Raw genomic sequence first — 72,089 nt, forward strand, 5'->3', positions numbered from 1 at the left:
AAGATCAAATCCCAGTCCCTTAAGAAATGTCATGCCGGAACACAGTCCCGCATCATCAATTACTAGGGTTCCCACCCTCCACCCCAAGTACTTCCTTTGTGTTGGTCCCAGGTACTTTGTAAGCCCCAGACGTGGTAGTCATTTTTTACTGTTGTTGTCACCTTCTATGAAAGCCATCTGTGAATGATATTTTTAAGGAGTCCTGGAAGTAATTTTTTTTTTTTTTACCCTTTCAGCCAAACTTGATTGTCTGGCGTACAAGATAGAGAGGCATTACTAATTGCCTACCCAGTGTCTATGTTCCTCTTTTCATTAAGAGTCATGATTTGGGTCAACAGTGTGTCTAGCTAACATCCTATACTTCCAGGCCTCTCCCACAGCTGGAGATGGTCAAGGGTCACAATTCTGGCCAATGGAAAAGTCTTTAAGTTGAGTTTCTATTAAAGCTCTTCAAAAGGCAAGCAGACTTAGCACATGCTTTTGCCCTTCCCCTTCTTGTTGCCTGAAACTTGGGCATAATGTTGGAAGTTAGAGTAGCGATTTCATGGCTAGGAGTGACAAGCGCACGCTAAGGATGGCTCAGAAGGAATACGGAAGTGACCTGGATTCTAGAAGTGATTAGAAAGTTTTCCAAGACCCATTGACTGCCTACCTCTGGACTTCTTATTATGGGAGGCAAATAAAACCCTTATTTTGGGGCCAATATTTTGCTGTTTTCTGTTACCTGTAACTGAATGCCATTATTAAGCTTTATAGATAGATACATCTTTTTCTTTCAATCTAGCATCTTCCTCACCTTCTGAAAATCTCTATTTTTTAGGGGAGTGGGTTTTCCCACTGCTTTAGTAGTATAGTCCTTTTCTTTCATGTCCTTCCTTGAAGATAGTGATTGGTTGAGGACTGAATATAAGATCTAAACTTATATCTTCAATGGTATGGTCCAATAGTATAGTTGCTCACCCCCCAGGGCAAGTGACTGGGAAAGAAGTGGACTCACAAAATAAACTGGCCAATCAGAGTCTTTGCTGGTTTTTGTTTGTCTTTATCTGTAGCTAGAAGAAATAGCTTTTTCTTCCGCTCAGGCTCCAAGCTGTGAGGATGTAAGCCCAGGAGCTGCTGTCAGCCATGAATCCAAGTTTATGGAGGCAACCAACCTAAAAGAATGAGTCAGACGCACAGAAAGAGAGGAAGAAAGGTTCCGAGGGCATTTAAGCCCATTATTCCAGCTCAAGAGGTCATCTGAGCTGCCTTTCCATTGTTCCTTTTTTGGCTCTTCCCTTAATTTTGATCCACTCTAGTATCTTTCCAGTAGATTTCACGAATTTTATTTGGCTCCGGTTAGCTCAAGTTCAGTTTTTGCCATATGCTAAAGAGTAGTAACTAATATAAAGGGGAAATGAAAAATGATATAAGAACACATAGAGAGAGTACCTAACTCAGACTTGGTAAGAGCAAGGAAGTTCTCTGGAAGAAATTCCATCCATGCTGGGAGATGAAGGATGAACAGTTGTGAGCCAAAGGAAGCAGAGAAAAGGTGAAAGGAAGGAGTACAACTCCAAAACCCTGGATCTGAGTACCAGATGTGAACATGTTCTGCTCATTAGTGGAACTGCAAATAGGTTGACTTAGATTACAGAGCCATGAGGAGGGGCAAAGGGACAGATAGGAGAGTAAGACTAGAAGATAAGTCCTATAGACATCTTTAAAGAAGTTTCTTCATCCTGCAAGTGTAAGCAGAGAAGGAAGGGATGAGATTTGGAATTTCTGAGGATCATTCTGGCTGCAATGTGGAGAATTGATAGAGAGAAAAATTAAAGGTGTGGGACTGTAAAAAGGCTGCTGCAGTGACACACAAAAACGCAGATGGCCTGGAATACGGTGCTATGGCAGATTTGGTCCTCCAAGAAGCAGATGCTAAGATGGAATTAGACATGCAAGAGATTTGTGTGCAGAAATGCCTGTGAGGGATGTGAGAACAGGTTTAGGCAGGCAGTGATGCAGTGTGATACCTAGGAAAGGACAGAGGGAAGGAAGCAGGATTGGATGGGAAGGGCCTTAGATGGCACTGTGACTCTGAGAAAATCTTGTCTGGCTTGGTCAGTGTATTATCTGTTCTCACACTGCTATGAAGAACTAACTGAGACTGGATAATTTACAATGGGAAGAGGTTTAATTGACTTGCAGTTCTGCAAGCTATACAAAAAGCATGGCTGGGAGGCCTCAGGAAACTTATAATCATGGTGGAAGGCAAAAGGGAAGCAAGCATGTCTTACCATAGCAGAGCAGGAGAGAGAGCGAAGGAAGAAGCGCTACAGACTTTTAAACCATCAGATTTCGTGAGAACTCTCTCACTATCACGAGAACAGCGAGGGGGAAATCCGTCCCCATGATCCAGTCACCTCTCACCAGGTCCCTCCCCCAGTATTGGGAATTACAATTTAACATGAGATTTGGGTGGGGACACAGAGCCAACCATATCAGTCGGGATTTGAGTATCCTGCATAAAGATTGTTCATAGAAAAGTTCTGTGTTGGGAGTAGAAGGGCTAGCTCTAGTAGCCCCACCATGCTCAGTTATTGTTTGAAAGCAATCCAGAGAGACCATAGTCTCAGCAGGAATGCATGGCAGATAAGCAGTTTCTACTGCTGGAGGTGATCAGCCAACTATACTTTTTAAAGCAGGTTCTCCCATAATTGCCACACTTGAGGACAGAGAAAGTGAGAAAAACAAACAGAACTAAGAGAAATTTAGGCATTCAGTGATCAGGACTTGGTTGAATGAACAAGAGGTTTTTATATGAACAACTGAAATTATTCATTAAAGATTTTTGAGCAAGAGTTTTATAGTCGTCTTGGCTAAGGAATTACAGCAAGCTCCCTGAAGATCAGCATGAAGATCATTTAATAGACACTACCCTTAAGTTTATTCATACCCAGATCTGGAGCTGATGTTGCAAGGAGAAATACTTTCGGAGCACCTACTATTTGCCATTTATCATTCTAGAGGCTAGGGATTCAGTGATACAAAAAAAGAAGAAAAAAAAAAGATCAAGTATGTGCTCTAAGAAATCAGGAATTCTAGAGGAGAAAGACAGGTGCAAAGGAAGTCAGCAATAACATCCAGAAAGATCAGACCAGCCTGGGTAACATAGCAAGATCTCGTCTCTGCAAAAAAAAAAAAACAAAAAAAATTTTAAAAAAGGTAGCCAGATGTGGTAGCTACTCTCAAGTTACTTGGGACGCTGGGGCAGGAAGATCGCTTGAGCCCAGGAGACTAAGGCTGCAGTGAGCTATGATTGCGCCACTGCACTCCAGCCTGGGCAACAGAGCGAGACCCTGTCAAAAAAAAAAAAAAGATCGGAGAGTGGTAAGTGCTATGAAGAAAATAAAAGAAAGTACAATGATCATGATCAGCTAACTAGGGGGTTGGGGGATTACTTTGAACCAGGAATTAATTTTATTTAGGAAAGACCTTCCTTAATGGTGACTAATGTCGTTTTTTTCTCCTTCAGAGTCAGTTCTATGCCTTCTGGAGTACCCTACATTTAGCAATTTCTATGCACCCCTACTACCAAAAATTGGGAGCAAACGATCTCTTCTTTGGAATGAGAATCCTAGAAACATGGAATGCAAAATCCTCTGTACATCTCACCAGGAGACATCAGACCCTTATGTAAAAACCATTCCTAGAAGACTGCTTTGATACAGTTCTAGAAGAGCACATGCATTTGGCTATTCAGGATCTAGCTACAGCTGCTTGCCCTTCCCTGCTCACTCATTGTTATAAAGATCAAATGAGGTGACAGCTACAAAAGGACTTCATAACCTTAAAAGGTAATTACATCAAGTGCTATTGGATTATAAAAACAACTGGTCCAAATTAAAGATGGTATACACTCGTAGAAATAACCAAGAGGTATTGAATTCCATTGTTGGATGTATTAAATAAAAGCCTAGAAAACCATCATTCTTGGAGAGACTATTAGCTTGGAACGTACTAGGTAGACAAACCTTTGCTGTCCCACTAACAGCATTAAAGCATTGAACAACAAAACACTTATATGTTTATGAAAATTTACCATAATTTCAAGAGAAAGGAAAGATAGTATGAAAAGTAAAATAGACTCATGGAATTGAATGTAACAAAAAAGTGTAAGAAATTATGACACAGAAACTGGAACTCTTCTGTCTTCTACATATAAATGCAAAAAACCTGCCTATTGGAAGTTCATGTAAAGACTTTTTAAGATTCAGTCATCCTTTAAAGTTGAATTTCTTTAAATGTGCCCGGTTAGCACTGGTGTTCATCATCATTCAGCTCCACAGTTTTCAGGAGAGAATGCTCCCCTAAGGCCATTGTCAGAACTTCCAGCCTTGGTCCCTGCTGTAAATGGAGTTTTAGAAATAAGCTTATGGTTATACAGTTTTGAATCATGCAAAATCTTTTTTGAAACTGTTCACCCCATCTTCCTTCTACCACCAATACCCCAATATAATACAATACTAGCAAAATTGAGAGAGGATTACTTCTTAAGAAAATAAAATTAAAATACACCAGTTGAAATCTTAAAATACAACATTTCTATGATAATTGAAGACTAAAAATCTTTTTTTGAATTTCGAAATGTTGCAAAAGACTAGAAAACTAGAATATTTAGTGCCTTTCTCCAGGGGCCACTTTCATATTGAATTGATTTGAAGCAATTGTCTGTGCTGTATTATGCTGCTGGCATGTAGGAGGAGAAAGGAAACTTCAGAGGAACTAATTCAGTGAACTGTGGTCCTGGCACACAATTAGGATGATGGTACTTTGTCTGACCAAGTTCCAGTGTGGTCAAGTCCATGGCTCCTATACTTAGCTGCCAGCTGCAGGTCGAAGTGAAGAAAATTCTAAAACAAACAATCCAGAAGTAACAAGTGAATTTTTGAAAAGAATTTTTAACTTTATTTTTTCTATTTGGAGAATGAGATTGACAATAAAAGTGTTAATAAGGAATTAACATGTATTGAGAACATTTTTTTTTTTGATGCCAGGTATTTATGGTGCTAAGCTTTTATATACATTATCTCATTTAATCTCCATTATAATCCTAAAAGACAAGTACTATTAATACTGTATATTACCAATGAGGAGACTGGAGCACGAAGAGGATAAGTAACTTTCCCAAGGTCACACAGCTCATATCTGCCTCATAGAAGTGCCAGGAAAGGCAAAACAACAACAAATCTCAGTGGTATGCATTGATAGTCAAGAAAATGGGACCGGATATGTGAAGAAAAATTTAAACAATTGTTGAATGTTTTAAAGAATTTTTAAATTTGTTATTATAAATAAGCGGAAAATTAGATTATGAATAATTTTTTTTTTTTTTTTTTTTTTTTTGAGATGGAGTCTTGCTCTGTCGCCCAGGCTGGAGTGCAGTGGCTGGATCTCAGCTCACTGCAAGCTCCGCCTCCTGGGTTTACGCCATTCTCCTGCCTCAGCCTCCCGAGTAGCTGGGACTACAGGCGCCCGCCACCTCGCCCGGCTAGTTTTTTGTATTTTTTAGTAGAGGCGGGGTTTCACCGTGTTAGCCAGGATGGTCTCGATCTCCTGACCTCGTGATCCGCCCGTCTCGGCCTCCCAAAGTGCTGGGATTACAGGCTTGAGCCACCGCGCCCGGCCTGAATAAATTATTAAAAATAACTCCAGATAGGTTTCTGGTTTCAGCTCTGACACATATAAAGGTTAGAAGTCATCACTCCAAAATTCAGTGACTTTTCTGGGACCCATCAGAAAACAGGTCTCAGGGCAAACCATTACTCTAAAATCTGGAGAGCCAGGCACATCCAGAGAATCACAGTCAAAATGTGCTTACCTGAACCAGAAGATTAAGGTAAACCATACATTTGCAGAAACATTTAAATGGTAATTTTGATGACTTGCTGGAGGCTGTGTGTGAACTAGGATGAGAGTTACAAATGTTCTTTCTTAAACAGCACCCGCCCAACTTTGGATTAGTATGAGTTAGAAATGTTCTATCTTAAACAGCACCCACCCAACTTTGGACTAGTATGAGAGTTAGAAATGTTCTATTTTAAACAGCACCCACCCAACTTTGGTGACCCGGGAACCCCACCAGGTTCTCATGATGAAGATCCATATTCTCCTAGCTCTGGCAAGGTAGTAGATAGGTAATCACTGTGAAATAGCACACTCAGAGCCTTCTCCATAACAAAAGTCTTTTCTACCAGAGCCTTATTCCTGCTGGGAGAAGAACATTTCTCCCGCTGCAGTCCCCTCTAGCCTTGTGGTCTCATCTATCTCACCTAAGAGGAGGAAAACATAGTAGGGCTTCAAGGAAATGGATGGGGAACCCTGCAGCCAGGAAAAGGAGTGGGGAGCTAGGGGACAGGGAGCGAGATAGGGAAACTATACCACAGGAGAAATGCTTGTGATGGTCTCAGATCCAAGACACAGGCCCGCTAAAAAACAGATTTCATCAGATTATAGAATGTTCTCCCCTCACCCACACTTTACCACCACCATAATAGGGTGTTAGTACAATAACAGTGGATTATAGTGCAAGATAGAGATACTTCTCTGGGAAGAATATTTAGAGAAGCCCAAAGTCAGGAGAGACAAAAGCAAGAATGCTAGAAGAATTTAAAGCCTCTGTCATGTACAGCTACATCAAACACAGATCCAGCCCGACTCCTAGCTATATTAATATAAATACTCATGGGAAAGCCCTATTTATCTCAGTTCCTAATATCCAGTACAACCTGCCCAGCTCTTAATAAAAAAAATTACAAGGCATGCCAAAAGGCAAGAAAAACTCAGTCTGAAGAGAAAAAGCAATCATTAGAATTAGACTCTGATATTAGAGATTGAAATGATCAGATGGAAATTAAAATAGCTATGATTAATGTGCTAAGGGCTCTAACGGAAAAGAAGACAACATAAAATAACAGATGGGCAATGAAAGAGAAAAGGGGAAACTGTAAGAAAGAATCAAAAGGAAATGTTAACAGTCAAATGCACCAGAACAGAAATGAAGAATGGCTTTCATGAGTTCATCAGTGATTGGATGTGACTGAACAGAGAAATAGTGAACATAGGTCAATAGAAACTTCCTAAACTGAAATGCAAAGAGGAAAAAAAAAGAATGAAAAACAGAATAGAACATCCAAGAACTGTGAGATCATTTCAAAGATGTAACATATGCATCACTGGAATACCAGAAGAAGAAGAAAGTAAGAACAGGCAGAAGAAACAGTTGAAGTAATATTGGTCACAAACTTTCCAAAGTTAATGACAGACACTGTACGGGCTTGAAGACTGCACCACCCCAATTAATTTCCATGCCGAACCCCAGAATGTGACCTTACTTGAAAATAGGGTCTTTGTGGATGTAATTAGTTCAGAAGAAGTCATACTGGATTTGGGTGGGCCCTAAATCCAATGAATGCTATCCTTATAAGAAGGTAATGTGATGACATAGACACACACAGAGGAAAGATGGCCATGTGAAGATAGAGGCAGAAATTGAAATGATGCAGCTACCAGCAAGGAATGCCAAGGATAGCCAGAAACCAGATGCTGGAAGAGGCAAATAAGGATTCTCTCCCCAGAGAAGTTTCAGAGGGAGCATGGCCCTGCTAACAGCTGCATTTCAGACTTCCAGCCTCCAGAACTGTGAGGGAACACATTTCTGTTGTTATCAATGGCTCAGTTTGTGATAGGTAATTTGTTATGGCAGCCCTGGAAAATTAATACAGTTACCAAACTACAAATTCAGGAAGCACAGATAACACCATGATGAATAAATACTTTTAAAAACCCCTATCTAGGCATACCATATTCAAACTGCAGGAAACCAAAGTCACAGAGAAAATCTTTTAGAAGAAGCCAGATGACAGGAAATAAGCCAGAAAAGTAAAGGTAAGAATTACAGTGGACTTATTAGAAACCAGAGAAGCAAGAGAGTAAAGTAAAAAATTTAAAGCGTTGCAAGAATAAATTCCACCATCCTGGAATTCTATACCCAGAAAACTTTGTCCTCCAAAAGTGAAGAAGAAAGACTTTCTGAGACAAACAAAAACTGAAGATATTCATTCCTAGCAAACTGACCTACAAAAAATATTAAAAGAAATTCTTCAAGCAGAAGGAAAATGAGAAAGGTCAGAAACTTGAGTCTACTATATAAAGAAAGGAAGAGAATTAGAGAAGTAATAAAGGAAAGTAAAATAAAGTTTTTTGTTTGTTTGTTTGTTTTGTTTTTTTTTTTTTGAGACTGAGTCTGGCTCTGTCGCCCAGGCTGGAGTGCAGTGGCCGGATCTCAGCTCACTGCAAGCTCCGCCTCCCGGGTTTACGCCATTCTCCTGCCTCAGCCTCCGGAGTAGCTGGGACCACAGGCGCCCGCCACCTCGCCCGGCTAGTTTTTTGTATTTTTTAGTAGAGACGGGGTTTCACCGTGTTAGCCAGGATGGTCTCGATCTCCTGACCTTGTGATCCGCCCGTCTCAGCCTCCCAAAGTGCTGGGATTACAGGCTTGAGCCACCGCGCCCGGCGTAAAATAAAGTTTTTTAATTATCAAGTGATCTAAAAAATAATAGTTTGTATAAAGAAATGATAGTATGTTATTAATGTTTTGGGTGATTATAGCAAATGGTTAAATTACATGAATGGCAGCAATGTCACAAGGGACAGAAAGGAAGAACTGGGAATACTATTCTGTAGGGAACCTTCACTACATTTGAAGTGCAATAGCATTATTTGAAGGCAGACGTAGATTATTTTAAAACTCATATCTTAAAATCTAGGGAACACCACAATTTTTAAAAAAACAGTATGATTTATACATGAAGAGAGAAGATAAAATGAAATCATATAAAATGCTCAGTTAAACCAGTAAATGCAGGAAAAGAAGGGGCAAAAAGAAATAAGAAATTCAATAAAGAGAAAATAGTTACAGATATGGCAGATATTAATCCAATTACAGTTGACTCTTGAACAGTGTGGGGGTTAGAGGCGCTGTTCCCACATGCAGCTGAAATTTTGTGTATGACTTTTGACTATGCAAAAACTTAACTACTAATAGCCTACTGTTGACTGGAATTCTTAACAATAACATAAACAGTCTATTAACACATATTTTATATTATATATATTATATACTTACAATAAAGTAAACTAAAGAAAAGAAAATATTAAGAAAATTTTAAGGAAGAAAAAATTTATTTACCAATCATTAGGTGGAAGTGGATCATCCTAAAGGTGGTCATCCTCATCATCTTCATGTTGAGTAGGCTAAGGAGGAGGAGGAAAATAAGGTAGCAGTCTTGCTGTCTCAGGGGTGGCAGAGATGGAAGAAAATTTGTGTATAAGAGAAGCCACGCGTGCAACTCGAAAGTGGACTTCCGGGTCAGGGCGGAGCCGGCTTTCACGTGGAGGCGGGGAAGTTTGGCCCACCGGAATGATCGCCAAGACACACAAAGTAGACCTGGGCCCTGGGCTCCTAGAGAAAAAAAGAAGAAAGTGGTCAAAGAACCAGGGACTCAATACTCAATTTTAAATAATGATGATTACTTTGCCCACGTTTCTCCTATAAAAGCCACAGCCCTGTCTAAGAGTGGGTCCCCACAAAACTGCCACACTTGCTTTGATTATCCCATTTATGCTAGAGGTTACAAATTATTTTGTGTGAAAAGTCAGGTCTTGGTGATCACCTGAGATGCCTCTAGTGAAGAAAAAGAAGAGAAGGGTGTCAGCACCCTTTGCGAGGAGCACATAGACCACACTGAGACCACGCTGCGTGCCAGGCGGAGAGAGAAGTCATCCAGCCCAAGGGAGCAGGTGCTTGGCCACTTGGAGTTCCTCAGTGGGAGAAGAAAAAGAAGTCGCCTCTGGCCATGTCCCATGCCTCTGGGGTGAAAATCTCCCCAGACCCAGCCAGGGTGAGGAGGAAACCAGAGTTGGCAAGAAGCTCAAAAACATAAGAAGGAAAAAAGGGGGCCCAGGACCCCACAGCTTTCTCAGTCCCGGACCCTTGGTTCTGCGAGGTCGGGGATGCTGTGGACACTTGCTCAGTGGGGAAAGAGGGTGAGGAATAGGTAGCCTTGGGGCAGAAGCAGAAGAGCCCCAGGGAACACAGTGGAAAGGTGAAGAAGAAGAAGAAAAAAAAAAATCCACCAGGAGGGAGACGCCCTCCCAGGCCACTCCAAGCCCTCCAGGTCCATGGAGAGCTGCCCTAGGAAACGAAGTAAAAAGAAACCAGTCAAAGCGGAGGCTCCGGAATACATCCCCATAGGAGATGGCCCTAAGGCTCCTGCGAAGAAAAAGATGAAGTCCAAGAAGAAGGTAGAGCGTCAGTCATTGAGGAGCCGGCTCTGAAAAGGAAGAAAAAGAAGAAGAGGAAAGAGAGTGGGGTAGCAGGAGAACTTTGAAAGGAGGAAACAGACACGGACTTAGAAGTGGTGTTGGAAAAGAAAGGCAACACGGACGAAGCGCACACAGACCAGGTGAGACGAAACACCTTGCAAGAAGAGACTGATCGCGAGTCAGGCAAAACGGAAGCTTCTGAAACCAGGGAGTGGACGGGAACCCAGTTTGGCCAGTGGGATCCCGCAGGTTTTGAAAACGAGGAACAGAAACTGAAATTTCTTAAACTATTGGGTGGCTTCAAAAACCTGTCCCCTTCGATTAGCCCCCACCCCCACCCTCCGGCCCCATCCAGCCCGATTGCAAGGTCCAACATAGCCCTCAGCAAAAAGGTGGCCGACAGCCTGAAGCAGAGCCTGCAGCGGGACTACGACCTGGCCATGAGCTGGAAGCACAGCCGCACAGCCGGCCTCAGCTTCTCCACCATCCCCAACAAGATGTTTTATACTGACAGGAACGCTTCCAAGTCAGTCAAGCTGGAAGATTAAACTCTAGAGTTTCATCCCCCTAAAACTGCCACAATTGTTTTGATTATCCCATTTATGCTAGCGGTTACAAATTATTTTGTGTGAAAAGTCAGATCTTGGTAATGACCTTGAACAACAGTAGGATATAAATAACTCCAATAAGCTTAGCGTTCCAATAATGGAACACTAGGCATAAATGGGTTATTCAGTTGTGCAGATGAAAGCCATCTGACAGTTGGCTCACATTGAACACTTATGGAGATTAAGGACAAGGACAACTATCTTAATAGGCTTGGATGAACTGGGACGGGGCAGCTCATGTTTCGGGAGCCAGAAGAACAAGAGGCTAAAACCTCCTGTTTTCTGTGTTAAAACATCCTGTCCCTGTCTGAGATATCAATGTGTACAGATAACCTTTGTTGAGTGTTTAGCAGGTGCTAGGCACATACTGGTGTTTTTCTTAATGTATTTAATTTTCATAATGATGAAATGGGTGCTATTATTATCCCCATCTTATAGATAGGCAACTGAGGTTCAGGGATAAAGTAATAAAATTGCCTGGGGTCACCCAAACACTAAAAAAGAGAGAGAGAGAGAAACCACACAGTTCAAACCTGTATTGTTCAAATGTCAACTGTATATCAATAATTCCTTAAATGTGAATCGTCTAAATACACCAATAAAAGACACTACTATCATAGTGGATAATAACAAGATACAACTATATGTTATCTACAAGAAACCCACTTTAAACACTCAGGTTAAGAGTAAAGGGACGGAAAAATATATAACATGCTAAAAGTAATCAGAAGAAAGCTGGAGTAACTAAATTAATTTCAGACAAAGCCAACTCCAGAATGAGCAACATTATTAGGAATAAAAAGGGGTACCACATAAGGATAAAGGGAACAATTCTCCAAGAAGACAACAATCTTAAACATGTAAGCATTACCAAGAGCATCAAAATACGTAAGACAAGACTGATAAAAATGAAAAGAGAACTAGACAAATCCATTGTTAGAGGTACAGACTTAACCATCCCCGTGTCACTGTTATGGGTGGAGAATCCCTTTGATAGAGCCAGTGGGCAAAAAAATCAAGGCTATAGATGACCTGAGCAGCATTATCAATCACCTTGATCTAATGACATCTATAGAACACTCCATCCAACAGCAGAATTTACTTCATCTCAAGCTTCTGAAGAACATTCACCAAGTTTTGAATGAACACACACCACGTTTTGACCGTAAAACACACCTCAACAAATTTAAGAACATAAAGATTATACAAACTGTGTTCCCTGACACAGTTTAATTAAAGTAGAAATCAATAGGAAAGGTGTCTAGAAAAGTCCCAAATATTTGGAAATATAAATATTTAAAAAGCATACCTCTAACTAATTCATGGGCCAAAGAAGAAGTTTCAAGAGAAGTTTAAAAACATTTCGAACTAAATGAAACTGAAATTATAATTTACAAAAATTTGCGGGGTGTAGCAAAGAAATGTTTGGAAGAACATGTATGGCATTAAATGCATATGTTGTAAAAGAAAAATATCTAAAATGTGATACTTCAGCTTACCTTAGAAAATTAGAGAGGAGGAAATTAAGCCTAAAACAAGCAAAAAAGTTAATATTTCATCAGAAATCAATAAAGTTAACAGAAAAAAAGGATAACAAATAAATACTATGAAAAACTATATACCATCACGAGGTCAGGAGATCGAGACCATCCTGGCTGACACGGTGAAACCCCGTCTCTACTAAAAAATACAAAAAACTAGCCGGGCGAGGTGGCGGGTGCCTGTAGTCCCAGCTACTCGGGAGGCTGAGGCAGGAGAATGGCGTGAACCCGGGAGGCGGAGCTTGCAGTGAGCTAAGATCCGGCCACTGCACTCCAGCCTGGGCGGCAGAGCGAGACTCCGTCTCAAAAAAAGAAAAAAAGAAAAACTATATACCAATAGATTGGATAACTTAAATGAAATGAACCATTTTCACATGGAAAACACAGACTACCAAACACCAGTAGATATAGATAGCCTGAATAACCTTAGAGCTAGTAAAGAAATTGGATCAATAATTATTAACCTTTTAAAAAAGAAAGCAGGAGGCCCAGATGGTTTCATTGGTGAATTCTACCAAACACTGAAGGAAGAAAAGAACATCAGTTCTCCACAGTCTCCTTTAGAAGCAGAGGGAATACTTCCTAACTCATTCTATAAGGCCTTGCCCTAATACTAAAACCAGGTGGAGACATTACAAGAAAAGTGACAGACCACTATATCTTATGAACAAAGACAGACAAAAAATCCTCAACAAAATATTAGAAAATCAAATCCAACAATATATAAAAAGAATTATATCCCACGTCCATGTAGGAGTTACTCTAATTATGCAAAGCTAATTTAACTTTCAAAACTCTATCAATGTAATCTGTCACAACAACAGGCGGAAAAAACATTGTATGATCATATCAATTAATATAGAAATATATTCTGCAGAAACCATACTTAAAACAGACCATAATGTGGAAAATACCTTACAAGTTTTAAAACCATAATTTAGTTTTAGGCCTCTTAATCAAAAGTGGATAGTGAATTTATTTTCAGCTGTCACAAGAGCTTTACACCTGACTTTTGAAATTAACATAGTCTACATATCTAAATACATGCTAAAATATTAATTTCTTCTGTTTTTATTATTATAAAATTGTCTCATCTGTTTTTTAATATATGGAGGTATACAACCTCTTTCACAGTCTGATAAAAGCTATGGGCCCAAAAACGCAAACATACAAAGAATGTGCTCATATTATTTCAGAGTTCTGATTTAATTTTACTCTTTTACAACAACTTAGATCAATGGTCACATCCCTTATTATTGTATCCCATTTTGCTTTAGGACAAAAATCACAAGATCTTACTATTGTGTTGAGACTCTGATTTTTTAAGGAATCTTTCCTTTAAAAACTGTAATAATTTTACATTTAATTTAGGATTTTACTCCATAGCTTGATCAAGATTAAATTGCAAGAAAGGAACCTGAGAAAAAAACAACCCTGCAATAACTAAAAAGATTAGCTACCTTACATGTTCATCTAAAGGAGTAAATATTATAAAGTCCTGGTCTTAAATTTATGCATATATTCGTTCATTCATTCCACTAATGCTATGACCAATACTAGACCACTTTGGGTTTGCTTTGGTTTAGGCACATGTACTTCTTCTGTACCTGAATAGACTACTAATCTTTCCTCAAAACCTCATTATTTATGCTTATTTTGGCTGTGTGAGCCAACAATTGAAACTTATTTTTAAAGATGAAAGAAAATTGTTTTGATCAATTATCAGAGATTCTAACAAATAAACTACTGAGGTGTTGTTGAGGATTCTCTGTATTACCTTAATTAGTAGTAACTTAATTATCAGTGAGGATAAAGCAAGGGAGGCATATAATATCGCCCAGGGAACTGTCTGACTGATGAGCTCAGATTTGAGGAAGATAAGCACACTTCACAAAGAGGTGAGATAAGAATGAATACCAAAGAATGACGTGAATATGTGAAAACATTATCCAAAAAAATAAAAGTCCAGAATAAGTTGAGATTATTGGGAAAGGAAAAATCCTTGAAGCCAACCAAATAAGATTTTTAGCTACTTAGCAGAAAAATAAAAAGGAAGAATCAGGTCTCTTGTTCAAGATAATTTACATAATTTTGACAGATGAGAGGGTGGTAGGCCAATGGCATGATTCTTATACTGTTTCCATCTTTCTATTAAGAATAGTCTTACAGGCCGGGTGTGGTGGCTCACGCCTGTAATCCCAGCACTTTGGGAGGCCGAGGCTGGTGAATCACGACGTCAGGAGATCGAGGCCATCCTGGCTAACATGGTGAAACTCTGTCTCTACTAAAAATACAAAAAATTAGCCGGGCGTGGTGGCAGGTGCCTGTAGTCCCAGTTGCTCGGGAGGCTGAGGCAGAGGAATGGTGTGAACCCGGGAGGCGGAGCTTGCAGTGAGTCAAGATTGTGCCACTGCATTCCAATCTGGGCGACAGGTAGAGACTGTGTCTCAAAAAAAAAAAAAGAATAGTCTTACAAAACTGGAAAGTGTAGAGTAAACGTGGCCAAAAGTCGGTTGAAGTCCAAAATATGCAGAAATAACAAGAGATTACCTATTACACTAAAATAATCCAGACCTTCCCGTTCAGATAAATCACATCCCAGGGTACTATAATACTTGTAGATGACCTAGTAAATTATAGTTACCCCTTGGTGGTTCCAGAACTCCGTCCCCCAAAAATAACCAAAATTCATGGACGCTCAAGTTCCTTATATAAAATGACTTGGTATTTACAAATGGCCTACACACATCCTCCCGTATACTTTAAATCATCTCCACATTGTTTATAATACCTAATACAATATAATGGTATTTAATAGTTGTTATTCTGTATTTTTAGAGAATAATAACAAGAAAAAAGCTTTCATACACGTTCAGTACAGATGCAACCATCCATTTATTTTTCTGAATACGTAGGTTGGTTGAATCCACTGATAGAAAACCCATGGAAACGGAGGACAGACTGTCCCATTAGTAATCTCCAGAAATCATGATGATCTATGTGTGTCTATCTGTAAAGACCTCTAATGCATGTCTTCAAGTGAAATAGGAGTGAAGATGAATTGTGTGATCTCATTTATGTAAGAAAGTAATAATATACATACATATTAATCTGTATTTATTTAAAAATAGCTAGAAGGATTATATCAGTATTCACCACTGGTGTTATTCAAAATATAAAAATGAGTCTGGGCATAATGGCTCACACCTATAATTCCAGTACTTTGGGAGGCCAAGGCAGGCAGATTGCTTGAGCTCAAGAGTTTGAGACCAGCCTGCGAAATATGGTGAAACCCTGTTTATACAAAAAGTACAAAACTAGCTGAGTGTGGTGGTGCACGCCTGTGGTCCTAGCTACTTGGGAGGCTGAGGTGGGAGGATGGGTTCAGCCCAGAAGGTGGAGGCTGCAGGGAGCTGAGATCACGCCATTGCACTTCAGCCTGGATGACAGAGCAAGACCTTGTCTGAAAAAAGATTATATATAATATATGTATATATATTTATATAATATATAAATGAAAGGTAAATATATATAAAAATGAAAGCAAAAACAATAAATAATAAGGCATATATGTAATAGAAAAGCATGGAGAATGATAAAATGGAAATGAGAGGAAATGCTCAATTAGACAAGTAGTAAAGTCCCTTTCTCTTTTAAGATTATGTATACACACACACATACCCCTATGTATAAGCAGGATGCAGTGCAAAATTAAAATGTTTGCTACATGTTCAAAAATTACCAAAAATTTTAATCCTGATACAGCATAGAATTAAACCAAGAGTGGGACCTTTCTATGCACATAGCCCTGTGGAACTGCAAAGGTTGCATATCCATGATATGCATAATGTCCCATATTCCTGGGTATATACACATGCATATACATGCATACACATAGTTATATACATATGTATGCAAAGGTGTACAGTATATATTACTTTCTTCTCTAAAGGTATAATTTTTGCATATATATACACAAATGTATACCTATCTATATTTCTTGTGTGCAAAGACTGTATCTTTAGAGAAGAGGTAATGTATACCATACATCTGGAGGTCCATTTTTGAATGCTAAGATGCCCTGTGATCCAAATATTTTGTACTCATTCCTTCCCCCACTAGCCTGGATGCATCATCCCTCCCAGTCTTCTTATCCAGAGCATCTCTTCCTATTGCCTGTAACTCATATTTTCAGAGTCCTAGCTCCCCCTTGTAGTACTCTTTATGTTTTAATAGCAAACATCAGAAGCAATGATAAAAAAAAAAACTCTAAGTTAATTAATGGGGTGCAAATTATATGTGAGGAGTTTGTCATAAGATTGAAATCAAGACCTATGTATTTACCTCTTCTCTTCTACATTTTCCCAAGGTAACATTACTACTCATGAGAAAGAAACATTTTCTAGGTACTTATTATGCAATAACTGCACTACAGTCTCAGCCAGCAGAGTGTGAATAAGTTCTAAGCCTTCTTCATAGCTTCTATATCACGCTGAGGGATGACAAATAAATAAATTAATGCCAAGCTCTGTACCACTAGGGAATTTTGAAAGAAGACCCAATGTAAATACTGTCCAGATGAAACATAAGCTTTTATAACAAGTGAGTTCCAACTGCCAGGGTTGGAAGGTACCTAAATCTTAAAATGAAGCAAAGCGTCACCTATTAAATAATTACTCTGTGTTAATCACTATACATGCACGTTTTCAGTTTATCTTCCTAATAATCCTAAATTAATTTCTATTAATATCTTTATTTTATAGATGAAGAAACTGAGGAACAAAGCCGTTATGTATTTTGTCAGTTTCACATAGACTAAATTTTGGATCCGGTTTGTTTGACTTTAGAAAATGTAAATTTACTGACCAGATTATACTGGGCCTTAAATGTTTTCTAATACATTTATCGTTTTAAGGAATCCCTTAACACCTAACCCAGTGGTTTTCCAAGCCTATCCTTGAATTTCTTCTATTGGGGAACGAACTCCTGTAAACTAACTAATTCTAAGTTCAGACACTATTTCTTTATATTGAACCGATATCTATTTCCTTGTAACATCAATTTATTAGCTCTAGCTTTACCATTCACGAGAACATGTCTGATTTCTTTTCCATTTAATAGCCCTTCAGGTATTTGATGAATAAATTGAGCTAACTTTCATTGCCTATGAACCTTCTCTTCTATAGGTAATATTTCGGGTACAACTCATGGGGAATCGTTTTGAATTTCCTTACTCAAAGAATATTCCCTTTCAAATGTAGTCTAGTTTGTCAATGTTTCCCAGAACCTCAGAACTGAATGTAACACACCAGAATTGTTCCAGCCAGCTCTGGGAGCAAGACAATCACTTCCCTCATTCAAGCCATTACAAGTCCATTACCACATTCAAAAAGGCCATTAGCTTTCTCAGCAGCCACATCATATTGCTGGGGTTTATTGAAATAAAAATCCATGAACCTTGGTTATTCAGGTGCCAATAAGCCATGCGCCTTTCAGTTGACAGGAATGCAGCTGTGTGTGTGTTTGTATGTGTCTGTGTGTGTCAGAGAAAGAGAGATCCAAGGGTTATGACCTAAATTTACTTATACTAAGTTTCATGCTGTTAGATTTGGCCCTTCTTTGCAGATGTTAGAGTTTTTGGTTTTGGCTTTTGTGAATCTTAATTCCATCATACATGGATTTCTCTCTACTCCCAAAATAATACTCACATGCAAATTTGATGAGCATTCCTTTCTATCTTCATCTAAGTCTCCGACAAATAATGATAAACTAGACAAGACAGAGCCCTTTGGCTTGCCTCTAGAGATCATCCTCTAGGTTGACACAAGTACTTTAACATTAGTTTTTGGACATACAACTAATAATCTATAAAAATACAAGAGTATGTAGCCCATAGTCCTTCATTCTCTCTAATGGTATTCATGAAAGACAAGGAGACAGAAGAGAAAATGGTGGTTTATTCCTGGGAAGGGCTCTCTTGACAGCACAGCTGATTTATAGGTTTTCAAGTCAGGAGAGTTGAGCAGCCCTCCCACAGCTCCCTAGGAAAGTACACTTTCCCTCTTTGAAGTTGAATTGAAAACAAACTTGGGCAATCAGCTCAGATTTTCTTTGTTCTTCATTTAGTTTTGGAAACAAAACAATAAAATTCTTCAGCAAACCACCCCTATCTCTCCCCTGCACATACAAACTCTGTGTTAGGAACCAGAGTCATAAGTAAGGTTTATTTGCAGGATCATCCACATTTATTTTTTATTTTATCCCATTTACCAGTGTGTTATGAGCAATAAGCCACTGAACTAGGCAGGGAGCTAAAATGAGGAAGCAAGTTCTTCGCTTACAAAACTGCCCATCAAGCAGTGACCTGGGACTCTAGGCAAGTGTCAGAATTTTGAAGAAGATGAATTAAAAGTGTTACTTACCTGTGGTTGTTTCCTGGTTGACCAACGCCTCAACGTTTCCTGAAGGAAGGAAAAAGAAGTCTCCCAGTCCACATAAAGCCAATGATAGGAGATTCAGTATCCTCTATCCTTCCCTGTGTAGGCTGGGAAGAAAAAATGCTTTCTGGAGCAATTCAGAAAGAGCTACCATCCAATAAAATACAAATTATTTGTCATAAATTTTTAAAAATTTTCCTTACACTTTACTCTCGTCATGGTATATCATATGAACTTGTATTTAAAAGACTTTCATTCTAGCCCATGTTTCCTCCCTTCAGCTTATCTTTGCCACACCATCCCAGTAATCCGAGATTTGGTTTGTTTCTATTGTGCGTGTGTGTGTGTGTGTGTGTGTGTATGCACATTGGTGCATGCTCTCACTGCTTGCTCTCTATAGCCCTGTCTACTTCCCTCACTCCAGCTGATTTGATGCTTCTTTTGCTGTAACTGTTGGCCAGCTCTGTACCTTGGCTCTCCTGAGAAGAAGAGCAGGTGAACCCTTCTCTGTGGTCTCAGGGTGACTGGTGACATCTGCACCACCAGCAGCAGCAACAGATAAATCCCCTGGCACATAGGTGGGGAGGAGAGGAGAGAGAGGTCTGCTATTCTTCACGCCTCCTCAATCTATTTCTATTTTTTCATCACCTGCTTTTTTTTCCCTACTCCACTTCTCATCAATTTTTCATTCTTGCTCTTTTTTCTCTTTTAAGTCTTTAATTCCCTTTTTGCTGTTTCATAAAAACTGGTTTCTCCTGTCTCTTTTTGTTTTTCATTTGTTTGTTTTTTGAGACGAAGTCTCGCTCTTGTCCCTGAGGCTGGAGTGCAATGGCGCGATCTCAGCTAACTGCAACCTCCGCCTCCTGGGTTCAAGCCTCTTGCCTCAGCCTCCTGAGTACCTGGGATTACAGGCACCTGCCACCACGCCAGGCTGATTTTTGTGTTTTTAGTAGAGATGGGGGTTTCACCACGTTGGCCAGACTGGTCTTGAACTCCTGACCTTAGGTGATCTGCCCACCTCGGCCTCCCAATGTGCTGGGATTACAGGCATCAGCCACTGCACCTGGCCTGTTTGTTTTGAGACGGAGTCTCACTCTTGCTGCCCATGCTGGAGTGCAATGGCACGATCATGGCTCATTGCAGCCTCGACCTCCCTGGGCTCAGGTGATTCTCCCACCTCAGCCTCCTAAGTAGCAGGGACTATGGGCATGTGCCACCACGCCTGGTTAATTTTTTGTTTTGCTTTTTGTAGAGACAGAGTTTCACTATGTTGCCCAGTCTAGTCTCAAATTTCTGGGCTCAAACGATCGCCCACCTCAGCCTCCCAAAGTTCTTATTTGCTGTCTCACCATCCTATCTATGTCTTCAGACACCTTTCTTCTCCAATCTGTATCATTTCCTTTCTTCTGTGTAGTCTGCAGGCTCTCACATTCATCCTTTCCTGTTCAATCACCAAATTGTTTACATTCGCTCATCTTCACTCACTGACTTTTTGGTTCACAAATATCGTTTTTCTTCTATTCTTCTTATTAGTAAGTTTATTCTTGGATGAAAGTTTAGGAATTCATATTCAGTACATTGGAAACTTTGACAAAGACATAAAAGATACACTACCATCTAGGGCTGCCAGACTTAGTAAGACAAAACAAAAGAGTCACGCACACACACTCACACATGCAATTTAAATGTTAATTTCTGACTTTTAAAAACGAATGATTTAAGTATAATAAAAAAAAGAATGATTTTTTTAGTATAAGCATGTCCCATCAGTACATTTATACTAAAAATTTATGTCATTTATCTGAAATTCAAATTTAGCTGCGTTTTCTATATTTTATGTGGCAACCCTACCACTACTACACTTGGTCACATTCTCTGTTAATAAACAAATACTTACCAAATCCACACTGTACACATGAATAGCATAGCAGGCAATGTGAAAGACATCACATGTGTATAAACTCAATGCCTGCCCTCAAAGACTTCATAATGCAGAGGGTTAAGAATTTTTGAAAAAGTAATAAAGAATCAGAAAACAATGCAAATAGCATATAATTAAAGGTTTAACTGGTTCTAATTATAAGTCTAATATAAGTTCAGGTATTAATCTGGGTGGAAGAGCTCAGAAATTGCTCCCAGAGTAGAAGATGTGCTCGGGGTTGAAGGGGTAAAATTCATGCTCCACAGTGGGAAAAGAATTGTTCCCAGGTATTCTCCCATGCTTTCTCACCTCTGACTTTTCATGCTATACCTTTCTCCAGAAACCATCTTACTTGGACTTTAACGACACATACCTCTTGGGGGAGATCTCCCCTCTTTAAACACTCTATCTCACTCTCAATTTCCATGTTGATCGTACTCTACATTGATGTTCTGGCTAATTTTGGACATATCTCCTCAGGAATTATCTGCTTTTTGACAGAAAATGCTATGTCTGTACAGAGTGAAACTCCACAAACTTTGAAGAAATTGAATGAGTTCATGAGTCCCAGACTGTTTCTGAGTCTTCAATGATTGTTCTTTCATCTGTTAATACACACACCTATCAGCACATGCACACACACACGCACAGACACACCCCAACATGACCACAACTATGACTTTCACCATTAGGCTTCTTACAGGCAGAGTTGGACATTTTTCTTCTGTGCATTCATAGCTTCCAATGTCTCTGATATATGCAGATGTGCTATTACACTGCAATTATTTGAACACACATTAATTCCTTCCACTGGCCTGGGAACTTGTTGCCCTTTGTAGTCACTGTGTTTTCTCAGTTAAGTGTTGAAAAACAGAGTGGACAAAAAACTCTCTAGGAGAAAAGAAAAAGATCTTTTTTAAAATTTCTACTGTTGGGCCGGGCGCGGTGGCTCAAGCCTGTAATCCCAGCACTTTGGGAGGCCGAGACGGGCGGATCACAAGGTCAGGAGATCGAGACCATCCTGGCTAACACGGTGAAACCCCGTCTCTACTAAAAAATACAAAAAACTAGCCGGGCGAGGTGGCGGGCGCCTGTAGTCCCAGCTACTCTGGAGGCTGAGGCAGGAGAATGGCGTGAACCCGGGAGGCGGAGTTTGCAGTGAGCTGAGATCCGGCCACGGCACTCCAGCCTGGGCGACAGAGCGAGACTCCGTCTCAAAAAAAAAAAAAAAAAAAAATTTCTACTGTTTGTTGTTATATTAATTAAAGTAAATAATGTACTATAAATAACAATTATAATATGTATTGAAGATCCTATTTATAATAAAATAAATTATAGATGACATATAGATGACCTGAAATACGCATGTCATCTGTGCATTCTTTTTGGATGCATATCATTTAACTTCCCAGTTATTATAAAACCTTCATTTGAGATGTCACCTCAGTATAATTTATTTTAATGTATATAGTACATAAATATGTTACTCAGTTTTAAAATAACTGTATTTTTATGGTAATATTCAAGAAAACAATACTTATTTATAGGGTTTGGATCTGTTTGGAATTATTGTTTTGTAAATATTCGTTCTTGTCTATAGCAGAAATTTTTTCATGATGCTGAAAGTCCTTTCTACAAGCCTTTGTTAGCTGTATTTGGAAGATCTCCAGGCAGCACAAATTACTAAGAAACAATACAGGAATTCAAAAGCATGTTTATTTTCACTGTAATATGGAATTCACTGCCACACATAGGTATTTTGAGGCCTTTACTCTCACTCATACAATAGGAGGTGTTCCTGTAAAAAGTTGTAATAATTTACCATAATTTTCTTCTTTTGTCTCCAAAGAATTTTTAATAGTATGCCTTCTAGGGGTGGAAAGCAAGAAGAAAAACCCAGTCAGGTACAATTAACTCCTTATGCAATGCAGTGATGCTCCACCAGGGTTGCAGATTAAAGTCGATACAGAATTTTTAAAAATTTTCCATGCTGCAACCCACCCCAGACCTGCTGAATTCGCATTTCTACAGGGGGCCCTCTAGGCGTCAGTAATTTCAAAAGTCGTATGGTGAGTCTGGTACTCACCCATTTGAAACCACTACTGCAACTTTTACTCAAGGGAAATAATCTTCAGGAACTAGAAGTATATTTTATTTGAGAAAATAATTAGAATTATGAAAAATATGGTTGATGCAACATACTTGCTTTTCACAAATTATAACTCTTCTTTTCAACAGAACTAATTATTCTGCATTTTGATTAGGCTTCTTCTTATTCATAAAAATAACTGAACAACTGACCTAATAGCACAGTTAATTATAATTATGAAATTTCATCAATTTGGCTACTGGTTATTTCTAGCCAATTATTCTGATTATCTTTTAACAACTAAATAGGATTGGGTATTCTGCAATTGAAACTATTTTTCAGTAGGTTTAAAGAAAAAAAAATTCGTGTCTTATTGACTTGGAATTTATTAAAAGAAAAATCATTACCATGATAAACAGTGACAATTATGTATTTGTATGTAATAAATCAACTCTGCAATGTGTTATTGATCTTCACATATCCCAATCCTTGTAGTACTAATCAGCTATATCACATTTCATTTATGTTTTTATGATATTTATTATAAACTTCTATAAATCTATTTAATTCTCCCAATATTTCCTAAATATATCTTAAGAAAATAAAAAGAGATGATTTGCTTCCTTGATGAACAAAACAGACAACAATCCAATTATCAACCCTAATACATCGAAATCAATCACATAAAAAATTGCATAGTGTTTTTTGGAATGGTTATGGAAAGCATTACTTTATACAAATTCTCCTCTCACAACTAAAACAAATTTACCCATCTTTACAACCGTGGATTTGGCAAATTTTAGGATCGACAAGAATGACAAATCCCTCTGATCTTTGTGTCACAAATGTTTTCAAAACAACTTTTATGGATTATTTTGGCATCCATTGTATTATATAGTAGTTAATTGACCTCGTTTCAAAATAAACAAGGTCACTGTGTGAATTTAAATCTTGTCTGGATAATTCCATGGTGTTTTAGGATGGAAGTACATTACCCCCTCTAGTGGATAAAGGCAAAACACATGTCCTTGATGGGTTGAAAAGACAGACTGGTTTTCCTTAAACCGTCATCTCCTCTTAAGAGGTTGATGGATTAATTTCCTTACATCATACTTCATTCCAAGCATATTGTTCAGAAAAAGGTGCAATGTCACACATATTTCTTGTATTAAGATGTAACAATGGTACTTGGAATTGAACACAATGCAATAAGGGAAATGTAATTTGTGCCAGGCATTCTGTCTCATATTGAAAAGAATGGACTTACGGGACCTCAACCTAAAGTGGCTACTTCTAGTGATCAAAGCACCATGCAAGCATGTTCTTTCTAATCAAGAAAAAGAAAACAAAGGGAGAAATCAAATTCACATTTCCTCAACTAAGAATGTTTAATTATTAGGTAAACTTGAAGTACAGTTTTAAAAATTCAGTTGAATGAGCTAGCCTTTGGACCACAGCATCTTTGTTTATTTAGGAAGTTGTTTAGAGTCCATTATTTATACTTTTCTATAAAAGAAACACATTTGTTTTTAGTTAATAACATAATTTATAATATATATGTGTATATGTATCTACACACACACACATGAACAAATCTGGGAGCTGGTTTATTTTCTAGAATTTATCTATCAGCAAATGGTCCATTAAGTTCTGCTCAAATGCGAAGATGTAAGGTCATTCAACCCACTGTGATGATTGGCTTTAACTTCAGATAAGTAGAATAAACACATCCTTGCTCAAGTATAAACTAGTTTTGCTTTCTCTATTGTAAATCATCAAAGCCACGTTCTCAAAGCCAGTGTTTGATGAGCGTCTGTCATTATCGCGTCTACTGTGTTTATCACTAGTGAAGTGATGGCATCCTCAGTTACCTCATCACTAACAGACATAGTAAAAACATTGCTGCAAATGATTTGGAATTACCCTTGATATTTTTCCCTTCATTGGGCCAACTTCGGTTGACCTATTTAAATACACTTAAAAACATTTGCAAAGAAGATAAATCTGTATTTGTACCTACTTATACATACTCTGAGGCAGCCCACATAAGTTAGGCCTATCTGATGTCCTTGGTATTCCTCTTTATTTTCAGGTACATGGCTGTTATCCAATAGGCAAAAAGTTCAGGGGGAAACATTTTAAGCTCCTTTCGTGGAAAAGTGAAATCATCAGCCAATCACATAAATTGTATATCAAAGTAAATCTGGAAATATTTACAAAGCAATTAATACCTTTATCAACTACCACAAGAGGACATGTTATAATTCACAAAATCATTTACACCTTAGAAGAACTTAAAATGTAGTTGGATAAAATACTAAGATTACATAAACTAGAAGATTTAGTAGCAGGAACAAACAGATAAATATATACGTTTCTATAGTTGTTTCTCATATAGCGAAATATTCACAAACAAATTATTGCCTCGGTTTCTTTATCTGTAAAATGAAAATAAGATCTACTTATGTCACAGAATTATTGGAAAGTTTTGATAGGACATGGTATTAAAACCAGCAAACAGTTTGGCCTATAACATGAAGTCAATAAATACTCATTTACTAGATCCTCACAAAAACCCTTTATGGTTGAGAGGTTAGATATGATAAAACTTTATTTTACAGTAGAAAATCAGACTCAGAGAAGTTTTAAGATCGGTCAGAAGCTACGTAAAGCTCAAATTTGTAGCTATGTGTGCATTTGTAAAACCATTATGAGCCATATATGGAAGGATAAAAATGAAGAGTGATTTAGAAGTGGCGAGTAAACCATTTTGACTGAAACAGAAGCCATAAAATGAGTGGCTATACATAAAAGGATGGCAAAAATAGATGTGGACAATTTTTATTTATTTATTTATTTATTTATTTATTTATTTATTTATTATACTTTAGGTTCTGGGATACCTATGCAGAACGTGTAGGTTTGTTACGTAGGTATACACGTGCCATGCTGGTTTGCTGCACCCATCAACCCATCATCTATCTACATTAGGTATTTCTCCTAATGTTATCCGTCCCCTAGCCCGCCACCCCCGACAGGTCCTGGCGTGTGATGTTCCCCTCCTCGTATCCATGTGTTCTCACTGTTCACCTCCCACCTATAAGTGAGAACATGCGTTGTTTGGTTTTCTGTTCCTGTGTTAGTTTGCTGAGAATGATGGTTTCCACCTTCATCCATGTCTCAGCAAAGGACATGAACTCATCCTTTTTTATAGCTGCTTAGTGTTCCGTGGTGTATATGTGCCACATTTTCTTTATCCAGTCTGTCATTGATGGGCATTTGGGTTGGTTCCAAGTCTTTGCTATTGTGAACAGTGCTGCAATAAACATACATGTGTACCATGCTAAGGAGTTAGAATTTTATCTGAAGCTCAGCAGGGTCAAAGGCCTGTGGCAGCACAAATTGTAATTGAGGTACAAGAAGGGCCTGAAGCTAAATTTTAGAAGTCTTTACATTGCACCAAAGGCGTGAACAACATGATCAAAATGATATTATAGTGGCAGTTTTCAGAACAGTTAGGAAGGCAAAAAACACTGACAGCAGGGAAATAAGTTGTTAATATATTAACTTAGAATGAGATGGCACACAAGGAAGAACAACAGGATTGTAAAAGGAGACCGAAAACAAAAAAACCGTGGTCAATAATGCAATATGGGACATGACATGAGAATGAGATTGGAATGTATAGTAAGGTGATTTTGAGGTTTCAGGTCTTGTGTTTGTAACTACTTAACAAAATTAAAGGAGTTAGTTTGATCGAGAAGATGAAATTCTCAACTTTAGACTTGCCGAACACATACATCTTAATATGTTGAGCATTTTCTCCATGAAACTAACCGGATTCTGCCACTAAAGCATTTGGTGCATAACATTTTTTAAATGCTGAGGAAAATTTGTTCTCAACCAATGAAATGACTCTAGGGAATCCTGTATTTCCGAAGTCGACTTCCCTTTTTCGAGGCAGCTTTTGCATACTTCATCAGTTGTGGTTGGGGTTGGACACCTGTGGGGACCACCCTTGCCAGTTTTAGGCAAAGCTGTGAAGTAGCAGAGTCGGATTTGGCAAATGTCTTTTCCCTTTCCTGTGCCTCTTTCCCTGCTTTGGGTACTATCAGCTTGATATTCTGCTGCTAACTGGAGGTGGCTACTCAAGGACACTCCTCAAGATTTTCACCACATAGAAGCATGCACGGCAGGTAGATGGTGGTCTATCAATTTTAGTGGTAGGCATAAAAGGGGTGAGTGAATGAATGAAAAAAATTAATGAATGAATAAAACATTTGACAATTCATATGCACCAAGATGTTGAATATTTAATTTGGGCATCCCTCTCTAAATTATTTGTGTTAAAAACATTCATCTGAAGATGTGCACCAATAGAAGGAATCATTACTGACAGATTTCACATGACAATGAAGACTGAATTTAGAGAGCACGAGCCTCTATTCCAACTTTAAAGCACATGATAAAGACAATCATCTCCACCCAAGAGTTGACTCCTTTTGACAGAGGTCCTCATTTTAGTTGATGCCACCCATTATTTAGCCATTGTTGGGGGAAATGAAATAATTTTTTTTTTTTTTTTTCCGAGACGGAGTCTCGCTCTGTCGCCCAGGCTGGAGTGCTGTGGCCGGATCTCAGCTCACTGCAAGCTCCGCCTCGCGCGTTCACGGCATTCTCCTGCCTCAGCCTCCCGAGTAGCTGGGACGACAGGCACCCGCCACCTCGCCCGGCTAGTTTTTTGTATTTTTTTTAGTAGAGACGGGGTTTCACCGTGTGAGCCAGGATGGTCTTGATCTTGTGACCTCGTGATCCGCCCGTCTCGGCCCCTCAATGTGCTGGGATTACAGGCTTGAGCCACCGCGCCCGGCCTGGGAAATGAAATTATATTACATAAAAATAAAATTGTGTCTGATGGGTAGCAGCAGCTACCTAAAATATGGCCTAAAATATGGTTCCACTGTCAGTAACTCTCTTTACCATATGCAATCTGAGTAGCCACGGTCTGATGTAAATGTCAGTTTTCACTGTGGCTTCCCAGTATGCTGGGAGATTCCACTCACCAGAGTTGCCAAATAGCATAGCCAAGGACCGTCAATATGATGATTTAATTTGGGCTTCTGTTGCTTTGGTTAGTCATTGACAAGAGAGCCTTGACTAAAAATGGAACCAAGTCTCAAGTGTTGTTAGTAGCACTGTACTGAAATAAATTATATAATGTTCATGGTGGCTGACTTTTATTGCTTTGAAGCAAACATGTTAATAATGTTTCTTTTAATCAGTGATGAATAGATGCATAATAAATATTTGGAAACAGTTCTAATGGAGAGCCAGGTATTTCCATTTCTCTGACTCCTTCTAATTTTTGATTTGTGGCTGGAATTCTTGAGAGTGACTTAGTTTCCAGCCCTACTTGAATAATGGCTTTTTTTTTTTTTCAGAGGTTTGGGTGCTTCTACTTGTGGCTGTGCATGTGGCTAAGAACAGGAAACACTGCTGAGGGGACGGAAAGAGCATTAATCAAGTGTTCTGAATCACCAAAGAATTTGAATGAAATGCTGCTGTTAGTTATGCCAGATTTTAATGGCATTCCCTGGATGACTATGTAGCTGTTATTACTCATATCCTTGGTTAAAATGATGAGTTTGTGTATATATAAAAAAAACTATACGTGTAATCTTAGTATCCAAACATGTATGAGTGTGGATTTTGAGTGCAAAAATAAGAATAGTAAAGTATGTATTATGTGAGTCTCATAACTCACAAAGTGCCAATACATCAGACTCCAAGATGTGACTGGTATGTTAAAGAATGGCTTAGATAATAAGTACAACATTATGTTTATTCATTAATTTATTTGTATTTTAAATATGTTTAATAGAACAGGGTATTTTTGTAAGTATCTTCAAGTATAACAAACCATTAATAAATAAAATTACAATCATAAATACTAAAATACACATTCTCAAAAGGTTTTGATACCCTTTAAAAACGTACAGTTTTGGCCAGGCGCGGTGGCTCACGCCTGTAATCCCAGCACTTTGGGAGGCCGAGGCGGGCGGATCACGAGGTCAGGAGATTGAGACCATCCTGGCTAACACGGTGAAACTCCGTCTTTACTAAATAAATAAATAAATAAATAAATAAATAAATAAATAAATAAATTAGCTGGGCGTTGTGGTGGGCGCCTGTAGTCCCAGCTACTCGGGAGGCTGAAGCAGGAGAATGGCGTGAACCTGGGAGGCAGAGATTGCAGTGAGCCGAGATCGCGCCACTGCACTCCAGCCTGGGCGACAGGATTCCGTCTCCAAAACAAAACAAAACAAAAAGTGCAGTTTTATTCAATTGGTGCTTATTTTTGATATCTGAAGCCTTATTATTCCCCTGTGACAAATCTTGAAGAAAGAGTAACTGAAGTTCCTATTACTTACCAAGAACAGCAAGTTTAATGGATTTCAGAAAATAAATAAATTAATAATAGAACTTGAAGTTTGTATGTCATTCAACTTGTTTTACAAGGAAATTTAGGCCTTAAGTTTGTGTAGTCCAGTAGATATATATATATTTAGAGATAGAGGGAGAGACAGAGAGAGAAAGAGAGAGAGCCTCCAAAACCATAGATGGACTTATGTATTTGAAAATAATTTTAAAATTTTATTTATGAGTATTAATTTCTTTAAAATTATAAAGCAACCTAGCTCTTCACGGAATCAAATACTCAATAGAACATATTTAATATCATTTCATATGGGACTCACCTATTAAAAACTTCAGTGTTTAAGTGTTGTTTATAATGACATCTCTTGGAGGTTCTCAGTGTCAACACCCCAAGGTTTACATCTCGTTTTGTTGTTTTATTATAGAAACAGAAATAGAGAGCCTTTATTTATGTTGAAATCTCCATAACCGCCAAGCTGGGCGTCGGGGAGATGGCCGAGACTGACCCCAAGACCGTGCAGGACCTCACCTCGGTGGTGCAGACACTCCTGCAGCAGATGCAAGATAAATTTCAGACCATGTCTGACCAGATCATTGGGAGAATTGATGATATGAGTAGTCGCATTGATGATCTGGAGAAGAACATCGCAGACCTCATGACACAGGCTGGGGTGGAAGAACTGGAAGGTGAAAACAAGATACCTGCCACACAAAAGAGTTGAAGGTTGCTAATAATTTATACTGGAATCTGGAACACCATGTTTCCAAGCCAAGAGAAGATCGAATGGCTTTTTACAGCTAACTACTATGTGTAGACAGGTTTTATATTATAAAGTATGCATTCTTATCACATACTATATAGTTAGTTTGTAGAGTGATTTAACCCCCAGTTTCTTGAACATCTTGGACCTTGGTCAGTTGTGCTATTCATCATTAAACACTAAAACTTTGGCGGTTCCTGCAAAAAAAAAAAAAAAAAAAAAGAAAGAAATCTCCTAATCAGGACCCCTTGCCACAATAATGAGGTGCATAAGTAACAAAGAAAAAGTCTATGTAAAGAGAAAAATATAATTATGTACATTGCAAGTTTATTTTTAAAAGAGCCTGAAATATAAAATGGCAAATAATAAAAATAAATATAATAAATAATAAAAATGCTTTTCAGTTTTATGTCTGGTTAAGTGTGAGGAATATATATATGAAGTAAAAATAGCTGTGAAAAATGAAAACATAAGGAAAGTTAGAGATCCCCTAATGTAGGGGAGGACCTAGAAAAAAGATGGAAGAGGTGATCAACCTGCATTAACAGACTTTCAGGGAATAATATTCTAATCATATTGTTTTAGGATGTTGCTGCTGAGATTTTAAAATCATATTGCAAATGTATAACCTTGAACATAAACATCTAAGTATTTTTCTGCCCAGATTAACTAGTTCTGAGAGAACTGGAGGCCAGGACTTGCTCACAGAACTGAAGTTCCTTATTCCTCTTACTAGAAAAACAAACAAACAAAAAAAGATGGTCCAATCTTTGGCCTGGAAGTTGGAATTAAGCTCATGCAAACTTGAAAATGTTGCTTTCTCTCAGCATTAGGTAGCCTAAAGCAAAGGGAGAAAAAGTTCACGTTTTATGTGCCTTATCCCTAAGTACTATCTCCCCTGCAGCAGGATGACTTTGAGTTGAATATCTAGGTGCATCGTTGTGTTGTTAATTTCTCCGTTTTCTCCTCTGTGGCCACTGTACTTTGGTATAGGGCTGTCAGAAAGAAAAACACATGGCATAGGCTTAGCATCGGGCTGAGGCCTAACTAAGCAGCACTGCCAGACATCAGCATACATCATTACTGTAATAGTTATGTTTAAATGTGTGGTGGTGCCATTGAAGTTAAGCTCAAAGTTAGCTATGAAAATACTGTGTAGAAAAGGTTGAAATACTGACATTTCTAAAGAAAAAAAAATGTAGTAGAACTGTACCTTCAGTAGTCTTCAGAATTATTTTAATTAGCTTTACCTACTTCCTAATTTGCTAGCTGCCTATTTCTTTTTTTATTATACCAGATATTTTTAAACTAGGCTCTATTTAAAGCATCAAGATAGGCAAAGAGTGGAAAATCATTACCGGAACGCTTGGTTGTGGAAAAAAAAAAAAGATTTGCATCTTCTATTTTTCTTATTTCTTCCTTCAAGGGATAGTGTTAACAACTTTTCAGAAATTCTAATAATGTTCCTGGCCAATTCAGGGTTGATAGGGTATAATAACTATTTCATGGATCATAGAATAAGGAAATCTCATGCTTTTTTTTTTTCCCCCATGGGACTACATGCCCATTTTAAAAACAAAGTAGAAAAAGTGCCTTTTAAATGGACACGGGATTGAAAGAAACCAATTTCCACCTCTAAAAGTCATAACAGAAAAAATATCATCACTAAACCATGGGCAGACATTTTGAATGTGGCTCCTCTGTCAACTCTTGTTCCAAACGGCAGTCTGGTATTTTTCTACCCTTCTGCTCAACGGTCTCAGTGAAGGTAGATGTTTTCATAATGTACCTAATGAAACTAATTTATTACACTCCATGCTTTAATTTGTAAAATGTCGGCTGGGCATGGTGGCCCACACCAGTAATCCCAGAACTTTGGGTGGCTGAGATGGGAGGATCACTTGAGCACAGGAATTTGAGACCAGCCTGGGCAACATAGCGAGACCCTGTGTCCTCACAAAAGAAAAATCATAGCTGGATGTGGTGGTGTATGCCTGTAGTTTCAGCTACTTAGGAGGATAAGGTGGGAGGATCACTTGATTCCAGGAGTTTGGGGCTACGGTGAGCCATGTTCATGCCATTGCACTCCAGTCTGTGTCACAATGATGTTGGAATCCAGTCTGGATACATTATGAAAATATCTATCCTCACTGAAACTGTTGAGCAGAAGGGTAGAAAATACTAGACTGTCATTTGGAACAGGAATTGGCAGAGCTGCCACATCCAGAATGACTGACCATGGTTTACTGTTTCAAAAAAAAAGTAAAAAAAAAAAAAAAAGTCTTAGCATTAATTCTTCAACCATTGATATGGTCTAGATTCATAACAGCTTGTTATTATATGTGATAGTTATATTATTCTTCCCAACAATGGTTCTCATGTATTATAAATTCATGCTCCCCCACCCCCAAAATTCATGTCCTTTGCCTTGTAACTTCCCACGCCTCACTAGGTGGAATATACCACCCTGTCACATCGTTAGGTTGCTTAAATGACTTGATTTGACCAATAGAATGTGAATAAGTGTGCTGTACTTCTGAGCAGAAACTGTAAATGCATTTGGATGGTTCAGTTTGGGCTCTTATGCTCATGTCTCTGTCATGAGAACAGCACTGCAGATAAGGGCAGCTCTTTTAGACTGGGCCCCTTAGCCTTGGATGTGAAGATATGCAGAGAAAAACTGAACAGATCTAAACAAAGTTCACTAGAGCCATTATTAACTGACACACCCATGAGCCAAAAATAAATGTCTGATGCTGAAAGCCACTGAGACTTAGGGGATGTATGTTACCCCAGCAAAAATGATTAATCAACCATAACCACTGGAAAAAAAAAAAAAACAATTAGTGACTCAAGTTTGTTTGTAGAAAGAATGGAGAAAAGTGGCCTTGCAAAGTGGGGTAGAGATGAGAAGAAAATGACGCTAGACAAAGCTTTGATGTACGTTTCAATGGTGTACTTCGCTACTCACCCACTCGGAACATTGGACACTATATTCATTTTCTACTGCTATTTAAAAATTACCCCCAAACTTAGCAGTTTAAAATAATGAATATTTATTATATCACAGTTTCTGTGGACAATGAATCCAGGTGTGGCTTAGCTGCATGTCTTTGGCTCAAGGTGTCTCATGAGGTTGCAGTCCAGCTGTCAGCCGGGGCTGTGGTCTCATCAGACTGGGATTGAAGGGAGAGGATCTATTTTCAAACTCATTCACATGGTTGTTGCAGGCATTGGTCTTTTGCCACATGAACTTCTCCATAGGACTACCTTACAAGATGGCAGCTGTTCTCCCTCAGGGTTTGTGATCCATGAGAGAACAACACAGAACACTCAACATGGAAGCTGCAGTCTTACAATCTAATCTTAAAAGTGATAACCCATTCATTTTGTCATATTCTATTCATTAGAAGTCAGTCAAAAAGTCCAACCCACCCTCAAGGGGAGGGCCTTACACAGGGGCATGAATATCAGGAGGCTGGAATCACTGGGGTCATCTCAGAGGCTGCCTCCCGGAAACACAGCACTTGAACTCTCTGAGCTGCAATTTCTCAACTTATAAAATGATGTTATTGTACCTACCCTGCTTACCTAACAGAATTCTTACAGGGTCAAATGAGAAAATATATTTACACATTTAAGCTGTAGCATATATGTATAACTATATGTATATTTTATAAAGCACTATGCAAATTTAGATGCTTTTATCAGTCTGGGTTTTCTGAGAAGTAAAACCCCAGATAGGATTAAAGGTACAAGGACTGTATTAAGGGAAATGTCTGTGAGTGGAAATAAGGTGGGAGCTGGCACAGATGAGGGTGGGGTAGGGGGAAGTGTTGGGGAATGGCTGGGAGAACCGTGAGACACCATTGATCCTAATGTGAGACAGAGGTGGAAGGAGTGTTGACTGGAAGCTTACTAGACCACCATGTCATCTAAGGAAAGTGTCAAGACTTTTCGGGGCATCCTCAAACCAAAGCAGCCCATCAAAGGAGTTTCAAATCTCCCAGAAAAGTGTCTGTCTTAGTATCCCTGCCAAACTCAATCATTGGCTGAGAGCAGCTGGGGGGAGATGGGGCCTTAGTGCAAACACAGTGATGCTTTCTATCTCCTTTGTAGATCCCATTCTTATTTTCTTTGCTTGAGTTCTATCTTGGTGTCATTTCTAGTATTTCTCGTTCTTCCTGAACACGGGACATCCTGAAACCTTTGCCAGGGACTCTCCTGAAAATGAATTTCCTGCCAGTGCTCTTGCTCTGCGTGTTGCAACACCCTAAACCCAGGTTGAACCTCTTTGGATTTGACTGCTGAACTATACCACCACCTATTGACTATTATCACACCCTCCAGGACCAGACTTAACTCCCTGCATCTACATTTGGGTCTATTCTTCCAGGGATCAATTTCATCCCATGTTGGTTTTCATTCTAGATCTGGGATCTAGGCACTGTCCCAGGCTACTCCAACTAGTATTTGTTAATAACAGTTGAATCCAGACTTCTCATGTTCTAATCCTTGGTCTGCCACTGCTATGGTTTGGATGTGGTTTGTTTGTCCCCAGCAAAACTCATGTTGAAATTTCATGCCAAATGTGGTGATCCTGAGAGATGGGCCTAACAGAAGGTGTTTGGGTTATGGGGGCAAATTCCTCAAGTGGCTTTAGTGCTGTTTTGCAGAAGTGAGCGAGGGACACTCCTCAGGTCTTCTTCTTTCTGCTCATGTCTGCTTCCCTTTTGGCCTTCTCTGCCATACTGTGGCACAGCAGAAAAGCCCTCACCAGAAGCCAGAGCCATGCCCTTGAACTTCTCAGCCTGCAGAACCATGAGCTAAATAAACCTCTTTTCTTTATAAATTATGCAATCTCAAGGTAGTCTCTTGTAGCAACATGAAATGGACTAATACAGTCACTTTCAAACTCTGTGACCTTTGGTGAGTTATTTAAACTCTCTGTGTCATTGTAAAATGGAGATGACAATAGTGCCTATCTCAAAAAGTATTTTGTTTTGTATAGTTCTAAGACAGTGCCAGGCACATAGAAAGCATTCTATAAATGTTAATCATTTTTATTATTTAGCTTCTTGAAGACTTCTCAATGTACAAACTAAAATATGCTGTACCATTTTGAGTCCTGTGGCAACTCCAATTGATGTCAATCTAGTTTCAAGCTTGCATAAGAAAGTAAATAATTTCAGAGAGAGAAAGAGAGAGAGAACATTTTTCTTAGGTACATTGGTACAACTTCTAAAGGTCTTATTAGTTTAATCCCAGGCTGTTTGTGCTTACTTACTAACTCTGTTTTGGACTCTGAGGCTAGTTGGCTTGATCCTCATCTCTTTTCTCAGTCTTGGCTGGATGTTTCACATGATTTACTGCTGGGTCCTGCTCCCAAGCTTTGCCTCCTAAAGTCAAGTTCCAAATACCAGGTCCTGGAGCTGAGCTCAGCCCAATTGCAGTCAGACAGATTGGAGTAGGCAGGAATTGAGGAACTACAGTGCTCATTTTTAGGTGTTTTTGTTTGTGCCATTTGGTCCCTTCTTCATTTGCTTTCACAATAAGTTTATTTTCTTAATTGCCTTGTTACTGCCTGAAATAGGACCATCAATAAAGAACAGTAGTGTAGGGTTTTGTCTGGAAAAGATGGAGGTGCTTTTGCTGGTCCAATTTGTTACTGCTGTTTTATTTTATATTATACCTGTTCCCAAAGGCACAAATTCAGTATTGTATTTAGGTTTTGTGGACACTGAATGGAGAGGTTTAATTAAGAACACTTTTCAGAAACAGCCTTGTAAAATAACACAGAACTTCCATTGCCTCCTTCTCACTCACAGTTGTGGTCCCCCCACCCCTCCTTTTATCACTTCATTATCTCAAGCCAAAAGTTGATTTGGTCAATTTCCTGTTTGAGTGTCAGCCAATCTCTTGAAGTTATTTCAGTATTGTGGCACTTAAAACACAAGGTTTCCCTGTTAAATTTCCACCATTTTAACACTTCATCTATTGTTTCTTTTTTTCCTAATGACAAGCATCAATGAATATTTTCAAGTCTACCACTTAATATAACCCCATGTGTTTTTGATACCCTAAACTCCACTAGCCTGTGTTGATAGTGACTAATCCTCAGAACTGTTAAAACATTCTGTGCAAATAGAGGTACATCAGAGGAATTTTTTATGTGAAAACTTTATTTAGGGAGCCACTTTCTTTCCTGTATTTGCTTATTCAACCTTTCCATTTCAACTTGTTTTGAAATACTGTCAAACGACATAAATCAGAGTTTCCTTTTTCAGTTTTATTAATCTAGCCTGATAAAATGGCACCAAAATTGTTGATTTAACATTCTCAAGAGTAGCTATCCTTGATATAAAAACACCTAACCTTTTGTCAATTTCAGAGCTGTAAAGAAAAGTCATTTTGTTCAATCTCCTTGTTATATTTTGGGGGAAGCTAAGTGTGAGAGAAGTTATGTGATTTGGCCAAGATCATGCATTTAGTTACTGAGACAATGGTGTTTTTTTAGTTTTTGTTTCTAATTATTTTAAGTACATAATATTTCTATATATTTACGGGCTACACGTAATGTTTTCATATAGGTGTATAATGTATGTTGATCAAATCAGGATAATTGAGGTGTCCATTACCTCAAACCTTTATTATTTCTTTGTGTTAGAAACATTGCAATTCCATTCTTTTAGTTATTTTTAAATACACAATAAATTTTGTAAGCTACAGTCACCTTATTGTGCTATCAAATACTAGATCTTATTCATTTGATCTAACTACATTTTTTACCCATTCAGCGTTTCCACTTTATCCTCCCCCACCCCACTACTCTTCTCAGCCTCTGGCAACTATCATTCCACTATCTCCATTTCCATTTTTTTTTTTAGCTCCCACGTATAGGTGAAAGCATATTTGTCTTTCTGTGCCTGTCTTATTTCACATAACATAATGTCCTCCTGTTAGTTCCATCATGTTGTTGCAAGTGACAGGGTTTTATTTTTTATGGCTAAATAATATTCCATTGTATACACGAATCACATTTTCTTTATCCATTCATCCACTGATGGACAATTAGGTTGCTTCTATATCTTGGCTATTGTGAATAGTGCTGTAATAAATACAGGAGTGGAGCTATCTCTTTGAAATACTGATTTATTTTCTTCTGAATATATGCCCAGAAGTGGGATTGCTGGATCATATGGTCATTCTATTTTGAGTTTTTTCAGGAACCTCTATACTGCTCTCCATAGTGGTTGTACTAATTTACATTCCCACCAACAGTGGCGAGGATTCTCTGTTCTCCACATCCCCAGAGCATTTGTTATTGCCTGTCTTTTGGATATAAGCCATTTTAGCTGGGGTGAAATGATATCTCAGTGTAGTTTTGATTTGCATTTCTCTGATGATTAGTGCTATTGAGTGTTTGTTCATGTATCTCTTGTCCATTTGTATATTGTCTCTTGAGAAATATCTAGTCCAGATCTTTAGCTCATTTTAAAATTGGATTATCTGTTTTTTTACCCCCCACTGAGCTTTTTGAGCTTCTAGTATACCCTGGTTGTTAGCCCCTTGTCAGATGACTGGTTTGCAAATATTTTCTCCAATTCTGTGGGCTGTCTTTTTACTTTCTTTTACTTCCTTCACTGTGTAACTTTTTAGCTTGATGTGATCCCATTTCTCCATTTCTCCTTGTTTCCTGTGCTTTTGAAGTCTTACTCAAGAAATGTTTGCCCAGAACAACATCCTGGAGTGTTCCCCTGATGTTTTCTTCTAGTAGTCTTATAGTGCCAGGTCTTTATATTGAAGTTTTTAATCCATTTTGGTTTGGTTTTTGTGTATGGTGAGAGGTAGAGGTCTAGTTTCATTCTTCAGCATGTGGACATCCAGTTTTCCCAGCACCTGACCATGGTATTTTTCAGTATTGTGGCATGCTATCTCCCTCAACGTAGAACATGACAGTGTCCACATTAGTCTCTTTTAATCCCTTCCTCACTGATTTTTGTTTTTCAATTCAGGAAACTGAATTTTATTTAAGCATAATTTTCAGGCAGTAAAATTAACCAAATTTTATCAAATTTGATAATTCTTGACCAATGTGTACAGTTATGTGACCACCATCCTAATTGAAATACAGAACATTTTCATCACTCCAAAAAGTCCTCTCACGCCCCTTTTGCAGTCAACCCTCTTTCTCTATACCCTGAATCATGGTAGCCACTGTTCTGATTTCTCTGATTATATTTTGCCTTTTTCAGAATTTAAAAAAAAACTGGTATCTTACAGTGTATATTTTTTAATATCTGTTTTTTTTCCACCCACATTATATACATTGGTAGTTTGTTCCTTTTTCTTATTGAGTTATATCCTATTGTATAAATATACTATAATTTGTTTATCTATTTTCCAGCTGATGAAATTGGTTTTCAGTTTCTGACCATTATAAATAAAGGTGCTATAAACATTTATACAAGTCGTTATGTGGTTATATGCTTTCGATTCTCTTCAGCAAAAACTTAGGTGTGTAATTCCTGGGTCACATATTAAGTATATGCTTATCCTTGTAAAAAAACTGCTTCATTGTTTTTCAAATTGGTTATAGCATTTTGCTTTCTCCCCAGCTGTGTATAAGAGTTCCAGTTGCTCCACATTCCTGCCAACACTTGGTATGGTCATTCTTTATTAATAATTTAGCCATTGTAACTGGTGTGTAGTAGTATCCCATTGTGATTTAACTTTCTCCAGTGAATAATGACATTGAGCATAATTTCATGTGCATTTTTCCATCTGCATGTTTTCTTTGGGGAAATGTTTATTCTAATCTTTTGCCCATTTAATGAAATTGAGCTGTTTGCCTTCTTATTATTAAGATTTAAGAACACTTTCTGTATTCTAGATTTTGGTTCCTTATCAAACATATGATTTTTAAACGTTTTCCCCCACTCTGTGGTTTGACTCTACATTTTCTCAACAATGTCTTTCAAAAAGAACAAAAGACTTTAATTTAGATGAAATCTAATTTATAAATTTTTCATTTATGATTTGTGATGTTTATATCCTAAGGAATCTTTGCTTAACTCAAGGTCACAAAAAATTCCCTAATGTTTTCTTCTAGAATTTTTGTAGTTTTAGGTTTTACCTTTGTGCCTATGATCCACTTTGAGTTAAGTTTTTAGTGTGGTTTTGAGTCAATTTTGAATCTTTACTCTTCTCATCACATCACTTCCCTCTGCTGATTCTATCATCTGCTTCATTTACTTCTTGGATCAGTATCTTCCTCTGATTATGCAACTTCCAGGTGACAGACACTTTATACATATATCACTTAAGGTTGCTATAGATGGTTTCTGCAAGTGATCAAATTATTCTCCCTTCAAAAAGCTCCTTATAACTGGGGAGAGTTATAGCAACAGCAAGATGATGGAATGGGAATTTCCAATGCTCTTCCTCTCACAGAAACATTAATTTGAACAACCTTTCACATATAAAAATACCTTCACAAGAGCTAAGGAATTCAGGACAGTGATTACAGCAGATGGGTAGAATACAGAAGTAAGAAAAGATACATTGAAGATGTAGAAAGGACAGTTTTACATTATTCGTGTAATTCCTCCCCCAACCCGAACCCATACAGTGTGGACAGAGATGCCCTCCATGTGGGGGAAGAAGAGTAAAATAAGTATCCAGCTTTGCTACAGACTGTCTTAATCTTACCAGGTCTGCCCCAGAGAACCCTGATGCTAGGCTGAAAACTGTGGCCCTAGGCTCCAGGCCCACCTCAATTCTCAGCCAGTCCCCACAACTCCAGGCTCTAGACGGTCCCCACAGACGCATATTCCAGGACATCTCCTACAACCCAGATACCAGGTTGGCCTTCGTGGATTCAGGCACCAGGCCCACCTGCCCACTGACCCATCCACCAAGCCAGCCAGTCCAAGGATTCCAGCAGCATGTGCCCATGAGTGGCTGCTGCATTTGATTTGCTTGTATTTTGTAGATGGAATCTCTGAATTGAATGATTGGCAAAGGGCTTTCCTTGCTGAAGTCTGCCTGCAAAGACTGGAAGAGGTGTCTACTTATTAAAATGCACAGACACCAATGCAAACCCACAAGAATCTCAAATAAGCAGAAGAACATGATACTACACCAATAATGGAATAAAGCACAAATACCCAACTCAAAAGAAATGAAGATCTATAAACTGCCTGACAAGTATTTAAAATAATAATTTTAGAGAAGCTCAGTGAGCTGTAAGAGAACACAAATGACTAAAGAGAATGAGGAAAATTACATGAAGAAAATGAAAAATTCAAAGATATTGAAACCATAATCAAGACTCAACCAAAAATTCTGAAGAACACAGTGATCTAGAAGAAATGAATAAATTCCTAGAAACATACAACTTGCAAAGACCTAATCACAAAGAAATAGAAAATCTGAACAAACCAATAATGAGTATGGAAATTGAATCTGTACTCAAAAATCTCCCAACAAAGAAAAATCCAGGACCTGATAGCTTCACTAATTAATTCTAATAAATATTTAAAGAAGAAATAATGCTAATGCTTCTCAAATTCTTCCAAAAAATTGAAGAAGAGGAAGCACTTTGAAACTCATTTTATCAGGCCAGCATTACCCTGATACTAAAGCTAGACAAGAACACTACAAGTGAAATAATTTACAGGCCCATGTTCCTGATGAACATTAGAACAAATATCCTCAACAAAATACTAGCAAATCGAATGCAATAGCACATTGAAAGGATCATACACCATGATCATACGCATGCAATTTATCCCTGGGATGCAAGGATAGTTCAACATGTTGAAATCAATAAATGTAACGTACCACATTGCCAGGAGGATAAAAACATGATAATCTTAACAGATGCAGAAAAAGCATGATTTGACAAAACTCAACAGTTTTCATGATAAAAAAAAAAAAAACTCTCAACAAATTAGGTATAGAAGGAATATACTATAGCATTATGAAGGCAATGTATGAAAAGCCTACCACTAACAGTATACTCAGTGGTAAAAGTTGAAACCTGAAAGCTTTTCCTAAAAGACTAGGAACAAGACAAAGATGCTTACTCTTGTACTTCTATTTAGCATAGCACTGGAAGTCCTAGACAGAGTAATTAGGCAACATAGAGAAATAAAAGGCATCCAAATTTGAAAGAAAGAAGTAAAATTGTCTCTGTCTGCAGATGACATGATCTTAAATATAGAAAACTCTAAAGACTCCATCTGAAAACTCAGAACTGATAAATGAATTCAGTTAAGTTGCAGGATACAGAATCAACATACAAAAATTGTCTGTGTTTTTATTCACTAAAAACGAACTATTTGAAAAAGAAATTAAGAAAAATTTATTTACAATAGCATCAAAAAGAATAAAATACTTAGGAATAGAATTTTTCCAAAGAGGTAAAAGATCTGTACACTGAAAACTATAAAATGCTGATGAAAGAAATTAAGGAAAGACACAAGTAAAGGGAAAGATATTTTATGGATTGGCAGAATTAATATTTAAAATGTTCATACTACTCCAAATCACCTACAGATTGAATGCAATCTTATCAAAATTCCAATGGCATTTTCCACAGAAATAGAAAAACAATTCTGAAATGTATGTGGAACCACAAAAGACCCCAAATAGCCTAAGCGATTTTGAGCAAGAAGAGCAAAACTGGAGCAGTGATGCATCCTGATCTCAAACTGTACTAAAAAGCTACAGTAAACAAAACAGTATAATACTGACATAAAAAACAGATATAAAGGCCAATGGAACAGAATAAAGACTCCAGAAATAAATCCACACACTTATTGTCAACTGATTGTTGACAAATTTACCAAGAATGCACATGGGAAAACGATAGTCTCTTCAACAAATGCAGTTGAAACACTGGATATTCACATGCAGAAGAATGAAATTAAACCCTTATCTCACACCACATACAAAAAATAACTCCAAATGAACTAAAGACTTAAACATAAGATCTGAAGCTTTAAAACTACCAGAAGAAAACATAGGGAAAAATCTTTATTACATTGGTCTTGGCAATGCTTATTTGGTTATCACCCCAAAAGCACAGGAAACAAAAGGAAAGATAGACAAATGAAATTACATTCAACTAAAAACTTCCGCACAGAAAAGAAAACAATCAAGAGTGAAGAATAGAATGGGAGAAAATAATTGCAAACCACATATCTGATAAGAGGTAAATATTCAAAACGTATAAGAAACTCAACTCAGTAGGAAGAAAACAAGTAACCTTATAAAAAATAGGCAAATGAACTGTATATAGAGTTCTCAAAAAAAGGCATACAAATGACTAACAAGTGCAAGACAGTCCCAGCTTGCAATGGTTCAACTTTTGGTTTTTCAACTTTATGATGGTACAAAAGCAATACACATTCAGTAGAGATTGTACTTAGAATTTTGAATTTTGATGTGAAATTCTTTATAATAACTTTATTATAAAATAAGCTTTGCATTCAATAATTTTGCCCAACTGAATGCTAATATCAGTATTCCGATCACATTTAAGGTAGGCGAAGCTAAGCTATGATGTTTGGCAGATTACATGTATTAAAAGCATTTTCAAGTCACAATATTTTCAACTTATGACAAATTCATTGGAAGAGAATTCCTTTGTAAGTCGAGGAGGCCCTGTATATGATAAAAATGTTTCACCTCACTAATCGTCAGGAAACTGCAAATCAAAACCACAATGAGATTTTACCTCATTTGTTATAATGGCTATTCTCAAAAAGACAAAAGATAACAAGTATTGACTAGAATGTAGAGAAAAGGGAACCCTTGTACACTCTTGGTAAGATTTTATGTTGATACAATTATTATGGAAAACAATACAGAGGTTCCTTAAAAATTAAAAATAAAACTAAGATAGAATTCAGCAACCTTAGGTACTACTTATGAAAGCTGAAGCTTTGAGAATTCCATGCAGCCTCGTCCCTTTGATCTTGTTCAGCATCTTTTGTCCCTCAGTGGAAGACTAAACTCAAAAAAGTGGGAATGCCCTTTATAGAGACATAAAGGTTTTGCAATATAGCCCAGGCATACCTTTCTTACCATAAGTATAAAGAGAGAGAATGTCCTCCCTGAGTCAGTGAGAAGGAGTTGACATCCTAGCACACAGTGTGGCGCCCTTACAAGATATTCAGCTTTATAATCTGCGTTCTGACATGAGGAGGAGTTCATGAATCCATAGTGGGTGTCCCATCTTTTGGGGAAAGTGGTACTAACTGTACTTCTGTCCCAACTTTGGTTGCTACAGCTCAGGCAGTTTCTCTTGGGGAGGTGAGAGCCATGATCACAGCCACAGTGAGCTGCAGTAAGAGGAGAATCAATCACTTAGAAGATGGCAGGGAGCAGCTCGCTTACCTCGAGGGACTTCTCAACAGCTTACCCATGGAGGGGATCTGTGCCTAGTGTCAACAAAACAAACTGAGCAAACGCTGGATTTGAGAAATGTGAAATGGGTAGTTTACTTAGTGCAAGATTGTTTTCTGAAGCAAACTGAGAACATCTCTATTTCTTTTTAAGCTCACCATACCTCTCAGAACTGGGAGAACTGTGATGAAGTACTTGTTTCATGTACTTTGAAACAATTTTCTATCACTGAATTCTCAAACCTTAATGAATCTGCTTGGACCAACAAATAAAAACGTAAAGCAGGTAAGAAGATTTTATTGAAACAACATAAGACAGCCAGATTTAATCTGCAGAACCACAAATTTACATATAGCTTTCTAGGACACTATCATATCAAATGAAAATACATGGAGCAACCTCAACAGATCTTATAATTTTTTTAAGAAAGACACTTGAACGCAGGAATCATGTTCTCAGGTTCTCCTCTGACTGTCACTCCCAAGCACTTTGAAAGTTCAATAAATATTACTAGACTAATCTCCCTTGAGGTATACTGATCATAAGCATAGATTGTTACCAAATCCAGAGAATATGGGGAATAACTATTCCTAAACTTCAGTATTCGTACATTGCTATTTTTCTGTCTCTCCGTTGGAATTATTTACATTCAGGTAATTCTATCTGAAAATAATGGATGCTCCTAAAACATTATACTAATACAAATTCCCTTCCAAGGAAACTGAACTCCAGCCTCTGCAGCTGAATGAAGAGGAAATTCTTGCCATTTGAATGATTAGGAATGAATATTCTTCACCTAACTGGACCTTAGCCAATATAATTATTTAAGACAAGATTGTATCCGTTCTTTCACATTGGTTTTATTGTGAGCCAAGGGGAAAAAACATTATTCTAAACTCTTCAGCATTTTCCCTTTTAAAATAGTGAGACCATGTCAGAGTGAAAATAGCATGATTTAACAAAAGTCATACAGACAATAACACCAGATTTGTATAGACCTATATAAAAATAATCACCACCCCAAAAAACAGTATCAATCAGAGAGGTTAATACATTTGAATGTTGAGATTTAGCAAACCATGGATCTATGGAATTAAAGCCATATAGCATCTCTAGAAGGTGTTTCATTTTATTGTTCCAAGTTAGGCTGCAAAAAGACAGAGGGATTAATTAAGTCCCATATTGGACAAGACTAGAACATGAATTAAAAGGCTCCTAACTGTAAATCCACAAGGAGCACTTACCAGCTGAAGGTCACGCTGCTGGTCACACAGCTTCATTACTCACTTTAAACTGTAACCTAACTAGACGGTGGTGAGTCAGGTTTGTTTCCTTTCCCTTCTCCTCTGGCATCCCTGGGGGGCTTCTCAATTCAAAGAAACTCCAGGAGAAACAGGCCACTTACTGTGAATAATCTGAAACAATCTATAAGTTCAAAAGCAGTTGAAATTCCTAGAAGAGATTGAATGTTATAAGAATAAATGGGTTAGTATTTTAAAGACAAAACTGCCCTTGTTTAATATCAAGAGAATATTAGCGGGACACAGGTTTTACTGTAACTTTCATTATTTATGTAACTGTCTATATTCACTCTACACTTCAGGAAATGGAGCCCATGCATTCATAGTCCAAGTAAATTTTGAAACAGTCTTTTTTCTTTCTTTTATGTCTTTCTTTTTTCTTTTTTTTGAAGGTAACAATAGCAGCGTTTGTAAGTGGTAGTTTTCTACTTATGCCACAAATAGGCCAAATACGCAGTATGCTTTCTTAGAACACCTAGACAAATTCAGTCTACTTCTCCAGGAGGGCAAGATTATGTGTATTAAGACACATTTCTTTAATGCAAAAGCAGAAAATGTGTAAGTTATCAGAAATAAGAAGAGTGTTATACATGATGGCTGTAGGGAAAGAAAAAGGAATTGTTTTTTACACCAGACTATTATAACTTAAATATTTTGTTTCAAATATATCATCTTTTAAAAAATTGTGATGACACCCTGCTGAGCCTCAAATCTACTTCCAGTCATAGAGACAGACAATTGCATGTTTGGAACTTCTTTCAAGAAACTTTGGCTTCCAGGAACACCATCAAAGTTTTGCCCCCACAGGAATTAACATCTTTGAATACATATCATCATTGAAAGAGAGAAAGGAGAGAAAATGTCACATTCTATATTTATTTTAAAATTTGTATAATGAAAATACTGTTTCTCAAGACAACACATGGAACTCAAAAAAAGTTACATGCAAGTAGAAGCCAAATCAGAGAAATATGTCAAATTTAATTCATCTCAGTTCTAATATATATTGAGCTCTTTACTTTGTAAAACACAATGTTAGTGGAAAGGCAAGTAAAATACAATAGCTTCTCTCAAAGAGTTTGTAATCTCATTGAAGTATATAAATACTAATAATAAATCAAAATGCTAATTTTACAGAAATGTAAAAAAGTATTTAAGAACGTAAAGGAGAGATTTTTCCATCTAATTGAGTATATCAGAAAAAGCTCTAAAGACTGAGCAGTAATTTAGAGGATACATGGGATTTCAACATGCAAAAATAACAGAGGGGGCCTGGGTCAGGGGAGAATGAGCAAATGACCAATGGGAAAAATTCTGTTTAGCAACAGGGTGGAGTCAGTCTAGTTTGGTTGCCAGAGGATAGAGAAAATAAGTGTGGGGAAACAACTGTAAAGGTATTTGGGACCAAATCTGGCTTTGAACATCTTTCCACAGAGTTTGTCCTACCTCAGTGGGTCATCTGGAGCCTGTGTTTTGGGCAATCTCATGGAAAGCCATTATCTCCCATGTATAGAATATTCCAGACTGGGTATGGAGGTACCCAGTTTGGGGGCTGTTAGAAGAGCCTTGGAGTAAGATAAAAAATGGCACGAAGTAGGGTGATGATGATAAAATAGGTGGGTCTAAATGATCTTGTGTGGGTAACATTGGTAAAAGTTTGCAGCTAGTAGACATGGGAGACAAGAATAAAGGAGAGGTTTAGCAAGCAGTTGTGAAAGTGAGTCTGGAACCTGGGGAGAAGGAAGGGTTTCTCCTGTTTCTCCACATTCTCTCCAGCATCTGTTGTTTCCTGACTTTTTAATGATCACCATTCTAACTGGCATGAGATGGTATCTCATTGTGGTTTTGATTTGCATTTCTCTGATGACCAGTGATGATGAGCATTTTTTCATGTGTCTGTTGGCTGAATAAATGTATTCTTTTGAGAAGTGTCTATTCATATCCTTTGCCCACTTTTTGATGGGGTTGTTTGTTTTTTTTCTTGTTAATTTTTTTAAGTTCTTTGCAGATTCTGGATATTAGTCCTTTGTCAGATGGGTAGATTGCAAAAATTTTCTCCCATTCTGTAGGTTGCCTGTTCACTCTGATGATAGTTTCTTTTGCTGTGCAGAAGCTCTTTAGTTTAATTAGATTCCATTTGTCAATTTTGGCTTTTGTTGCCCTTGCTTTTGGTTTAGTCATGAAGTCTTTACCCATACCTATGTCCTGAATGGTATTGTCTAGGTTTTCTTCTAGGGTTTTTATGGTTTTAAGTCTTACATTTAAATCTTTAATCCATCTTGAGTTAATTTTTGTATAAGGTGTAAGGAAGGGATCCAGTTTCAGCTTTCTATCTATGGCTAACCAGTTTTCCTAGCACCACTTATTGAACAGGGAATCCTTTCCCCATTTCTTGTTTTTGTCAGGTTTGTCAAAGATCACATGGTTGTAGATGTATGGCATTATTTCTGAGGCCTCTGTTCTGTTCCATTGGTCTGTATATCTGTTTTGGTACCAGTACCATGCTGTTTTGGTTACTGTAGCCTTGTAGTATAGTTTGAAGTCAGGTAGCATGTTGCCTCCAGCTTTGTTCTTTTTGCTTAGGATTGTCTTGGCTATACAGGTGCTTTTTTGGTTCCATATGAACTTTAGTTTTTTTCCAATTCTGTGAAGAAAGTCTTTGGTAGCTTGATGGGGATGGCACTGAATCTATAAATTACCTTTGGCAGTATGGCCATTTCCATGATATTGATTCTTCCTATCCATGAGCATGGAATGTTCTCCCATTTGTTTGTGTCCTCATTTATTTCGTTGAGCAGTGGTTTGTAGTTCTCCTTGATGAGGTCCTTCACATCCCTTGTAAGTTGGATTCCTGGGTATTTTATTTTCTTTGTAGCAATTGTGAATGGGAGTTCACTCATGATTTGGCTCTCTGTTTGTCTGTTATTGGTGTATAGGAATGCTTTTGATTTTTGCACGTTGATTTTCTATCCTGAGACTTTGCAGAAGTTGCTTATCAGTTTAAGGAGATTTTGGGCTGAGACGATGGGGTTTTCTAAATATACAATCATGTCATCTGCAAACAGAGAAAATTTGACTTCCTCTCTTCCTAATTGAATATCCTTCATTTCTTTCTCTTGCCTGATTGCCCTGGCCAGAACTTCCAACACTATATTGAATAGGAATGGTGAGAGAGGGCGTCCTTGTCTTGTGCTGGTTTTCAAAGGGAATGCTTCCAGTTTTTGCCATTCAGTATGGTATTGGCTATGGGTTTGTCACAAATAGCTCTTATTATTTTGAGATACGTTCCATCAATACTGAATTTATTGACTGTTTTTAGCATGAAGGGCTGTTGAATTTTGCCAAAGGCCTTTTCTGCATCTATTGAGATAATCATGTGGTTTTTGACTTTGGTTCTGTTTATGTGATGGATCACGTTTATTGATTTGTGTATGATGAACCAGCCTTGCCTCCCAGGGATGAAGCTGACTTGATCATGGTGGATACGCTTTTTGATGTGCTGCTGGATTAAGTTTGTTGGTATATTATTGAGGATTTTCACATCAATGTTTATCGGGGATATAGGTCTAAAATTCTCTTTTTTTGTTGTGTCTCTGCCAGGCTTTGGTATCAGGATGATGCTGGCCTCATAAAATGAGTTAGCGAGGATTCCCTCTTTTTCTATTGATGAAATAGTTTCAGAAGGAATGGTACCAGCTCCTCTTTGTACCTCTGGTAGAATTCGGCTGTGAATTTGTCCGGTCCTGGACTTTTTTTGGTTGGTAGGCTATTAATTATTGCCTCAATTTCAGAACTTGTTATTGGTCTATTCAGAGATTCAACTTCTTCCTGGTTTAGTCTTGGGAGGGTGTATGTCTCCAGGAATTTCTAAATTTCTTCTAGATTTTCTAGTTTATTTGCAGAGAGCTGTTTATAGTAACCTCTGAAGGAAGTTTGTATTTCTGTGGAATTGGTGGTGATACCCCCTTTATCATTTTTTTATTGCATCTATTTGATTCTTCTCTCTTTTCTGTCTTGCTAGCAGTCTATTTTGTTGATCTTTTCAAAAAACTGACTCCTGGATTCTTTGATTTTTTGAATTTTTTTTGTGTCTTTATCTCCTTCAGTTCTGCTCTGATCTTAGTTATCTCTTGTCTTCTTCTAGCTTTTGAATTTATTTGCTCTTGCTTCTCTAGTTCTTTTTATTGTGATGTTAGGGTGTCGATTTTAGATCTTTCCTGCTTTCTCTTGTTGGCATTTAGTGCTATACATTTCCCCCCCCCAAACACCGCTTTAAATGTGTCCCAGAGATTCTGGTACATTGTGTCTTTGTTCCCATTGGTTTCAAAGAACGTATTTATTTCTGCCTTCATTTTGTTATTTACCCAGTAGTCATTCAGGAGCAGGTTGTTCAGTTTCCATGTAGTTGTGCAGTTTTGAGTGAGTTTCTTAATCCTGAATTCTAGTATGATTGCACTGTGGTCTGAGAGACAGTTTGTTGTGATTTCTGTTCTTTTACATTTGCTGAGAAATGTTTTACTTCCAATTATGTGGTCAATTTTAGAATAAGTGTGATGTGGTGCTGAAAAGAATGTATATTCTGTTTGTTGATTTGGGGTGGAGAGCTCTGTAGATGTCTATTAGGTCCGCTTGGTGCAGAGCTGAGTTCAATTCCTGGATATCCTTGTTAGCCTTCTGTCTGATTGATCTGTCTTATGTTGGCAGTAGGGTGTTAAAGTCTCTCATTATTATTGTTTAGGAGTCTAAGTCTCCTTATAGGTCTCTAAGGACTTGCTTTATGAATCTGGGTGCTCCTGTACTGGGTGCACGTGTATTTTGGATAGTTAGTTCTTGTTGCATTGATCCCTTTACCATTACGTAATGGCCTTCTTTGTCTCTTTAGATCTTTGTTGGTTTAAAGTCTGTTTTATTAGAGAGTAGGATTGCAACCACTGCCTTTTTTTGCTTTCCATTTGCTTGGTAGATCTTCCTCCATCCCTTTTTTTTGAGCCTATGTGTGTCTCTGCATGTGAGATGGGTCTCCTGAATATAGCACACTAATGGGTCTTGACTCTATCCAATTTGCCTGTGTCTTTTAATTGGGGCATTTAGCCCATCTACATTTAAGGTTAATATTGTTATGTGTGAATTTGATCCTGTCATTATGATGTTAGCTGGTCATTTTGCCCGTTAATTGATACAGTTGCTTCCTAGCATCGATGGTCTTTACAATTTGGCATGTTTTTGCAGTGGCTGGTACTGGTTGTTCTTTTTCTTGTTTAGTGCTTCCTTCAGGAGCTCTTGTAAGGCAGACCTGGTGGTGACAAAATCTCTCAGCATTTGCTTGTCTGTAAAGGATTTTTTTTTTTTCTCCTTCGCCTATGAAGCTTAGTTTGACTGGATATGAAATTCTGGGTTGAAAATTCTTTTCTTTAAGAATGTTGAATATTGGCCCCCACTGTCTTCTGGCTTGTAGGGTTTCTGCTGAGAGAACCACTGTTAGTCTGATGGGCTTCCCTTTGTGGGTAACCCAACCTTTCTCTCTGGCTGCCCTTAACATTTTTTCCTTCATTTCAACCTTGGCAAATCTGATGATTGTGTGTCTTAGGATTGCTTTTCTTGAGGAGTATCTTTGTGGTGTTCTCTGTATTTCCTGAATTTGAATGTTGGCCTGCATTGCTAGGTTGGGGAAGTTCTCCTGGATAATATGCTGAAGAGTGTTTTCCAGCTTGGTTCCATTCTCCCCATCACTTTAAGGTACACCAATCAGACATAGATTTGGTCTTTTCACATAGTCCCATATTTCTTGGAGGCTTCATCAGTTTCTTTTTACTCTTTTTTCTCTAATCTCACCTTCTTGCTTTATTTCATTAATTTGGTCTTTTATCACTGATATCCTTTCTTCCACTTGATCAAATTGGCTACTGAAGCTTGTGCATGTGTCATGAAGTTCTCATGCTGCGGTTTTCAGTTCCATCAGGTCATTTAAGGTCTTCTCTACACCAGTTATTTTAGTTAGCCATTCGCCTAACCTTTTTTCAAGGTTTTTATCTTCCTTGCGATGGGTTAGAACATGCTCCTTTAGCTTGGAGAAGTTTGTTATTACCAATCTTCTGAAGCCTACTTCTGTCAACTCGTCAAAGTAATTCTCTGTCCAGGTTTGTTCCATTGCTGGTGAAGAGCTATGATCCTTTGGAGGAGAAGAGGCACTCTGGTTTTGGAATTTTCAGCTTTTCTGCTCTGGTTTCTCCCTATCTTTGGGGTTTTATCTATCTTTGTTCTTTGATGTTAGTGACCTACAGATGGGGTTTTGGTGTGGATGTTCTTTTTGTTGATGTTGACACTATTCCTTTCTGTGTGTTAGTTTTCCTTCTAACAGTCAGGTCCCTCAGCTGCAGGTCTGTTGGAGTTTGCTGGAGGTCCACTCCAGACCCTGTTTGCCTGGGTATCACCAGCAGAGGCTGCAGAACAACCAATATTGCAGAACAGCAAATATTGCCGCCTGATCCTTCCTCTGGAAGCCTCTTGCCAGAGAGGCACCCGCCGATATGAGGTGTCTGTTGGCCCCTACTGGGAGGTATCTCCCAGTCAGGCTGCACGGGGGTCAGGGACACACTTGAGGAAGCAGTCTATCCATTCTCAGAGCTTGAATGCTGTGCTGGGAGAACCACTGCTCTCTTCAGAGCTGTCCGACAGGGACATTTAAATTTGCAGAAGTTTCTGCTGCCTTTTGTTCAGCTATGCCCTGCCCACAGAGGTGGAGTCTAGAGGCAGTAGGCCTTGCTGTGCTGTGGTGGGCTCAACTCAGTTCAAGCTTCCTGGCCACTTTGTTTACCTACTCAAGCCTCAGCAATGGCGGACACTCCTCCCCCAGCCAGGCTTCAGCCTAGCAGGTTGGTCTCAGACTGTCGCGCTAGCAGTGAGCAAGGCTCCGTGGGTGTGGGACCCACTGAGCCAGGCATGGGAGGGAATCCCCTGGTCTACTGGTTGCTATGGCCATGACAAAAGTGCAGTATTTGGCCAGAAGTGTATCATTTATCCAGGTACAGTCTGTCATGGCTTTCCTTGGCTAGGAAAGGGAAATCCTCCAACCCCTTGCACTTCCTGGGTGAGGCGATGCCCTGCCCTGCTTCAGGTTGCCCTTCATGGGCTTCACTCGCTGTCCAACCAGTCCCATTGAGATTTACCAGGTACCTCAGTTGGAAATGCAGAAATCACCCGTCTTCTGCATCGATCTCACTGGGAGCTGCAGACTGGAGCTGTTCCTATTTGGCCATCTTGGAAGTGACTCCAATTGCATGGTTTTAATACCAGCTTTTCTTTTACTCACTGGCATAGGGAAGACCCTGGTTGCCTATCTCCCTTACATGCTTAATGACAACTTTTCAAAAATTGGGTTTCTACATATTATTCTTCTGACTTTGTGGTTTAGTCGGGTGAGAGAGTATAGTTTGACAAAGGTTATTCTTCAACATAATGCAGTACTCAAGTATTTTAATAATTAAAAATTAATTTCAATGAGCAAACACCTCTTTTAAAATGCAAAGTTTTTAAAAACCTTTGGAGAATTAGTTTTATCAGGCATTTATATATTCATATGAATTAACCTAATGACCTAATGTGTCAGGCCTAGCTGATATAGTGGAAGTAGAAATTTTGGTGGGTGAGGAGCTACAGCAGAACTAATTGATTTTAGCATACAAGACGAGAGACAGGTCTAGGTAGGAAACAGGAAAGCACAGAAACAGAGGGAACTGAGAAGCTAAGGAGGGAAGGAAACAAGAGGAAAGAGAAAAGAACACAAGGAAAAGTGTGAAGTCTCCTAAAATGCATTTTACTCTCATCTGTTTTTCTCTCTATGTAAATGGATTGTAGTTGAACTGGTTACTTACCATAGTACATAGCATGAATATCCCATTTTTAGGTAGAAAATTTAACCAGGAATGTTAAGATGGGCTTATTGTCAAAAAGAGGATTATAACAAATATTATCTAAGAAACACAATGTTAGCAGTTAGTCTCCAACATTTTGGAGAGAAATAAAAAAACTCTGTGCAGCAGGATAATTTATTTAGTAATGTATGTAGGCTTGCAGTGTACAGTTACTGTCTAGTGGCACAGCAGGGGCCCATGTTACTGAGAAAACATCCATGAGGACTCCTGAGGTTAACCTATGGCAAGAGGGATGCCTAGGACACCTCATCAAACATTGTTAACATTTTTCAGGCTTTGATAATCCTTGTTGTGTGTTCCAGAACAGAGTGCTAAGGTCTCTGGCAAACATTGTTCAACTGTTTCATTTGGAAAAGCCTTTCAGTAGCTACATGTGCAAATGGGTTTTCTCTTATTTAGGCAAGAGTAAATTCTGTTAAACCTCTTAATTTCATAATAGAATGTTTATTTTCCTACCTGTTTATTTAGTGTCCAAAGGATCTGCCCGCAAATCAACAATAAAGTTACCATCATTCCAGGCTTTCATTAGTGAGAATAACTTACTTGTCTCATACTCTGTGCCTATCAAAGGCCATGGTGGGAGAAATGGTTTTTAGGGACACTCACTTGAAGGATAATCTATGAAGTCATTCCTTTAAAAATTCCCAAAATCTGAGTTATTATTATCAACAGATGACCATGTATTTTGAGCACATCACCTCTGCCTTCAACAGAATGGCCTACATTGGATTGGATTTTACTGTAAAGTTTTTAGCTTTCAACAAAGTCACCTAAAGCATGGGACTCGTGTAGGGGCTGTGTAATTGTGTGCATGAGAACATCATTCATTCTTCTGCCCTTAAGAATCTGTTACTGATGTTTATGTTCTTGCTTCTATTGATCACATCTGGCAGAAATATATATTTTCACCACATTTGCACCATTTAGTAGAGAAAGGACATTCCCTATGCTAAAAATTCTTTTTGTTCCAGTTTTGTATTATTTGACAACTGAATAGTACTCTAGAAACCATTTGGTAAGCTTGTTTCTGGTCTGAGTTCCTGGAAACCATTTGGTAAGCTTGTTTCCAGTCTGAGTTGCATAGCCAATAATTAAGTGACCTTCAGCAAATTATTTAATGCTCTACCTCAACTCATTCTTAAAAATTTTTATTTTAAGAAATTTTCAAGGCCAAGGCAGGCAGATCACAAGGTCAGGAGTTTGAGACCAGCCCAGCCAAAATGGTGAAACTGGTCTCTACTAATAATACAAAAATTAGCCAGACATGGTGGCACGCACCTATAATCCCAGCTACTGGTGAGGCTGAGGCAGGAGAATCACTTGAACCCAGGAGGTGGAGGCTGCAGTGAGCCAAAATCACACCACTGCACTCCAGCCTGGGCGATAGAGAAAGACTCCATTTAAAAAAAAAAATTACATTACTTATTGAAAAAATTACAAAACATGGAAAATTATGAAGAAAAAAATGTCAGCAATGGATGATTTATGAAATTGTCCATTTTACTACACATTATGAATATCAATGAGTTATTACATTTTTTAACAAATTGCTAATTTGCTAGAGAAAATTTTTATCTCAAGTTGGCTTTTATTAAGAGCACTTTTAAGGTCACAGCAAAATTAGGCAAAAAGTACAGAGATTTCCCTTTGCCTCCACATATGCACAACTTCCCCCATTATCAACATCCCCCACCAAAGTGGCATGTTTGTCACATTCAATGAACTTACATTGACACATCATTATCACTCAGTCCATAGTTTACACTGGGATTCATTCTTGGTGCTGTATATAGGTTTTCACAAATGTATACTGACATGTATCCACCATTACAGTATCATACAGAAAAGTTGCCCTGCCCTAAAAATCATCTGTGCTCTTTCTACTCATCCTTCCCTCTTCCTAACACACACTGATTTTTTAAATATCTCCGTAGTTTGCCTTTTCCAAAATGTCATATAGTTGGAACCATACAGTATGTAGCCTTTTCAGATTGGCTTCTTTTACTCAGTAATATGCATTTAAGGCTCCTCCATGTCTTTTCATGGCTTGATAGCTCATTTCTTTTTAACACTGAATAAGATTTCATTGTCTGGATGTACCACAGTTTATTTATCCATTCAACTACTAAAGGACAATTTGGTTGCTTCCAAGTTTTGGCAATTATGAATTTGAATGCTATAAACATCCATGTGCAGGTTTTTGCATGGACATAAGTTTTTAACTCATTTAAGTAAGTACCAAGGAGTGCAATTGGTAAGAGTATGTATAGTTTAGTAGGAAACTGCCAAAATGTCTTCCAAAGTGGCTGTACCATTTTGCACTCCCAACCACAGTGAATGAGAGTTCCTGTTTCTCCACATCCCCACCAGCAGCTGGTGGTGTCGCTGTTTTGAATTTTGGCTATTCTAACAGGTGTGTAGTGGTATTTCATTATTGTTTTAATTTGCAAGTCTCTGATGACATGTATTGGTGAGATGTATAGGTTTATTTGCCTTCTATATATCTTCTTTGGTGAGCTGTCCAGGTCTTTTGCCTATCTTTAAATTGAGTTGTTAGTTTTCTCACAGTTGACTTTTAAGGAATCTTTGTGTATTTTAGTTAAGAATTATTTATCAGACATATCTTTTGCAAAGATTTTCTTCCAGTCTGTGGTGTGTCTTCTCATTCTCTTGAGATGTCTTTTGAAGAGTATAAGTTTTTAACTTTAATATAGTTCTACCTACCAATTATTTCTTTCACAAATTGTGCCTTTGGTGTTGTACTTAAAAAAGTCATTGCCATGCCCAATACAAACGGTCATCCAGATTTTTTCCCATGTCATCTTCTAGGAGTTTTATGCATACATACATTTTACATTTAGGTATATGATTTATTTTGAGTGAAGTTTTTGTAAATGCTATAAGGCCTGTGTTTAGATTATTATTTTTTTCTTTTTCAGCATTTGCTGAAAGTACTATCTTGGCTCCACTGTATTGTGTTTGTTCCTTTGTGGAAGATTGGTTGACTATGTTTATATAGGACTATTTCTGAGTTTTCTGTTCTGTTCGATTGATTTATTTGTCTATTCTTTTGCCAACACTACGCCGTCTGGATTAGTGTACCTGTTTAGTAGCTTTGATGTCAAGTAGTGTCAGTTCTCTGACTATTCTTCTCTTTCAAAATTGTGTTGACTATTCTGGATCTCTGCCTTTCTACATAAACTTTAGAATCATTTTGTTGATATCCACAAAATAATTTTGGAATTTTGATTCAGACTGCATTGAATCTATAGATCAGTTTGGGAAAAACTGACATCTTGAAAATGTTGAGTTTTCCCACCTATGACCATAGAATATATCTCTATGTGTTTAGCTCTTCTTTGATACATTTCATCAGAATTTTTTAGTTTTCCTTATATAGATCTTGTACATATTTTGTTAGATTTACACCTAAGTGTTTTATTTTTATGGGTGCCAATGTAAATTGTAATATGCTTTTAATTTCAAAGTTTACTTGCTTATTGCTAGTATATAGGAAAGCAATTGACTTTTGTATATTAGTTTTATATCCTGCAACCTTGCTATAATTGCTTATTAGTTCCTGGATTTTTGTTGATATTTTCAGATTTTCTACATAGACAATCATGTCATCTTCAAATACTTTTTGATGTTTACCCTCCCAATCTGAATGCCTTTTATCTTTTTTCTTATTTCCTTATTTTTTTCTTATTTCCTTATTTTTTTCTTATTTTTATTTTTATTTTTTTGCATTACCTCAAGCCATTTTTAGCTGATAGTTTGTAGTATCGAATGAAATGATATGGGAAATGGCTTTTAAAATAACAAAATGTGGAGCCTTTATGTTAGCATGGGAAGTTGCTAATAGTTACAGCATCTCCCTCTTCTAATTTTATATAAAAGTATTCAGGCAGGCACACAGAACCACACAAAATCATGACAACTCTGAATACTAAGACTATTGACTTTTTAATGACTAATGTAGTAGAATAAAATTAATATTTGTTGAGCTAAGTAATGATTAATAACTAGTAAGATCTTGTATAAAATTAATATTAACCACATTGATCTCTGAAACAGCTGAGCTAAGCCAGAAGATGAAAAGAGATTTCACTCGGTCCCCTACACACCCAACTCTACCATGAAATACAGCTTGAGAATAAGACAACCACCTCACCCAGAACCCCCTCCACCCATCTCCTGGGACTGATTTCTGATGAGATCACACTCTATTCTTTCAGCAGCCCTCATCCTACATTTTTTTGAAGTCTACAATTGCTAGTACTGCAGCTCAGCCTAGAGTGGAAGGAGAGCAGTATGGCACTACATTCTGAAAAATGAAGTTGTCAGAGACAGAGAGTGCCCTGGAAACAATGCATTCTTGAGTTTTATGTTTACTATATTCTTCTGATGGAAAACGATGGTAAATGCTTTGTGCTACCCTGAAAGAAACTCTTTCTTCATACCATGCTAAGAGGCAGTAGGAGTAGGAGATTTCTGTCCAGCAGAGCCATGTTTGTATATTTCTGTCATATATTTAAAACACACACATACAAAAAACTAACCAGGGGCTGTACACAAAAACCTGCCATCCTGTTAAAATCTGAGAAGATTCTAGCAATCCCCAAATAACGAATGAAGAGTACTGAAGTAAATCTGCATGCCTCATGCATTGGCAAATAGCATATTAGGATTACTCCACATTTCTGAGAAATGGTAAATGGGTGGTGGGAGGAAAACCAACAAGGAGTTTCTATGGTAGTTAATTCCTGAAACTGTGTAATAAATGCAATCAACCTGTCTCTTTCCTTTTGTTGGGAAAAAAGCAAAAAAGAATCATGAATGGCACCGTGATGATCATTCACTACTTCATTAACTTTGGATGCAAGTTGCCATATGGATAGAAATTATTTTTAGGAAGATAAAAGTTGGCGTTTAGCCAAAGGTTGCCCCTTAATTTGGATGTGCTCACTTGCATGATACTTAACCTTTCATGAGTGCATTGGGGGCATATTTCCCACAGCGTGCTATCCCAGAAGCTCGGTGTCCTCCAGAATGACTGTCTATAGATCTGGCTGCATTAACTCAGAAATTAATTCTACTCTCAGGTATCCAAAATGAAGTTCTATCATATAGATAAATAGTGAGCTAAATGTGTAAAAGCCCATTATTCAAATAATATCAATATTTCCCAACTAAGTGCCTTTTTCTGCACTGCAGGCAACCTTGATAAAAGCATTTCTTTTTTTTCTTAATCAAAAAAATCATTTGAAAGTAAGAAAATTTAGATATGATTCTCTGACATTAGATGCTGTACATTATGTTCCCTCCTTAAGCAATATGTATTTTTATCCCAGCATATATGCATAGAACAATGTTCTAAACAATTTTGTTTTATATTTGGGAGATATATTGTACCCGTTTAGAGCAAACATGTGAATTCATTCTTAGTCAAATGAGGAAGTTTCATAAGCTTAATAAGCTCATCTCAGATGCAATTTTAGAAAAACACATGGCCCTTCTCAAATCTTATGTCTGCTTTTAATTTTGAAAGGTGAGAAGGTCAAGAAAATCTAGGTCATATAAAATACTTGCTGATGTAGTTGCATTTTGTATTAGATGTTACCACTGTTACAGTTTTCTTGCTTTCATTCCCCACCTTTACCCTGCATATCTGTTCTCTTCTATGCTTTCTTTCACTGTGCACCCATGGTTCCCCCACAATTTTTTTCTGCATGCATTTTTATCTTTTTGCCTTGTTTTTGCTTGTTTGTTTTGTTTGTTTGCTCTTCTCTTTCCAATGTATCCATATGCATGTGGCAAAGCATATATATGTGTGTGTTAATATATGTATATATGTATATGTGCATCTGTAAATCTTTGTCTATTTAAAAAATATGTATGCATGTGTATGGTTGGTTTGGGGATATGGTATGTAGATATTAGGCTCTGTAAGGACACTTGGGGAATGGAATAATTGTAGTTATTGTCTGAATGCTTGATGGATTTAAAATGTATGACGTGATGGAACAAGTCATCTTGGAAATTTCTCCCTTCCCATTGCCTTTTAAAGTGCAGAGTAAGGAATCTTTTTATGTGCCAAACTTTGGCAGAATGTTGAAGCATTATGTCCATAGTTGTTCACAGCTTCATGTAGGAAGACTTCCTATATAGTCTTCCTATTCAACAACTTTAAGAAAAAGATCAGTGATCAAACACACAATCTATTCATTATGAAATGAATCATTCATTTAGATGTTCTCACAGATTTGATACATCATAAATATTTGGGAAGCTACATCGGTGATGTCATTTCTCCAGATATTTAAAACTCTCCAGAAGGGAGGAACTATGTGAAGATGATTCTGCTGTGCTTTCAGGAATCACTTCAACTAAAAATGCTTCTACTATTTTAAGTGATCTTTAAAAAAAAAATTTTATTTAATTTTTGTGGGTACGTTGTAGGTGTATATATTTATGGAGTACATGAGATGCTCTTATTTTAAGTTATCTTGAGGCAAGTGATAATATTTTTCTTGACCTTCTAAGGAGACAGTTCATAAAGAGTTTCTAGAAATTATTTTCTTCAACTACATTTTAAGTTCTTTGAAAGTAAAAACTGATTTTTTTTTAAAGAACAATTTTAATGTTGATTTAAAAAGGGTAAAGCTCTGTGATCACTGCAAACATTGATTAATAAAGAATGCAAAAAATATAACAGGATTGGTTATAGTTTAGGACAAACTGATCTAAAAATTCACAAAAAAAGAGACAATGTAAAAGAATAGCCAAGAAAATTATAAGAAAAAATGATACTGGGAAATTGCCTTATCGTACACCAATGCAAAATTTTAAATATAGGCATTTAAATAGTATAATTTGAGCAAAGAGGTAAACTCATACCTATGGGATAGAATAGAGAGACCAGAAAGAGATACACATACGGAGACATTTAGAAATGGCTGCATTCACAATCAGGAGAAATTAGGCAATAAACAGTACATAGTGTTTGGAAACTGAAAATTTGTATAAAAGTTGTTAGACACCGGCCGGGCGCGGTGGCTCAAGCCTGTAATCCCAGCACTTTGGGAGGCCGAGACGGGCGGATCACGAGGTCAGGAGATCGAGACCATCCTGGCTAACATGGTGAAACCCCGTCTCTACTAAAAAATACAAAAAACTAGCCGGGCGCGGTGGCGGGCGCCTGTAGTCCCAGCTACTCGGAAGGCTGAGGCAGGAGAATGGCGTGAACCCGGGAGGCGGAGCTTGCAGTGAGCTGAGATCCGGCCACTGCACTCCAGCCTGGGCGGCAGAGCGAGACTCCGTCTCAAAAAAAAAAAAAAAAAAAAAAAAAAAAAAGTTGTTAGACACCTATGTAAAATACACAAAAAATGAAAATGGATTAAACAACTACATAATAAATAATGAAAATATTAGAAGAATGTGGAGAAGATATTATTATAATCTTGGTATGGTGAAGGTTTAATAAGGCAAGACCCAAATTCAGAAGCCATAAAGATAACCACAGATTTGGGTGCATAAAGATATTAAATGTTTATATGCTTGGACACCATAATTCAAGAAAAAAGAGAAATAACAGACTAGGCAAACATGATAAAATTGTATAACCAACAAGGGGTTAAAATTCACAAGCAATAATAAAAAGCAGTCCAGTAGAAATATGAGAAAAGGACAGACATAAGAAAGTCATAGCATATATATGTGTATAATAACAAAATAAAGTATTTATATAATGACAAAAATAAATCATTAATAATCAGGGAAATTCAAGTAAACAAATAAATGCACATACACATATATCACTAATCAGAGTGTCAGAAAATTTAAAAGTTATACTATCTAGTATTGACAATGATAGATATTTTAGACACTAACACTCATACAGTATAGGTAAATTGGTTAGCATTTTGGGTAGATTTTTTGTTGTATTTCAAAAATGGAATTATTCTACTTTAAAATTGATCTTACAAAATATATATCTATATATGCACTCAGATATGAATGTGCAAAGATATTCACTTCAACATGGCTTATAAGAGTGAAAAACAACAAACCACACAAGTATTTATATTAAGAGGAATGATTAAGTAGTTTATAGTATACAGTATATTCACAGAATTGGAAATAAGATGTGTCAGAAAGAATGGAGATGCATATATTCTGAACATTTAGCAATCTCCTAGACATATTGGTGAAAAAAATCAAATTGCAGAATAATATAATCGGAGAAAAACAAATTTTACTTATATGCCTGTGTGTATATACACACACGTACACACACACAAGCACACACACACACATAAATAAATTCCATAAAAAGGATAAACTTCACACTGTTAGTAGCAATTGCTCCTTAGGGAGGAAAGTGAGAAATGGGAGTAGAGAGAGAAAGGTGATTTGGGACAGAAGCGATGGAGTTCTTTCATTTTTAGTCCAAGTATTTCTGTGTATGTTTTTGCAATGTGGATATATTTTCATTACTTACTTAAATTGAAAACAATACATTTGTTGCCAAAAATTCAAAATCTGATGAACAGTCTTATCAGTCATGTTTTACCAACTGATTATGTTCTAACCTGTGGTAGAAAAGTTATGCTCACATTGAAGCCGAACTAAATACCACAAAGACTGTCCAAATTGTGGTTTAGTCACACAACTCCTAGAGCATTAAAAGTCTTATTTTGTTGCCATCACCAAATCTTGAAATCACAATGCCTGATGTTATTTTCTCATTTCAGACACGATGCTGTATCATGTCATTAATATCCAATTGCTATTATCCGTACATTTAAGAATTACTCCATTACTTTACTCAAAACGTGCTTTTCACTTCTTATCCAAATTACACTTGTTAGGATTTTAAGGAGCATTTTTTTTTTTAATCTGTCTTCACCTAATAAATTTTAAATGATTTCTGTTGTTTGAGATTGAACAGGTTTAATCTCTCCTTATTATATATGGCATATTAACCAAAGTTAAAAAAAAAAAAAAAAAACAAGCAAGAGTGGGGAGAAGGTAGAAAAGGTAGTATCTAGAACAGAGGTTTCGAATCATTTTCTAAGGAGAGGTCAACTTTCATTTTCTAAATTCTTGTGACAACTAAACTCTCTACCTGTCAAAGGCAGGAACACTAGGGGTGGAGGTAGAGATACAGTGACAGGAAGAGCCTCTTTCCTCTCAGCAAGATGGCCTTAAAAGCGAAAGAAGTGAATGCCTACTCAAAAACTGTGTTTATGCTGTGGAAACCAGCCTGAGTGTCAATTCCTGATCTCCACGTTGGGAGGTGAACTAAGAGCATTACTGACCATTTAAGGGACCGCTGAGGTGAACAAGCTAGAAAATTTGGCCTCATGTTCAACAAAGTGGAGACTTCTTGAAGGCAGAGATTTTGACTGATAATGAAATACCATTATACCTTTCATGTAAATGAATAAATGAAAAAACCATTATATTCTGAAAATAGTTGAATCAATTGTTATTATGTTAATTGCATGATTCGCCAAAGGCAAAAAAGATGGTCTGAGACAGGAGGATGCAGCATGTTAAACTGGGTTCACCAATGTTTTCCTGATGAAATGCCATAATTGATATCCTAACAGTCTTATGAATGATTTTTCAGTTGTATTTTGGGGGGCTCCTAGAACATTTATGTCCTTAGTGAGCAAAATGTCGCAAATTATACAATTCATTCTTCTTCTTGAAATATAGTTATCTGGAGTCATGAATGTTTTATCAAACTAAGGGTATTCATTTGTTTTCCACTACTAAAGCCTGGTCAACCTAACTGTGATGTCTTGCTAAAATTCTCAAGAATAGTACAGACTTACTATCTAGGGATGGTTTATCAAATATACTCTTCCCTCAAAGCCCCTAATTGCTTTTGCATACATATTTGTCCTTTTGTAATTCATGGCTTATATCTCTCTCTTCTCCTTTCATACAGTACAGCCTCTGTCTATTTAAATAGAAAGAGCTTTAATGTAAGTCAGAGCCAGGCCTTGAGAGTCAGGGGGAAGGCAAATCTCCCGAAGTTCAAAATCAATTTGGTTGCTATTAACAGCCTAGCTCTTGTACCAGTTTCAGCACTTCATGCTGAAGCTTAGAGCTTTTTTTTTTTTTTTCTTATCTGTAGCCACTTATTTTGTCCCAGAGTATGTTGAGGGTCCTAAAGAAATGACCCAGAATCAAGTGCTGGGGAGGTACTGAACTTTTATAGCCTGAGACTAAACACAAACTTGAAAGTAAATTTCATCATTAAAGCTAGAAGAAATGACAATAGGATTCCTGCTTCTTTTAAGAGCCAACACGAGAACACCCACTGGCAGTGAACACCGGGTATTGAAGATTTTTTTCCCTTTTAACAAAGGTCATCTTCTTTATCCAACTGCCTTTTTGTGTGGTAAGACAAAAATCGACTCAGCTCACACAAGATTTACTTTCTGTTTCTCTTGAATAATAGAGTTTAATGTACGCAATGGAAGCCTCACTTGCCACTCCTGAAACAAATTACTGTTTGTGATTTTAAAGCTGTTCTGATTTTACCAATAATAAGTAGATTATTGAATATATTTTGAGGTTTATGGTGCATTTCTCCCAGAGTTAGAAAGTTTATTTTCATGGGTTCCCAGACTTCAGGTTTATTACAACCATTAAGTAGTTCTTATTATGAAAATATTTGATAAACGTAAACCAAGGCACTAGAAATTTACTTCCTGATATCATATAAAAGCAACAGGAAATTGGAAAGTAAAACTCAGTTTTAATAACTTAGTCAACCATAATAAGTGAGTCGTTGAAAAACACAAGCTACAAGGAAAGAATATGGAATTAATAGAATTGCAGTTATTCGATTGAGAAACACAGAAAGCATGATATGCTTTTGTCACAGGCTGATAACCACACAGGATCCACTTTTACCATGGTCTGAGCTATTGCTGAAAACTGCAAGATTCTTCTGACCAGAAGGATGGCAAAACTAACTAGAAAGACATTTTAGCTTAGAAGATAGGAAATTACCCATTCAATTTGACTTCATTTTGCACCAACTCTAAGTCAGAATATAGATAAGCCTCAGTAAGTCTCCTATGTTGTGAATCATTAGTTCCATGGTTCCCTTCAAGTTCTAGTAGGCAGCCCTTCTTAGTTAATTAGGGAGACACCCCCAACCTAGAGAGGAAGATTGTGTGTTGTAGTTAGATACTAAGAATTTCCCAGTTACCACTGTGCTACACTATTGATGAGAGTATGAATCTGGAATGAACCTTCAGAAGTAATTTTGCAAAAACAATAATAATATCAATGGAACTCTTACCAAGTGCTAGGAAATTTGCTAAACATTACCTTCATTGTCACATATAATCCTCAAAACCACCCTATTAGCTTAATGCTAGAATTTTTCAACACTTTACATATGAGGAAACTGAGGCTCAGTGGGTTTGATTGTTTTTCCCAAATTCACATAATGAGCAGGTGGCAAAAATGGAATGTGAAGTCGTATGTGTCAGGCTTTAACATCTGTGTTCTTAATCTGTCACTATGGATCCAGATTTAAGCAGCTCACGTCTCTTAACTCAGAAATTCGGATTCTGGGACTCTATTCTAATGAAACAGGCTTCAGTGCTTGTGATAAAATGAAATGTAAATATTGGAGAGTTCTTAGATTACCCTCCATTGTAAAAAGAATGTGGTCAATCACAACTCAACCCCTGTCCCCAACCTCTGAGATGAGTCTATTTTGGTCAGAATGCTAATGTTAGGCAGAATCTGAGCATGTCAAGAAAAGTCAAGAACTAAAGGTTGGCAGGAGGGTGGAGAGGGACAAAGAGACTGGCAGAGAGTAACAGCTATGTGACTTTTAGATAAAGGAGAGATGGGCAGTACTGAAAATTTTGGGGGGATATTAGCAAAAGGAAGTCTGGAGACTTTAGGATTTGAGAATTAGGAAGGAGAGAGACATGAAAGTATGAAGAATAAGATTAATTAACTTTTTAATTTTTTTAAGACTGTGATTCTTTTTTTAAATATAGTTTTGTTTTTAATGAAGTAGAGTATAAATAAATTGCTGGAAACAGAATCATTCAAAGTAAAAATTTATAATGTGTGCTAGTAAACCAGGTATTATATAACAAAAACAGGATGTAAGTTGAAATTTACTTTTAAAAATCTGATTTGATGGATGCTGGGGGCAAAATCCCAAGTTGGACAGGCATTATCTTGTCCTTTGACCAATTTCCATCAGCAAAATCTGTCAAACAGAGAAGTAAAGTAACTGGTAGCCTCTGGACACAAAATAGCTGTGACCAGCAGCATACTAAGAAACTCAATCAAAACCACTCAACTACATGGAAACTGAACAACCTGCTCCTGAAAGACTGTGATTCTTAAAACATCAGCATCAACTGGCCATGTGTTAGAAATGCAAATTCCCAGGCTCCATCAAAGGTCTACTGAATCAGAATATCTTGTGAGGGAATAGGGGACAGCAATCAGGATTTTCACAAGCCTGTGCACACTCAAGTTTGAGAAGCAATGGTTTGAGACAAGAATAAAGAACAGAACACTTTTCCAGTTACATTTTTTATGTTAATATTCTGCCCCTCTAAATGTGCACAGCTCTGGGACCAAACTGTGGTCACAACTTCAACAGGGTTATACATCTAATCCTTTGTATAAGTGCATCATATCACCAGTTAAACAACAAAATATCCAACTGCCTGATTAGGTAGATAATGCTATAACCTATTCAGTGAAATATAATAGAGTCATTAAAATAAGTTTTTATCACATTTTAAGAGGAAAAAAGCAGGGTACAAAATCATATGTGCATATAAGTAAATTTATTTATATGTTATAGAAATTTAGCAGAGAAAAAGACTCCAGTTAGTATCAAAATATTACATATAGTTATCTTTAGATATTTGAAATATGGGTTATCTTCTCCACTTCCATTTCTTCTTACATTTATTTTTGAGTTTCTTACATTTTCTATAATGAGTATGCACTAATTTGATTTTTTTAATGTGATTTTTCTAAAATAGTTACACAAACACTCCCTAGAACAATACTTCCTCCTGGTTGTCTCTAGGCAGGGACTGAAAGGCTCAAAATGAGATTAGACAAAAACTTCAGATTTTGAACCTTTCAGTCCCTGCCTAGAGAAGTCCCTGCCTAGAAAAGAAGACTGTAAATGATTTCCCAAGAAATGCTGAGATGCTGGCTTTGCCCTTTTATCACCTTTTCTTATAATTTGCTTATAATAATGCCATATTGTTGAGTTAGAATTCTGCACATTACTGAAACCCCCCAAATAGTAGTTATTTAAATTGGTCTATTGCCCTCTCATATAAGAGAAGTAGAAAAGCAGATAATGAGTAAACTCTTCACTTAGAAGAGCTCTACTTGCATCTTATTAGCCAGAATTTCACTGTATACCTGCACTTAGCCACAAAGAAGCTGGAAAATGTAGTCCACTAGCTGGATACCTTGTCCTCTTTGAAACACTTAGCTCTGTTACTAAGAAAGAAAGGGAGGATAGACACCGGGCAGCGTCTATTCGTCTCTACATAAAGTACCCTGAAGAAAGGTAAAAACAAATAATGAACAGCTAAGGTGCTCTTTCTGCTTTTACACTATCTCTGGAGTGAAGAAAGTACAGGAGTGTAATGGAGAGGGGATGACTGTGCTGATGAGTAAGACCTCTACTAAAATTAAATGAAATTTAACTTGACAAATTAATTCAGCTAAACAAATTATTTAATTGATGCAAATTTGGTAATCCTAGATGTACCTTTGTAATTTTTATACATAAAAATTTACTCTAAAGTTTTTTTTTCTCTGTTTCCCTTGAAATCTGTACCTCCTTTCGTGTTATCTTTCCTACATGAAAAGCATACAGTTTATTTTGCAGGGACCAGCATTAGTCAGGATAGGAATGAATGTTTCAATTCCAAGATCCATACGTGCATCTTAAGGTATGTGCAAATCAGACAACAAAAGACAGGGAAAGGCTCTAGAGATAGGAAAGAGGTCACCTTTTCCCTAATTGCATATAACCTCGATGGCTGCATGCAAGCTAGCTAAGTGCTCTACAGAACTTGGGTTTCTGATATACTTTTGGAAATTTTCATATTTCCCAAAAAAGCACTCTAGGACTTCCTAGGGTCATGACCTCAATTTTGAATAAGACGACATTTGTCATTATTCTAAATAGAACTCTGGTAGTCTATCTTGCACCTAGTTAGACATTTAATTACAGAGATTAAACTACAAGGAAGAAATATATGTGGAACAATGGATATGACAGTAAGTTATAGTTTTTGAGAAGATACTATCTCCCAGCTAAAACCCAATATGAAGGCCAGTATTCAAGAGAATATTCTCCTTGAAAATTGCAGTAGATGAAGTCAATGACTACTCTAAAATATCATTCCAGACATCAGAGTGTCACACACATGAAAAAACCCAAAGCAATAGGTTGCTTAAAGGAAATATATGGAATTTTCTAGTGGATTGGGGAGAAAATTGTGCTACTATGTATTTTCAAGGGGATAAAGCGAGTAGAAGTTGGATCACACATGAAAAGATTGTCTAGTAGCCTTAAATTATGTGAAATTCATCAACTCATGAGTTTTTTGAATTTTAGTTTCCTCGATATCATCAAAATTATTTCAGAAACTTATGCCAAGAATCAGAAACTAGACAAATGGCTCTTTCAGTTGGTGCCATCTTCTGCATGTGCAGGGCTATTTCCTTAGAAAGTTCCTTAATGCTTTTTCCAGTTGAAAATGATTCTAACCAAACAGTTTTTGCAACACTTCTTGGCATACTCTTTCACAGTCGAATCTGAAGATTTATCTGAGATTAAAGTGAGAATTTCTGCACCATATTCAAAAATTAACTCAGAGTAGATTATTGACCAAAATATAAAATTGGAACCTATAAAATGATGAGAAGGAAATATAGGAGAAAACATTTGTGGCCTTAGATTAGGCAAATATTTCTTAGATGTGACACCAAAAGCACAATCCATAAGAAAATCAAAATGGTAAACTGGACTGTATCAAAATTTAAAACTTTTATCCATTAAAAAATGCTATTAACAGAATGAAAAGACAAAGCAGAGACTGGGTGAAAATATTTGCTAAACATATATCTGATAGAGAACTTGTATTCAGAATTGATATATCAATAATAAGAAAACAACAAAAGTAAAGATAGACAAAATATTTAAACATGTATTTCACAAAGAAGATATACAAATGGCAAATAAGCAGTAGAAAGGAGCCTTATATGATTAGTTCTTAAAGAAATATAAACTAAAGTCACAATGAGATACTATTATATACCCGTTACAATGGCTAAAATTAGAAAGACTGACTATATCAAGTATTGGAGAGGATATGAAGGAATTGTAATTCTTATAATGGTGGAAATGTAAAATGGCATAATCCCTTTGGAAAACAGTTGGGCAGTGTCTTAAAAAGTTAATCCAGCCATTCCATTTTATTTCTAGGTATTTACCCAAGAGAAATAAAGGCATATGTCCATATAAAGACTAATACACAAATGTTCATAGCAGTTTTACTTGTAATAGTCAAAGTCTGGAAAAAAAAACGAAATATTCATCAACAGGTGAATGGATAAACAAACTGGTATATTCATCCTATGAAATACTACTCAGCCAGGGGGGCGGAGCAAGATAGCCAAATAGGAACAGCTCCAGTCTCCAACTCCCAGTGCGAGCGACACAGAAGACCGGTGATTTCTGCATTTTCAACTGAGCCTCTGCTGCTGATACCCAGGCAAACAGGGTCTGGAGTGGACCTCAAGCAATCTCCAACAGACCTACAGCTGAGGGTCCTGACTGTTAGAAGGAAAACTATCAAACAGGAAGGACACCTACACCAAAACCCCATCAGTACATCACCATCATCAAAGACCAGAGGCAGATAAAAACACAAAGATGGGGAAAAAGCAGGGCAGAAAAGCTGGAAATTCAAAAAATAAGAGCGCATCTCCCCCGGCAAAGGAGCACAGCTCATCACCAGCAACGGATCAAAGCTGGACGGAGAATGACTTTGACGAGATGAGAGAAGAAGGCTTCAGTCCATCAAATTTCTCAGAGCTAAAGGAGGAATTACGTACCCAGCGCAAAGAAACTAAAAATCTTGAAAAAAAAAGTGGAAGAATTGATGGCTAGAGTAATTAATGCAGAGAAGGTCCTAAACGAAATGAAAGAGATGAAAACCATGACACGAGAAATACGTGACAAATGCACAAGCTTCAGTAACCGACTCGATCAACTGGAAGAAAGAGTATCAGCGATTGAGGATCAAATGAATGATATGAAGCGAGAAGAGAAACCAAAAGAAAAAAGAAGAAAAAGAAATGAACAAAGCCTGCAAGAAGTATGGGATTATGTAAAAAGACCAAATCTCCGTCTGATTGGGGTGCCTGAAAGTGAGGGGGAAAATGGAACCAAGTTGGAAAACACTCTTCAGGATATCATCCAGGAGAACTTCCCCAACCTAGCAGGGCAGGCCAACATTCAAATCCAGGAAATACAGAGAACGCCACAAAGATACTCCTCGAGAAGAGCAACTCCAAGACACATAATTGCCAGATTCACCAAAGTTGAAATGAAGGAAAAAATCTTAAGGGCAGCCAGAGAGAAAGGTCGGGTTACCCACAAAGGGAAGCCCATCAGACTAACAGCAGATCTCTCGGCAGAAACTCTACAAGCCAGAAGAGAGTGGGGGCCAATATTCAACATTCTTAAAGAAAAGAATTTTAAACCCAGAATTTCATATCCAGTCAAACTAAGTTTCATAAGTGAAGGAGAAATAAAATCCTTTACAGATAAGCAAATGCTTAGAGATTTTGTCACCACTAAGCCTGCCTTACAAGAGACCCTGAAGGAAGCACTAAACATGGAAAGGAACAACCGGTACCAGCCATTGCAAAAACATGCCAAAATGTAAAGACCATCGAGGCTAGGAAGAAACTGCATCAACTAACGAGCAAAATAACCAGTTAATATCATAATGGCAGGATCAAGTTCACACATAACAATCTTAACCTTAAATGTAAATGGACTAAATGCTCCAATGAAAAGACACAGACTGGCAAACTGGATAAAGAGTCAAGACCCATCAGTCTGCTGTATTCAGGAGACCCATCTCACACGCAGAGACATACATAGGCTCAAAATAAAGGGGTGGAGGAAGATTTACCAAGCAAATGGAGAACAAAAAAAAGCGGGGATTGCAATACTAGTCTCTGATAAAACAGACTTTAAACCATCAAAGATCAAAAGAGACAAAGAAGGCCATTACATAATGGTAAAGGGATCAATTCAACAGGAAGAGCTAACTATCCTAAATATATATGCACCCAATACAGGAGCACCCAGATTCATAAAGCAAGTCCTTAGAGACTTACAAAGAGACTTAGACTCCCATACAATAATAATGGGAGACTTCAACACTCCACTGTCAACATTAGACAGATCAACAAGACAGAAAGTTAACAAGGATATCCAGGAATTGAACTCATCTCTGCAGCAAGCAGACCTAATAGACATCTATAGAACTCTCCACCCCAAATCAACAGAATATACATTCTTCTCAGCACCACATCGTACTTACTCCAAAATTGACCACGTAATTGGAAGTAAAGCACTCCTCAGCAAATGTACAAGAACAGAAATTATAACAAACTGTCTCTCAGACCACAGTGCAATCAAACTAGAACTCAGGACTAAGAAACTCAATCAAAACCGCTCAACTACATGGAAACTGAACAACCTGCTCCTGAATGACTACTGGGTACATAATGAAATGAAGGCAGAAATAAAGATGTTCTTTGAAACCAATGAGAACAAAGATACAACATACCAGAATCTCTGGGACACATTTAAAGCAGTGTGTAGAGGGAAATTTATAGCACTAAATGCCCACAAGAGAAAGCAGGAAAGATCTAAAATTGACACTCTAACATCGCAATTAAAAGAACTAGAGGAGCAAGAGCAAACACATTCGAAAACTAGCAGAAGGCAAGAAATAACTAAGATCAGAGCAGAACTGAAGGAGATAGAGACACAAAAAACCCTCCAAAAAATCAATGAATCCAGGAGTTGGTTTTTTGAAAAGATCAACAAAATTGACAGACCACTAGCAAGACTAATAAAGAAGAAAAGAGAGAAGAATCAAATCGACGCAATTAAAAATGATAAAGGGGATATCACCACCGACCCCACAGAAATACAAACTACCATCAGAGAATACTATAAACACCTCTATGCAAATAAACTGGAAAATCTAGAAGAAATGGATAATTTCCTGGACACTTACACTCTTCCAAGACTAAACCAGGAAGAAGTTGAATCCCTGAATAGACCAATAGTAGGCTCTGAAATTGAGGCAATAATTAATAGCCTACCAACCAAAAAAAGTCCAGGACCAGATGGATTCACAGCTGAATTCTACCAGAGGTATAAGGAGGAGTTGGTACCATTCCTTCTGAAACTATTCCAATCAATAGAAAAAGAGGGAATCCTCCCTAACTCATTTTATGAGGCCAACATCATCCTGATACCAAAGCCTGGCAGAGACACAACAAAAAAAGAGAATTTTAGACCAATATCCCTGATGAACATCGATGCAAAAATCCTCAATAAAATACTGGCAAACCGGATTCAACAACACATCAAAAAGCTTATCCACCATGATCAAGTGGGCTTCATCCCTGGGATGCAAGGCTGGTTCAACATTCGCAAATCAATAAACATAATCCAGCATATAAACAGAACCAAAGACAAGAACCACATGATTATCTCAATAGATGCAGAAAAGGCTTTTGACAAAATTCAACAGCCCTTCATGCTAAAAACGCTCAATAAATTCGGTATTGATGGAACGTACCTCAAAATAATAAGAGCTATTTATGACAAACCCACAGCCAATATCATACTGAATGGGCAAAAACTGGAAAAATTCCCTTTGAAAACTGGCACAAGACAGGGATGCCCTCTCTCACCACTCCTATTCAACATAGTGTTGGAAGTTCTGGCTAGGGCAATCAGGCAAGAGAAAGAAATCAAGGGTATTCAGTTAGGAAAAGAAGAAGTCAAATTGTCCCTGTTTGCAGATGACATGATTGTATATGTAGAAAACCCCATTGTCTCAGCCCAAAATCTCCTTAAGCTGATAAGCAACTTCAGCAAAGTCTCAGGATACAAAATTAATGTGCAAAAATCACAAGCATTCT

General features: G+C 37.5%; 1 protein-coding gene and 1 pseudogene across 1 annotated transcript; both read left to right on the forward strand.

The window, feature by feature from the left end:
• Positions 1–8,558: 8,558 nt before the first annotated feature.
• On the forward strand, positions 8,559–12,654 carry LOC101014798 (annotated as a pseudogene).
• Positions 12,655–29,842: 17,188 nt separating this feature from the next.
• Positions 29,843–30,379, forward strand: LOC116268844 (heat shock factor-binding protein 1). Its single transcript, XM_031650334.1, has one exon. The coding sequence runs from the start codon at positions 29,888–29,890 to the stop codon at positions 30,116–30,118; it is 231 nt and encodes a 76-aa protein (XP_031506194.1). The 5' UTR covers positions 29,843–29,887; the 3' UTR covers positions 30,119–30,379.
• The last annotated feature ends 41,710 nt before the right edge of the window (positions 30,380–72,089 follow it).

The sequence above is a fragment of the Papio anubis genome, chromosome 9 (genome assembly GCF_008728515.1).
Source record: "Papio anubis isolate 15944 chromosome 9, Panubis1.0, whole genome shotgun sequence".
Classification (NCBI taxonomy): Eukaryota; Metazoa; Chordata; class Mammalia; order Primates; family Cercopithecidae; genus Papio; species Papio anubis.

Excerpts from the sequence above, each read along its gene's own strand:
- LOC116268844 (XM_031650334.1), top strand. The coding sequence starts at position 29,888 with ATGGCCGAGACTGACCCCAAGACCGTGCAGGACCTCACCTCGGTGGTG.